This window comes from Onychomys torridus, chromosome 2, assembly GCF_903995425.1.
Source record: "Onychomys torridus chromosome 2, mOncTor1.1, whole genome shotgun sequence".
Classification (NCBI taxonomy): domain Eukaryota; kingdom Metazoa; phylum Chordata; class Mammalia; order Rodentia; family Cricetidae; genus Onychomys; species Onychomys torridus.
Window position 1 is genome coordinate 142,473,828 of NC_050444.1, and position 60,948 is coordinate 142,534,775.

At 50.0% G+C, this 60,948-nt stretch overlaps 1 protein-coding gene across 2 annotated transcripts; it reads left to right on the forward strand.

The window, feature by feature from the left end:
* Positions 1–31,567: 31,567 nt before the first annotated feature.
* Trim62 (tripartite motif containing 62) lies at positions 31,568–58,686 on the forward strand. 2 transcript variants are annotated; one of them, XM_036178253.1, is made up of 5 exons: positions 31,568–32,580; positions 44,465–44,578; positions 48,190–48,446; positions 50,000–50,115; positions 56,434–58,686. In XM_036178253.1, exons 1-5 carry the CDS (start codon positions 32,173–32,175, stop codon positions 56,982–56,984), a joined length of 1,446 nt encoding a protein of 481 aa, XP_036034146.1. In that variant the 5' UTR covers positions 31,568–32,172; the 3' UTR covers positions 56,985–58,686. The 2 variants fall into 2 exon arrangements, with proteins under 2 accessions (XP_036034146.1, XP_036034147.1); XM_036178254.1 differs by having other exon boundaries at positions 31,570–32,580; positions 44,483–44,578.
* The last annotated feature ends 2,262 nt before the right edge of the window (positions 58,687–60,948 follow it).

Sequence of the window (60,948 nt, forward strand, 5' to 3'; positions counted from 1 at the left end):
TGTAGCACCCATACACTCATCCACCACCACCCCAAATCCTCTACACACAATAATTCTAAATTTAAAATGAATAAGTAAATGCCTCATAATGCTCGTAATTTCCTGGGGAGAATTCTTTTTTTCCTGGCAGTTGAATCAATGTGCGCACCTTTGTCTGTGCATGAGTCATGCTACAGATCACAGTCATAAACCCTGAGAGAGCCATGTAAGAGAAGAAAAAGTTTAGTCTCAGGGTTTTGGAGATTTCAGTCTGCTGTTGTTTCCGCCATCTTTGTAGGCCTGAAGTGAGGCAGGGCATCATTTCGGCAAGGGGTGTGACAGGAGCCAGGTAGCTTACCTTGCAGCCAGGAAGCATGCATTCCTGTTTGAACAGGATTCCTTTTACTTTACCTTCTGTTCTACTGAGCTCCCCACCTTATGCAGGGGGTTGCCCAATTTCAGGCAGGCCTTTCCTCCTTGAGCTGTCTTCTTGGGAAAAGCATTAGTGGACACACTCAGAAGTGTGCATCACTAATCATTAGGCACTTCCCAACACAGTCAAATTGAACACCACTGAGCTGGAGAGAAGTTCAATCAGTAAACCCTTACCAGACACTGCGAGGACCTGAGTCGCTTCCCCAGCACCCCTCTAAAAAGTTAGGGGCAGTGTCACAAGCCTATAACTTCAGCAACGAGGAGGCAGAATCAGCAAGACCTCTGGTACTTGCTGGCCACCAGCTTAGCTGAACTGGTAAGTCCCAGGTTCAGCAAAGGATCTCATCTCAAAAAATGAGGTGGAGAGCAATTGAGGGGGATGTTCAATTCCAACTATCAACTTCTAAGGCACACGTACATGCACACATACACCAACATGCACAGTCTCTCTCTCTCTCTCTCTCTCTCTCTCTCTCTCTCTCTCTCTCCATACACACACACACACACACACACACACACACACAGAGAGAGAGAGAGAGAGAGAGAGAGAGAGAGAGAGAGAGAGATTAACCATCACAACATGTTTAGTGTCTTTTCATTAAAACTTAACATTGAGTGTGAAAAACTGTAGAGATAATTTGATGCTCCACTTCACGAGCTTCCACTCAAGGGAGGATGTCAGTTCACTTCACATGGGTCAAGGATGCGGTTGACCTTAATGAACCAAAGACTGAGAAGGTCCAAAGTTGCCTTTCAGTCTATGGCTCTATGTCTAGTCCATCTGATTCACTCACGATTACCCAGTGTGAAAAGTGCTCTGGAAGACGTCAACACAATGATACAAGAGCGAGTTCTGTGGCATGGGAGTGAGAAGCGGGTGCTATTTTAGCCAGGACTTTGCAGGAAGACCTTTTGAGATGGACACCTGGGTAGATAATAAGACGATAGCAACCATGTGAAGATAGAGATCATCCCAGACAGCGAGCAACCAACAGAAGCGCCCTGAGGCAGAAATGAACTTGTTATCTCTGAGTAACATAAAGAAGGCAGAATAGTATTACAATGTGGATCAGAGTTGGCCATTAATGCCTTGACAATACGTGTAGATTTTATGTCCAATGCAGTGGGAAACTATTAAAGAATTCCATCTAAGGGAGTGATACAATGTGGTTTGTGGGTTTGAAAGATCACTCTGGCTTATGAGAAATATCCATTGGGAAATAAGACTGGAAGCAGAAAGACCAGAAAGGCTGCCTGTAGTCATCCAGGTGAGAGAGAGTGCTGACCTGGACTAAGATAGAAGGCAAAGGAAGAAAAACCGGACCTGAGCTGTACTGAGCGGACCACAAGTCCAAGGCAGAGAGGCGATTTGTGGTGCCTAGATTTGGGGTGGGTGGGAAGAGAAAAGTGCTTGAGCAGTTCAGTGGATGGTAGAGTTATATACCAAGATGGAGAAGTTTCGGGGAGGCATAGATTTGGGGAATAGAAGCCAAAAATTCCAGGGAGAAGCCATTTACATGTCACACAGGTGGCATTAATTTAGTGTTCTTTTGTTGCAAGAATCAAACTTGCTTAGGTCAAACTGACCTAAGCGAAAATGAGAACTTGTTGGCTAACACTCTTGAGAATTGGAAGCTCATGAGTAACTTGATGCAGGTGTTGCAACTGTCATAGACATGTGTACACACTCAGATGTGCATGCTGTCAGACTCTCTTTCTGTCTCTTCTTCCTCCTTTTCTTCTTTTCTTGCTTCCTCCATTACTGGGAAGACTTAATCCTGCAGTGGCTGCAGTGACACTACAGAGGAAACTGTCAGTAGCAGGTGGGCAGGCATCCATCCCATGATCTACCCACCATGTTCTACTGGCCCTTCCCTTGACAGTAGTGGGGATCTGTTCCAGCTTTGACCTTGAAGCACTGCCTCAGTGAGGCAGCCGGTAACTGCCACACCTACCTATGACCTGCCCTTGGGGTGTGGCCAAGACAGGAGCCCACTTGGCTCCTCATGATCCTGGATGCTGGGTGGTAGACCGAGCAGAGTTCTCCAAAGAACCCCACTGGACTGCACCTCACCTCTCCTGGATCCTGTACCCAGCTCCTTTACTGGCTGTAAGTTGTCCCCAAAATAAACCTCCTTTTAGCTACACGGAGTTGCCTTGTTAAATCTCCACATTACCTCCCCTCATATTGGATGCTAGAATTGGATCTAGAATGTCCCCCAAAGGCCCTTGTTAGAAGCTTGGATCCCAGCTTAAAACTATCTAGAGGTGGTGGAAACCTTAGAGGTTGGGCCTAGAGGGAGGTCTTTAGGTTATTGGAAGAGTACTTTGGAAGAAGATGAGAGACCCTGGAATCTTCTTCTCTTTCACTTACCATCCATGCATCGAGTGTTTTTGCTCTGTCAGGATCGTCCCCCACTTATCACAGGCCCAAAGCCAAGAGGCCAGCCCTTGTTAAATTTTTTTTTTTTACTTGTGTTATGATTGAGCATGCAGGGGTATGTGAAGATGGGCATGCAGGCGCCATAACATGCGTGTGGAGGTCAAAGGACAACCTTAGGAGCTGGTACTCTCTTTCCACCTCGTTGAGACAGATGTCTCTTGGTGTTTCTGTTGCACAGTACCCCAGGTTATTGTACTGTGCGCTGTACTCACAGGTACTCCTGTGAGCTTCTGGATGGTTCTCCCATCTTTGCTCCCTTCACACTTCCCCGTAGGGGTACTGGGATTGTAGACACAAACCACCAAAGCCAGTTTTTGGTGGGTTCTGGGTATCAAGCTTTTGTCGTCAGGTATTAGCTACATTTCTATTGCTGTAATTAAACACAACGATCAAGACAACTCATAAAGTAAGGGGTTTGTTTGGGCTTACAGTTCCAGAGGTTAGAGTCCATGATGGCACAGTAAAGCCATGGCGGGACGAACAGAAAGCTGAGGGCTCGTATCTTAAACCACAAGCACAAAGCAAAGAGTGAGCTTGAAAATGACGAGTCTTTGAGTCTTACCTCCAGTGATGTGCTTGCTCCCACAAGGCCATGCCCCCTAAACCTTCCCAAACAGTGCCACCAACTGGGGACCAAGCATCCAAGACTATGGGGACCATCTCATACAAACCAACACAGCAGGCTTGCATAGCAAGTGCTTTTTTGGGGGGGGGCGGGGAGCGTTGAGACAGGGTTTCTCCATGTAGTTTTGGAGCCTGTCCTGGATCTTGCTCTATAGCCCAGGCTGGCCTCAAACTCACGGAGATCGGCCTGCCTCTGCCTTCCAAGGGCCAGGATTAAAGCATATGCCACCGCCACCTGGCTCATAGCAAGTGCTTTTACACACTAGCCCATCTCACTAGCCCTGTGAAGATTAATACTGTCATGACTAATACTAGCCTTGTGATGGCTAATACACTTGACAGCATCAGAATTACCTAGGAAAAAACCCTCTGGGCATGTATGTGGGAAATTTTCTAGATTAGGTTAATGGAATGAGAAGATCCTCCCTAAATGTGGTGCCACCATTCCATGGGCCAGTGTCCCTGGCTGAGTGAAGAGAAGAGAGCAAACTGAGTACCAGCATTTGTCACACTCTGCTGCCCGACTGTGCACACAGTGTGGCCACCTGCCTCATGACCCTGCTGCCTGACTTCTCCCTCCATGACGGACTGTGCCATCAAACCATGAGTCACACTACCCCCCTTCTCTTACACTGATTTTTCAGGTAATTTTATTACAGGGGCAAGAAAGGGACTAGTACCCCAGCCAAGGAGAAGAAAACCTCTGATATCATGAGCTGAAATATCCCCTTTCTCTTTCTCAATTTCTCCTCCCTGGCTGAAATTAGCCCACTGCTTCTCCCTGTAGGAACAGGCTGGACACATCAGAAGGTTTGGATATCCGTCTCACTGAACTCCCAGTGTGGAGGGATGAGAAATGGATCGGCCTGGGAGCCAGAGAGTAAGTCCGTGGCTCTGACACAGTTGGCAAGTCACTTCTCCCCACGCCCCAAGATTCATTTTTCCTCAGTGTAAATTTGTGATTAAATATATAGTTGGGTGGATTGTGAAAACTAAGTAAGATCTTAGGCCAGGCATGGTGGCATATGCCTTTACTCCTAATAGTCAGGAGGCAGAGGCAGGTGGATTGCTGTAGGTTCAAGGCCAGCCTGGTCTACGTGGTGAGTTCCAATCTTAGATTGTCCTTTAATAAAAAACCCAGTACCTGATATTGGGGTGAAAGCTGAAAGATCAGAGAAGCAGAGCAGGCCACAGCCACCACCTATTACCTCACCAACTCCTCAAATCTTCTGACTGAAATCCTCTGAGCCTTCACCCGAAAGAGTCTCAGCTGAACTGAACTTTTTCCCATCACCTCACGCCTTATATACTCTGCCCAGCCATGTCACCTCCTGGGATTAAAGGCATGTGTGCTTCCAGTACTGGGATTAAAAGTGTGTGCCACCACTGCCTGACTGTTTCCAGTGTGGTCTTGAACTCACAGATTCCTAATGGATCTCCACCTCCTGAGTGATAGGATTAAGGGTGTGTGCCACCAAGGCCTGACCTCTATGTCTAATCTAGTGGTGGCTCTGTCTTCTGATCCTCAGGCAAGCTTTATTAGGGTACACAATATATCAACACACACACACACACACACACACACACACACACACACACACCACCACCACCACCACCACCACCACCACCACCACCATACCATCACCACCGCCACCACCAACACCAACACCAACAACAATAATAACAACAAATACCTTGATGCTGTGTTTTGAGAAATAAAGACCTGGCTGAGGTTGAAACAACCCAGTGAATTGATCTTTGTGAACGAGCAGGGAGGTAGAAGCTGGAGTGGACCCTCGCAGCAGGGAGGAAAGGCCAGCTCATGCAAGGGGGCAGGAATGCCTAGGGCTCTCTGCCAATCCCACCTCTAAGCTGGCCTCAGCCCAAGCCTGCCTGATGAGTGTCCTCCCAGGCTCCCCACCCAGTGTCAGGACAGGTCCCAGCATGCACCCCACTCCTCTGCCTGCAGCTGGGTTTGCTGTAGCCCCACACATTCCTTTTGGATTGATAAGTTTCTGAAAGCCACACCCACTACCTTCCTGGAGCGAGACAGAGGTGAGGTACACAACTTTCCCTTCTACCCTGCTGGCAGCCAGTCCCCCTCCATGTACATACATGCCAGTCTTTCCTCATAGGCTTAAAGAACTCCAAAGGGCCCCCACCACTCTCCTGCTGACCCCGCCCCATCTATTTGGTGGCGCTCCCTCCTTGTTTCCCACCATGCACCATTCTTTTCCTCCCTGTGTGTGCTGGCTCCTCTTATGTCAGGTTGACACAAGTCTGGGAAGAAGGAGCCTTAACTGAGAAAATGCCTTCACATCATTGGCCTGCAGGCAAGTCTGTGGAACATTTTCTTAATTGATGATCGATGTGAGAAGGCCAAGCTCACCATAGCCGGGGCCACCTCTGTACAGGTGGTCCTGGGGTATGTAAGAAAGCAGACTAAGCAAGCCACTAAGCAGCTTCCTCCATGACTTCTGGTTTGGTTCCTGCCTCTGAGTTCCTGCCATGAGTTCCCTAGATAATGGACTACACACTGTAAACTGAAATAAACACTTTTTTCCCCAAGAGGCTTTCAGTCATGGTGTTTATCACAGCAATGAAAACTCTAAGACGGGGTTGGGGATTTAGCTCAGTGGTAGAGTGCTTGCCTAGCAAGCACAAGGCCCTGGGTTCGGTCCTCAGCTCCGGCAAAAACAAACAAACAAACAAACAAACAAACAAAAACTCTAAGACATCATGAGGTCTACAAATTAAAAGAACTTGCTAGTATATGCAGCATTGGGGAGACCATGGCTTGAGAAGCTTAACGGTGACTAAATGGACCCCATTCCCTCAGGCATTCTTCATCTTCACTGTGGCTCATGGATACCACGTACCCAGGACCCCAGGAGGAAACCCAAGATGGTGTTGCATGAGTGTCAGTGGAGGTCTAGCTAGTGAAAGAACTTGCCCGAATCCCTATCAAGTCTGATGTGCTGCAGGCCAAACTCCCAAGGACTCTTCTCTCACTGTCTCAGACCTGTTCCAGTCAGCCCCAGCGCATGCCCACAGAGATGCCTGCTAACAGGGACAGAACAACCAGTGTACTGGGGGGCCCAGAGGCCAGGTCTTAGCTTCTGGAGCGAGCAGAGGACGCCACTCTGATTTATCACTGTGACCTGGAGCAAGCAGCTGAACCCCCCCCCAAACCTCCCAAACCTCACCTGGTGGTCACCTAAGAGAGATGGTAGGCTGATAGCAACCTAAGTGAGAGTCGATGAAAGACTGTTCTGCGGGAGCTGACCAGGAGGTGGGCATCACAGAAGCAGTCATTGCTGTCTTAGCAATACAAGCAAGAGAACAAAAGTCTAGACCGTTGGCTCTTAGGCTGGAGGTGGAGAGGAGGGGGCTTCAGGAACAGCCCCTCCCTGCCATGGTGGAGAGCTGGGAGTGTGTTACTTCTCACCTGCCCCCCCCAAGCCCACACTACATAGTTCCAGCCAGCCCTTCACCACTGTCATACTGGTGAGTCGAGTGACTCACTGTCCCTTAGGCATAGTGGCGCCAACAGAAAATCATTTTTCTGGTTCCCTTCATGAGCATGCCAAGGCCTCTTGGGCTTGCCTCGCTCCCAGCCTAAGGGAGAGACAGGGTTCCCCCAGCTAGAAAAATGGCTCTTTTGTCCCTCTATCAGACCTGGGGTGTAGGAGAGTTGGGGAACAGCAGGGAAGATGGAAGAAGGATTTACCCTAGCCCCCTGGTCTGAATTCGTCTTAGGAAGCTCTTGACCTGGGGCAGGGAAGGGCTTAGGGTCGGTGGGCCTGAGATGGGGAGGTGTGGCAGAGAGGAGGGGCCAGACTAGGCTATGACTTCTTTCTGCTGTGAAGGGCTGGACACCCCTAGAGTCTCCAGCTGTGCATGGTGCTGGCAGAATGCCCACCCTCTGACAAAACTACACCTCTCCTACTATCCACTGGGTCCCCAGGTAGAACATCTCAGCCCACCAGCATGTGACCACCAGTACAACCCAATGGCCCCTGACTACCAAGCCCACCCCCTAGTTTGGGTCCTCACAGGCCTGCTAACCTGCAGTTATCAACCCCTTTAACCCACAGGGAGTCTGTTTAGACACAGAAACCTCAAACCTAATCAGGCTTGGGAAGAGCACCCACCTCACCTCCATGACAGAAGCCAGGGCTTCTTGTACAGCCAACAAATGAGGGGGCAGAGGCTGATGTGGGCTTCGGCTTACATTCTTCTAGTCAGCTCTGTCTGTCTGTCTGTCTGTCTCTGTCTCTGTCTCCCTCCCTCCCTCCCTCTCTCCTCCCCTCTCCCTTCTCTCTCTCTTCCTCTCTGTTCAGGTCTGGGTGCAACCCCGGGGGGTGTGCTAGTCCCTCTGACCTTAAAGCGAATATTGCCCACTGCTGCCCTCCACTGACCAAAGGCAGAATTGCTTCAGTCTCTTGGGAATCTTACTTCCAGACTCGTGGCTCGGCTCCAGCGATCCTGAGGAACCTGACAGCCTAAAGTTAAATCCTTGATAACAAAGAGCTCCTAAAAAGTAATAGAGAGGAACATCATGGCACATGCTTCCTAATCCCAGCACTTGGGAGGCAGAGGCAGGAAGAGCTCTGTGAGTTCCAGGAGAGCCTGGGCTGTACAGATGTATACAAAGAAAAAATGGGAGACAGGCAAGAGGCATAAACAGGCCATGTCACAAAAGAAAGCATCCAAACAGTCAACGAGCCTGTGTTTCACTAATAAATAAATGACAGAAAGAAAAAAAATGATGCTCCCCCAGCAGATGATTCCTTTTAGAAAGGGTGGTGAAAAATGGACACTTGCTCATTCTTGGTAGAGGTGAAAATAGGTCCTGACTTTATAAAGGACAATAGCAAATTTTTAAAATACATACTTTTAACCTATGGATTCCACACCTAAAAATTAATCTTAAAAATGCCAAAAGAAGGTTGGTGAGATGGTTCAGTGGGTAAAGACACTACCTGGCAAGTCTGTAGACCTGAGTTTGACCCCGGGAACCCATGTAAAGGTGGAAGGAGAGAACTGATTTCACAGAGTTGTCCTCTGACCTCCACATGCATGCTTTGGCATACATGCCACACATCATGCACACATACAATAATAAATCAATCAATGCCCCAAGACATAGGACTGGAGAGAGGTTCAGCTGTTTGGAGCACCTCTTGCTCTTTCAGAGAACCTGAGCTTGATTACCAGCACCCACTTTAGGTGGCTCACAAATGCCCGTAACTCCAGCTTCAGGGGACCCAGTGCCCTTTCCTGGCCTATGCTGGCATGCACATGCACACACCCACACAGAGACACATGCATATACAGGTAATCAATATCAAATAAAATCTTTGGGGAAAAGATGCCAATAGACTCGGTGATCCCTGGAAAAAGGACATGAAATTGAGCTGGAGAAGTGGTGGGGTGATGGGGAATGGGGACAAGAGGAGGAGTTGGAGAGGTGGGGTTGATAGGATCCAAACACATCTTAGGCATGTATGAAATCCTCAATGATTTGTTAAATGCCAATGGGGGGGGGGGCAGCGGGATGGCTCCACAATAAGCCTGATGACTTTTTGAGTTTGATCCTCAAGGCCCATGTGGTTAAAAGAGAGAACTGACTCCAGCGAGCTGTCCTTTGGCTTCAACGTTTGTGCATGATTCATGTACACACACACACACACACACACACACACACACACACACACACACAGCATGCATTAAGTAAAAAATATTTTTAGGGCTAGAGAGATGGCTCAGAGGTTAAGAGCACCGACTGCTCTTCCAGAGGTCCTGAGTTCAATTCCCAGCAACCACATGGTGGCTCATAACCATCTGTAATGAGATCTGGTGCCCTCTTCTGTATACATAATAAATAAATAAATCTTAAATATATATATATATATATATATATATATATATATATATATATATTTATATATATATTCAGGAGAAATGTTTAAAAAATATTTTTAAAGTTTTTTTAAATGAAAATAAGAACTACTTAAAGATGTTCATTATAACAGTGTGGAGATTCCATCTTACACAGGACAATAGAAGCCACTCATCAGAGCGCTGCCAGCCAGATGTGGTAGTGCACACCCACAATCCCAGCACTTGGAAGGCTGAGACAGGAGGATTCAAGGCCAGCCTGAACTACGCAGAGAGACACTGTCTGGAAATTAAATAATCATTTTATTAGTCACATTCTGAGGTGCTGGGGATCACACTTCAACATATGAATGTGAAGGGGATGTAATACATTTCGTAGTAATGGACTGCAAAGTCTCTTAGCAATAGAAATGCTTAAGACGTCCTAACTGACTGACCCCACTAACATTACAAAATAACTCACAGCTGAGCAGTGGTGTCGGCACACACCTTTAATCCCAGCACTCAGGAGGCAGAGGCAGGCGGATCTCTGTGTGCTCAAAGCTAGTTTGTTCTACAGAGTGTATTCCAGGACAGTCAGGGCTACACAGAGAAACCCTGTCTCGACAAACCAAACAAACAAACAAATAACTCTACCCCTGGTGATAATCTTTGCTCTCAAATCTATTTTTATTTTGATTGGCTGTGATATAGTGTGTGTGCCTTGAATGTATGGATGTGCACCATGTATGTGCAGGTTCTGGCAGAGGCAGGAGTGGGCACGGGGTCCCCAGGAATTGAAGTTACAGGGAGCTGTGAGCAGCCTGATGTGGGTGCTGGGAATTGAACCTGGGTCTTTCACAAAAGTGGCAAGTGCTTTTTAACTGCTGAGCCATCTATCTAGCTCCTGTTACATTTTTCCATCATTTTACTTTAATTTATCTGTTTCTTAGTATTAAAAGTGTTTTTCTTGACAGTCAGGGCTACACTGTGAAAACCTGTCTTGAAAAAAAAAAGTGAGTTTCTTTTAGGTAGCATATACCTGGGCCCCATTTAAGAAAAAAGAAAAAAAAAATTACTCAATCTCAACTTCTCTGCCTTTAGATTGGAGTCTTTAGGCCTTTCACGTTTAATATAATTTTACTATTTTGTTTCTACTTGTTATCTTTTAAAGATCTATTTACTTATTTGTGTGTCTGTGTAAGCATATGCACGTGTGTGCAGGTGTGAGTGTGTCTGTGCACGTGCACGAAGGCCAGAAGGGAGTGCTAAGTATTCTCAACCTTCCTCCACCTCTCTGAGTCAGAGTCTCGGCTCACGTTTTCCTGGCTAGCCTGGAAGCCTGGAAGCCCCAGTGACCCTTCTCTCTGTGCCCCACTTGGAACTGGGGTTGCAGGCCTATGCAGGATGTCTGGCTTGCTGTGTGGGTGCCAGCCTTCAAATTCCAGTTCTCATGATTGTGCAGCAAGCTCTCTTAGCCAGCAAGCCATGCCTCTGGCCCCTCCTTTGCCCCCTATTCCTATTTTCTCCTTTTCTGCCTTCTTTGGGTTGTCTATAATTGTATTTTATGTTAGTTGTCAGTGTTGTCCTAGGAGTTACTTTATGTACACAGTATACACATTAGCGCTACAGTGATACCATATCACTCAGGAATAAGAACTGGGGGCGGGGGTTGCTCTTCCAGAGGACCCAGGTTCAATTCCCAGCATCCACAAAGAAGTTCATAATTGTTTGTACCTCCAATTCCAGGGCATCTGATGCCCTATTCTGGCTTCTGTGGACATCAGGCACACACATGGTACACATACACACACACATACACACACACACACACACACACACACACACACACACATACACACACACACACACACACCACAGACAGGCAAAGACACATGTAAAGTTAACATAAATGTAGAGAGTATACGAACTCATGACAGTGTCCCCCACTGTGCTCCTCTGGCTTCTAAGTTGCTGTCCGTATCTTATCCCTACTTATACACTGCAGTGACCATGCGTCATTATCTGCACTTTGAATAGCTCATTGTATTCTAAAGTGATTTAAGAAGTATTTGGGGCCATTCTACTTTTCCTACATAGTTATTACTTCCTTTTGCTTTTTATTTCTTTATGTGAATCTAGCTTCTCATGTTCCTCTGTTTGAACAACTTCCTTCAATATTTCCTGTAGGGAAGTATTTTTATGTACAAAGCACTGGATTTGATCCCTGGCACCACAGACACACAGACAAAAGTAATATAAATAAAATTTAAAGATAAGTAGAACCTTCCCCCTTTATTATCTAGCTTTTTTTTTAACAAGATGTTAGACATAAATTCCACTAACCTTCTTGGATGTTGGATAATTTTTATGCTATAAACTTCAACTTTATTCTAAATGTGGCTAAATCACTTAGGGAAAACTTGGTCTTTCTGTCTTGCTTCTTAACATGTTTTCCAGGATCAGCATTTAGATGCAAGTTAATTTCTCCATTGCTGTGACTTTCTGCTCTGGTTGTTAGGCATGGTGGGCACAATGGACATGGCAGACATGGCGGGTACCACACTGTCCTCTGCTGTAGGTGAACTCAGCAGTCAGCACCTTGAAACCTGCTCCTCTCTGATACTGTCCCACAGACTCTGGCTTCCCAACTCCGTCTCCTCTTCTCAGGAAGACAGTCAAGGTCCAGCATGGACTCCCCTGCCTGCCCTGGGCCTGTCCTGGGCAGGTTCAGGGTGGGTCTAATCTGGTGTGTTTCTCTTCCCTCAGCTACCACTGCCCTTTGCTCCCAAGTGTCCAGGAATCATCACTTCACGTATTATATCCAGCTTAGTTGTTCCAGGTGGGGACATAAATCCACTTCCTGTTATTTTGTCTTGGCAGGAAGATAATTCTTCCCTTTGTGAGGCTAGTGCCTTTATACTAACATTCATCCTTCATAAATTATTGGAGCAAATCTTTAATATATTACATTTAGATGAAAAATGGGCTTCACTTTTCAGCAAGCTATGGATAAACATTCAGTCAGTGTACAGCTGACAGTGTCTTTGTCTTACTTTAAAGGCCCGCAGGCTGAATGCAGGGTTTTAATTGTCCTCTGACCACTTCGAAGCTGCTAGAACATTGGCATCTTTTGTTGCTGCTAGGAAATTGGATTCAAACAGAATATCACTTATTTGTGGGTGTTCCCTTCCTGTAGGTATTCAATGCTTTTCCCTTTGTCCTTACGGTTTTGTAAAATGTCTAGGAATGGAACTTTCATCCTACTCAGAACTTGGTGTGTCTTTTCCTTTCAGGGGCCCCTTTGCCTTTGCTTACAGAAAATTCTTTACCTGTCTTTCTTCAAACGCTGCCCTCCTCATATATTCCTTCTGAAGCTACCAATCTCTCAGCTCCTCATTCACTGCTTCTAACTCTCCTTTCTCTTCCTTTGCAATATTAGCCACTATTTAGAGAACTTTTTAAAGGCTTTATTTTTATGTGTATGAGTGTTTTGCTCCATATTTGTCTGTGCACCACATGTGTGCAGTGCCTGTGTAGTGGGCATCAGATCCCCTGAAACTGAAGTTAAAGATGAGTGTTAGCCTCCACGTAGATGCTGGGACTTGAACCCAGGTCCTCTGGAAAAGCAGCCAGTGCTCTTAATCACTGAGCCGTCTCTCCAACCTCATTGACAGACACTTACGTGCCAAGAACAGCAAATTCACTTGATCTTCATGGTAGCATCATGAATAGCTTGCTAGTTGATCTCTATTTTACAGATGAGAAAATCAAAACACAAAGAGATGTTAAAATACACATTAAGACTGGGAACACTGAACAGAACCAGCAAGTTACATGTGTGTTCATTTATATGTATATGAGACAACATGGTTAAAGAAGAGGCAGCCACGCAAGTGTATCTCTGTGAGTTTGAGGCCAGCCTGGTCTACAGAGTGAGTTCCAAGACTGCCATAGCTACACAGAGAAACACTGTTTCAAAAACAAAAAACAAAAAAAGAAAAAAGAGGCAACCGTGAATTTTGGAGGGATCATGGCAGGGGTGGATATGGGAAGGGTAGGCAGAAGGAGGTATGGGAAATAATGTAATTATATGTTAAATAAATAAAATAATTACATTAAAACTACATGTAATTTCCTTTTTAAAAATTTCATCTAAGAGGGACTGGAGAGATGGCTCAGTGTTAAGAGTACTGGTTGCTCTTCCAGATGATCTGAGTTCAAGTACCAGCACCCACATGGTGGCTCACAACTATCTGTAACTCCAGTCCCAGGGAACCCAGCACCTCTTTTGGCACAGACAAGGAATGCAGGCAAAATACTCATATACATTGAAAAATAACAACAAATTTAATTTAAAATATGCCTATGCCTGCCTTTAATCCCAGCACTCAGGAGGCAGAGCCAGGGGATCTCTGTGAGTTCAAGGCCAGCCTGGGCTACCAAGTGAGTACCAGGAAAGGCACAAAGCTACACAGAGAAACCTTGTCTCGAAAAACCAATATATATATGCCTAAGACTTTATTACTAGTAAATAGCGTAGTTGACATTTGACGCCAGCTATGGGCTTCAGAGCCCATGTTCTGCACTGATATTCTATACTGTCCATCACAGTTCCACCTTTCCGCTTGTTCTGAACTACATTCGGTTGTTACTAGAAATCAATGTGAGTTTTTGATATTCTCCATGTTGTCTAGTTGGCCCTTCAAAGCATCTACTGCATTTTGGGGAGACTTGAGTTTCTTTTTTTCTTTCACAGCTGGGGATCAAACCCAGGGGCTTTTAATATTCTGTTGAATATATATAAGTAAATTTTATTATAAAAAAAAACTTTCAAAAAAACCACACACAGAAATGAGCCAGACTCAAAATCTATACGTCTCAATGATGGTCTATACAGTTAGAGGAGCCATTCTGAAGCTGAGGAGCCTCAGTGAATTTTACACTTTCACTATCGAATATATATATATATGGGGGCAGTTCAATTGGTGCCTGTCCTGGATCTCGCTCTGTAGACCAGGCTGGTCTCAAACTCACAGAGATCCACCTGCCTCTGCCTTCCGAGTGCTGGGATTAAAGGCGTGTGCCACCACTGCCTGGCTATGGAATATATTTTTATGCACTTATTTACCACCAAAAATGAAAAGTCCACAACAAAGTCAGAACTAGAAAAACAATTAGCTTTATATCCTCTTTCATATCTCATGTGCATTCAGTTGTTAAAAATTCCTATCTACTACTTCTATTTGGTTCTTTTAAAAACATTTTTAAAACGAGCATGCAATGCAATAGATCTCATTGGGACATTTTCATATATACTTTGCTCCTCCCCCACTCCTCCCCCACTCCTCCCCCTGCTCCTCCCCTGCCCCCCTGCTCCTCCTGCCCCTCCCCCGCTCCTCCCCCCCATCCTGCCTGCTGACCCCCTTCCCCCCATAGCTCCCCTACTGCTTTTGAGTCATATGTATTCTATTATCCACACCCCCCAAGATCTCTTCCCACCTCCATAGTATTCTTTCTAGTTTCATGACCTAAACCCATCTCCCAAACATGTATATGTACACATACATAAAATTTAAATCTGGGAGTCAAAAGACAAAAAATACCGGCAAAGACGATGAATCTTTATTTATTGCTGGTAGGAGTGTGAACTGGTGTAGCCACTATGGAAATCAAAACGGAAGTTCCTCAAAACAAAACAAAACAAAAAAGAACTACTGTAGGACCCCAGTTACACCACCCCTGGGGTCCATACCCCAAGGACTCTAACCACTATCATAGAGACGCTTACATATTCAGGCTGCACTAGTTACCAAAGCTTAAGAAACAGAATCAGCTGCTATGGGATGTTCTGTATGTCAAATGTGTTGCTCTGATTGGTTAAAATAAATAAAGTGCTGATTGGTCAGTAGCCAGGCAGGAAGGATAGGGTAGGTGGGACAAGGAGAAGAGAATTGTGGGAAGTAAAGGCTGGAGCCAGGAGACACTGCCAGCTGTTGCCTTGACAAGAAAGATATAAGGTACTAGTAAGCCACGAACCACGTGGCAAAGTATAGACTAATAGAAATGGGCTAAATATAAGAGTAAGAGCTAGACAATGGTAGTCCTGAGCTAATGGACAAGCAGTTTAAATAATATAAATGTGTGTTTATTTTATAAGTGGGCTACTGGACTGCTGGGGCTTAGTGAGACCTGGAGAGAAGCTCTCCAACTACAACCAGCCTAGAGGCTCATCAACAAATAAACAGACAAAGAGAACGTGGTATTTGCTTCTTTTATCAAAAGCTCTTTTTGCCTTATGATTTATAATTTTATGTCCTTTAAAATGTTATCATTGCTGGTCAGCGGTCACACACGTCTTTAATCCAAGCAGCTCTCAGGAGGCAGAGGCAGGCAGATCTCTAAGTTCAAAGCCAGCCTGGTCTACAAAGTAAGTTCCAGGACAGCCAGGACTACACAGAGAAAACTGTCTCAAAACAAACAGCTAAACAAACCAAAATATTATCATTACTTTTTATTTCATGTGTATGGGTATTTTGCCTGTGTGTATGTCTGTACACCATGCACATGCTGGTGCCCACAGAGGACAGAAAAATGCATTTGATTCCCCTGGAACTTGAGTTATAATAATAGTGAGCCACTGCTCACAACAGCCACTATTCACCCAGTCCTGGTTGCTGAGCATTGAACCCAGGTCCTCTGGAAGAGCAGCAAGTGCTCTTAACCCCTGAGCCATCTCTCCAGCCTTTAATTTTATTTCTTTTAAACATAATTGCACAAAAAGTCTTTCAGGTTGTTCTAATGTCCTAATTTGAGGAAGGCTCACCTCTTGGATCGCTCTTCAAGAAAGAACTTGTCCTTTGGCCGTAGGAGCTTAGTTAGCCGGCAACCTCAAGCTGTTGAGGACTTCAGGACCTGCCTCAGCTTCTGAGTCAGGGTCGTGCTCTTCCCTGGCAGCCCCTAACATTACCTGAGCACAGGGAGGGGGGCTGCCCTTTTATGGCCGTTGTTGCTCAATGGACTTCTTTGATGGGCGGTATCTGTTCTACAGTTCCTCTTTGCCCTGGTCAGATCTTCATCATGTGTGAGTTCTCTCCACTCGGCCTTGCTTGCCCCTCACCCTTAGCTTTGCCATCACTGCCCCTGGATCCACCCCTTGCATGCCTCACTCCACCTGTGCACTGACTTCCTGGAGGAGCACAGGACTCGCCCAAGTCGCTTGGTCTCCTGACCTCCTCTCCGCATAGTCTTTCTCATTGGGGCTTTATACCATTCTTACTCAGTTCTCTTCCCTGGGAGCTGTTTCCTGTGGAAATCTAGTTTAATCAGTTCTAAGACAAATTTGATGTCTGTTTCTCGCCTAGGGTTCTACCATCACCATGACACAGTGCAAATGTAACCTTACACTCTACTAGTTCAGACAGTGATAACCATTGCTCCCAGGTGCCTCTTCTCTACCTACGCGCTTGGAAAACGCGTAAAATGTATTTGCCAGGTGTGGTGGCACATATCTGCATCCCAGCACTCCGGAGGCTGAGGCAGAAAGACTGTGCATTCAAAGCCAGGGTGGGCTACAAAGTGAGTTTGAAGGGCTGGAGAGATGCCTCAACAGTTAAAAGCACAGACTGCTCATGTGAAGGACCTGAGTTCGGTTCTCCGCACCCACAGCAGGCAGCTCACAACCACCTTAACTTCAGCTCTAAAGGATCTAATACCTTGTTCTGGTTTCCATGGGCACTGCACTCAAGTACACATCTCTCTCTCTCTCTCTCTCTCTCTCTCTCTCTCTCTCTCTCACACACACACACACACACACACACACACTACACAATTTAAAATGAAACAAAACAAACTAACTTTGAGGCCAAGCCTGAACTACAAAGCAAAACACTCAAAATAAGCAAATAAAATAAAATTATCTCTTATCCAGTGTTTCTATATATTTAGAGCAAGAGATGAAAGGGGCTTCAGGACATCTTATAGTACCTCACACTCACTAGAATTAAAACCCAGGAATTTGATATATGCATCATGGTGTATAAACCTTGTATGATGTCTTATTTTTGTCTTCTGTGTCCAAGCGCCACACAGAACCAGTGAGATGGAGGTGTGTTGGGAGTCAGACAGATACAAGGCTTTCTCAGAGGCCATAATGAAAGGACAAAGAGGATGTTGCTCTGTGTCCTTGTCCAGGAGCCAACTTGGTAAGGTCCAGTCTTGGTAAGGTCCAGTCTGGGGCCTAAGCCTGGGCCTTGAAGGAATTAAGGCTTCAGTTCCTAGGAGCCCAGCTTTGCTTCCTGAAAGGCTGTGCTTATCCATCCTAAGGCAGCTGTGTCTGAGGTAGCCTGTTTTCTTTGCCATTATTATTTGATTTAACTTTCTACTGACCTTGCCCATTCTCCCCTGCAAATAGTATATGAGATGCTGTATGTAGTTTAGGCCAGGTGTGGTGGCCCGTGCCTTTGATGGCAGCACTTGCTGACCATCGTGGTCTATATACCGAGTTCCAGGGCACAAGAGGTACTAATAGAGAGATGTTGTCTCACAAAAACAAACAAACAAAATCAAGATGCTGTGCTTCTTAATAACTTGCTGGGCATAAGTCTTATGCGAGACCTCCTGTATTCTTTATTTCTCAACCCTGGGCCTCCCACTTGACACCTCAGCCTTATCCCTGTGGGTTCAGGAACAGGTGCTTGATGCCAAGACTAACAACCTGCATTCCATCCCTGGTGCCCACGTGGTGGAGGGAGAGAATCAATTTGCATAAGTTGTCATCTGATCTCCACATACACACTATGGCATGTGTGCCTCCCACACATGCAAAGCAGATAAATAAAGGTAGAAAACACTTCACATGACACTTTATCAATATATACATATTTAATCTCTTTATTATTATATTATCTATTAATATATAGATATTATTTCTATTTTAAATATCAGTTAAATTTTACATTTATATTTACATACATGTTTAAATATTTCCATAAATTTGTTGACTTGATCATCTTGTCTCTTTTATTTAAAATTTTTATTTGGTTGTGAAATAATTGTAGTGCCCAGGAAGTTACAAAGAAGTCCCACATATGCATCACAGTTTCTCCTAATCAGGACCCTGCCCTTAAAGAAAGGAATCTGAGGCCTCCAATGTGGATGGACACTGTTACAGAACCTGTCAGTTTCCCATTTGTGTCCCCTGGAACTTCCTCCTGACTGGCGTGTCCACCCTTTACCAAGGGCACTGGGTATTGCTGTGTAAATACCCAGAGTCCTCACTCCTCAGACAGGTGGTTTCTGGGGCAGATTTTGCACATCTCACACCAAGTGGCTGCTTTTCCTCTTATCACTTCCCATTGTCACTGGCTCCCCTGGAATGCTGGTCTGATTGGCCTTTGTCTTGGGGTTGGCCTCCGGAAGCAGCTTGAACCGTGTCTTAAAAAGCAGATTCTGGGCCAGTGAGATGGCTTAGCAGCTAAAGATGCTTCCCACCAAGCCTAGAGACTTGAGTTTGGTCCCCAGGACTCACATGGAGAAAGGGGAGAACCGACTCCCACACTTTCCCACCTCCACACACAAGCCATGGCACATGCACACATGAACATAAGTAAATAAATAAATGTAATTTTAAAAATTTTAAACGAAGCTTGAGAGATGATAGCTCAGCAGTTAAGAGCACCGACTGCTATTCCAGAAGACCTGGGTTAGATTCCAGTACACATGTAGTGGCTCATAACTGTCTGTAACTCCAGTTCCAGGGCATCTAATACCCTCTCCTGGCCTCCAGGGGCATCTGCCATGCATGTGGTGCACAGGCAATTATGAAGGGAAAATACATACATATATAGAATAAAATAATGTTTGAAATATTTCTTAACTGTGTCCTTTGAATACATTCAAGAATTGAATAAACTGTCAGCCAAGGACAGCAAGATTCCCCTTCTGGTGTGGTAGGATCCCCATCCTAAGGATTCTTATGTGTGGTTAAAGGGACTAAGATACAAGCGTAAGGAGCTATATCTTTGTGGGTTACTTATCTCTGCATACAACCCTTTGCCAGAGAGCAGTAGGCCCCTTCCCTTGCCTGGATGTCAGGCAGAGGCCCCACCTGATACCTGCTCTCCTTGGACCTGCTGATACTTCTCTGTGTCCTTAGGCCAATGACTAGGGTCAGGTCTCAGAGCCGTATCCTTGAGAAGTATTATTTCTGTTTGGAGAAAGGAGATTAGAAGGAGGAGGAGGAGGAGGAGGAGGAGGAGGAGGAGGAGAATTTCATGCCCCAGTTAACAGGCACTAAGAGAAAGCTGGAGATGGATGTTGAGGGTGCTGAGTGGGGATGGAACACAGGGATAGAGAAGAGAACTACTGGTCTGGATTTCTGTCCAGGGCCTCAGCATTTACCTCTCGGGATAGGGTAGCTGGAACTGAAGTAGTTTCTGGAATTCTGGAGGGAAAACTATCAGCATTCACCAGGACACAGAAATCCCAGCACTAATTTAAGCTGAGACTCTAAGTAAATCATTGATGAATATGTATAACAGTATTAAGTATGTAATCAAAAAGGTAAGAAAGAGTGCGCAGGGGGACTGTAGAGATGGCTCAGTGGCTCAGAGCGCTTACTGTTCGTTCAGAGGGCCTGAGTTCAGTTCCCAGGAGGGGTGTCAGGAAGCTCACAACTACCTGTAACTCCAGCTCCAGGGGATTCTGACATTCTGTTCTAAACTCCATGCATTTCACACACACACACACACACACACACACACACACAAATTTTTTTTGGTTTTTCGAGACAGGGTTTCTCTGTATAACAGTCCTGGCTGTTCTGGAACTCACTCTGTAGACCAGGCTGGCCTTGAACTCACAGAGATCTACCTGTCTCTGCCTACCAAGTGCTGGGTTTAAAGGCGTGCACCACCACACTCAGCAAAAAATATTTTTAATCTTTTTTTTTTTTTTTTTTTTTTTTTTTTTGAGACAGGGTTTCTCTGTATAGCTTTGCGCCTTTTCCTGTATCTCACTTTGTAGACCAGGCTGGCCTCGAACTCACAGAGATCCGCCTGGCTCTGCCTCCGGAGTGCTGGGATTAAATGCATGCGCCACCACCGCCCGGCTAAATGATTTTGTTTTGTTTTGTTTTGTTTTTCGAGACAGGGTTTCCCTGTGTAGCTTTGTGTCTTTCCTGTAATCCCAGCACTCGGGAGGCAGAGGAAGGTGGATCTTTGTGAGTTCGAGGCCAGCCTGGTCTATGGAGCGAGATCTTTTTTTTTTTTAATGTTTGCTCAGTTACCCCACAGGAAGCAGCAGCAGGAACAGATACCATGGAAGGCTGGCGAAACAAAAGAAGAGGTTAATGCTAGCGAGTTTCGACGCTTGTGATAGGAGTTCTAAGAGTCTGAAACTTAGGCCTTGAGGACAGGCAGCGATGTGTTGGAGACCGATGTTACCGAGTGTTGGGAAAACTGCAAAGCGGGTTCAGCGGCTGCCAAGGAAGGCACTGCTGATGCCAGGTCGAAGAGGTGTTGCTAGGGCGACGCTAGAGGAACAGGAAGCCAATAGGAATAAGCAAGTCCCCTCTTCCGGCCACTGCTTTCCCAGCCTCTGTCCGGCACTCTTCCTGTCCACACATCAGGAAGCGACTGTGGTCCTCTGAGCCAGCTCCGGCATCGCACACCATGGTATAGAAGGCGGATGTGGCATTAAGAGGCAATAGTTGAGCGAACAGAAAGACAGATTAACATACACGAAGGAATGCTCAAACTTCCAGATCTAGAGGATACAGCGGAAAGGGCCAGAGAAGTGAGTCTGCTGGAAGAAAGACACCACTTAAAGCCTCCCTTGAGGGCTGGAGAGATGGCTCAGCAGTTAAGAATGCTGGGCTGGACTTCCAGAGGACCAGGGTTCAATTCCCAACACCAGCTCTCTGTGATTCCAGCTCCAGGGGAATTGATGGCTTCTTTTGGACTCCACAGTCACTGTATGCATAGGGTGCACACATACAATGCAGACAAAACACCCACACACACAGCAAAATGGAAACCAGAGGACCCACCAGTGCTGTGCCCACCCCCAATATGCTTCCCTCACCGGAACAAACAGGAATGAGCCCTGGCATCACCAAGCAGCGTGGCCAGTGGCTGTCCATTCCAGGATAGGTGGACAGTAGAGGAGGTGGCTGCAGGATCCAGACGGTGGCACTTAACACATCAGGAGCAACGTGGATGCCACCATCACAGCCAGCAAAGTCAGAAAGCCAATCGAAGGCCCTACTCACAGGAATCTATGGGAACCTGGAAACCCTGAACTGAGATCAGTGGGCAGTCCCTGGAGCGTTAGTGGCCCAAACAGACCAAGAGTGTGTGATCTGAAGGCCTAGGGAGCTGCCAGCATTGAAAATCACAAGATCCAGAGCCCATTGTTTGAAGAAAAGACTAGGTTCTGTTGGTCTTTTTTATTTTGTGTTGTGTTGTTTGAGACCCAGCTCTGGCTGGCCAGCTGGCCACACAGTCAGTATGCACCTGAGGATGGCCTTGAACTCATGTTCCGCCTGACTCATCCCTAGAGTGCTGGGATTATAGACAGGCCCCACCACACCCAGTTTTATGCAAGGCTTTGTGGGTGCCACTCAGCCTATTGAGCTACACCCCCAGCCCTCACATTGCTTAATGTATAAAGAGAGATCCTTAACGGTAGGAAGGTCAAATAGAAACGTCTGAAATCTGAGGGGCAAGGTGGGGAGGGAGAATGTTCTGGTAAACGGGATTTCTTTGTTCATCCCAGGCGCTTTCAGAAAGGACAAGCAGATCGGTGTCCACTCAGAACGGATGGCGGTACGCATGCCATCTTTCCCCAGCTATGGTATGTTATGGTGACTCTCACTCTGGTTCACTGTGGTGATCACATGCTCGTCTGGTCTGACAGAGGGAAGTGGCAAGTGTTGTGGATGCCCTCTAAGACAAAGGCAGGTGTTGTGTGAATTTTCCTGGGTAATCAGGAACGAATAAATGTCCGTTTACCCCAGATGGGGTACCAAGGGCAAACCAATGCAAATAATTCCACTCTGGCGTGGTTTGGGGAACCATTGAGTTTGTTTGGTGTGTGTGTGTGTGTGTGTGTGTGTGTGTGTGTGTGTGTGTGTGTGTATGTGCGCGCGCTCAGAGGAGGATATTGGGTGTCCTGCTATATCACCATCCCTCTTATCCCCTTGAGACAGTGTCTCTCACTGAGCCTGGAACTAGGTCAGGAGCCAGCAAGTCCTAGTGCTCACGCCTGCATGGGTCCTCACACCTGCAAGGGTCCTCACGCCTGCACGGGTCCTCACACCTGCACAGGACCTCACACCTGCACAGGACCTCACACCTGCACAGATCCTCATGCCTGCACGGGTCCTCACACCTGCACAGGACCTCACACCTGCACAGATCCTCATGCCTGCACGGGTCCTCACACCTGCACAGGACCTCACACCTGCACAGGACCTCACACCTGCACAGATCCTCATGCCTGCACGGGTCCTCACACCTGCACAGGACCTCACACCTGCACAGATCCTCATGCCTGCACAGGTCCTCACACCTGCACAGGACCTCACACCTGCACAGGACCTCACACCTGCACAGATCCTCATGCCTGCACGGGTCCTCACGCCTGCACAGGACCTCACACCTGCACAGGACCTCACACCTGCACAGGACCTCACACCTGCACAGATCCTCATGCCTGCATGGGTCCTCGTGCCTGCACGGGTCCTCACGCCTGCACAGGACCTCACACCTGCACAGATCCTCACGCCTGCACGGGTCCTCATGCCTGCACAGATCCTCATGCCTGCACAGCAAGCACTCTTACACACTGGGCCATCCCCTCAGCCCCAGTGGGCCCAATCTTCTGTCTCTTTAGGGTAATTTTAGTTGCTCTCATTCCAAAATGGCAAAAGCCATGTGATCCGAGGACAGAGGAGAGAATGAGAGACAAAAAACAGTTGGGCTCTGACCCAGCTGCTAGGGACTGAGTGATCCAGGACATTAGGTAACAGCCCTTCTGAGGAAAGACAAACAACCAGGCTCTCTACTTACAACCTAGAAAGACACATTCAGTAGACTTCTAGGTTTTGAAGACAGGATACGCCCATGTGAAAATGCTGCTCCAATCCATTTGTTGTGTGACCACTGTGCATGTGATAGAAGTATCCTAGTACATAGAGATCCTCTGTGGAAGACTCCTGGGGTGCTGGGTAAAAGCACCGAAGTATCCAGGGGTCAGTCGGTATCTGAAATCCAGGACTTAGTGTTGCTTTTAATAGACACTGAGCATTTAGCCACACAGGGACCAGCCACGCAACCAGAACTTCCCATTGTAGGTTATATCTTGTTAGCCCCGCCAAACCAGTCAGGAATGTGCACAGCAATCCATAGCAGGTTGGAAATGGAGCCTGCAGAACCAGCCATCAAAAGGAAGTTGTAGAAGTCAGATCAGCACCCCTGTGTTATCACTTCTGTTTACAGGGGAGCCTGTCCTTCCAGTTCACATCTATGACTGCATCGGGGATTCTTTCTGACCATTTGACCCGAGGAGAGTCTGGCCTTGGCTTCTGGAGTGTGAGGAACAAAGGAAGCATGGGTGAATGTGTATTGTTGACATGGGCACAGCCATGTCAAGGTCCAAGGCCTCCTATCCATGGGAACTCATCAAAACCTTCCTCAAACCTGGGGCTAGGCTCTGCAGGATACAGAAACCCTCCTCTGGTCCAAGTACTAATGTTGGTAGTGCTTGACAAAGCTAGCAACTGTAACTTCTCATCCCAGATGTTTACAGCTGAGACTGCTCGCCTACGGACCTCTCCTACCGAGACTAGCTAACTGCTCTGGACCTATACTGACAAAATAAACTCCCTGAGGTTCCGGGTTCCTGCATAGTTGGTACCACTCCATCAGAGTGTGCACGACCCACATGGGTCTGTACATCCTTCATTTCCTCATTGCTCCACATAGGTTTCAAGTGCCCAGCCATGTTGGATGTGGTACTGGAAAGGCTAACGCAATGGATTGATGGAAGACAAAAAGAGCCCTTGCTGCATTACAGCCCTTCTCAGGGACCCTGAAGAATGGTGGTCAGGGAAGAACTTCAAGCAGTGTGTCAATCAGGTCTTCAGATTGGTGTAGAAAGAAAAGTAGATTAAGGTAAGGACTCCGGGCAGTTTGAATGGTAAATTTCTCAGGAACTTGTGAAGAGTGAAATTTTAAAATTACAGACGAGGTCTAAAGAAGAAGCCTGTGGGCGGATCAGTGGGCAATGATACAGGTGTGTGAAGCTCTGTCTCATTTTATTGTCTGCCAGAGACCCCTTGTTTAGCAAGACCCTAACATCCAGGTAAAAGGAATGACTCATGCAGTGGAAATGAGCCTGCCTCTCTTCTCAAACATCCTGGAGTGTGCCCAACTGGCTAGTGAACCAAGAAGCTGTGGTGTCAGGAACAGAAGCTGTGTGCGGTCCAGCAGCATGGGATCCCTGTCACCAAGCTCATCCAGGTGTTGTCGCTACCAGGTGTCCAGTCTGTCAGAGAAGATACAGGTTGAGCTCTTGCCTCTCTTGGAGAACATCCAGCCACAGATGGTTGTTTTGTTTTGTTTTGGTTTTTTGTTTTTCTCTGTGTAGCTTTGCGCCTTTCCTGGAACTCACTCTGTAGCCCAGGCTGGCCTCGAACTCACAAAGATCCGCCTGGCTCTGCCTCCCGAGTGCTGGGATTAAAGGCATGCGCCACCACTGCCTGGCCAGATAGTTGATTATAATGGAGCAGAGTGCCCTGTAAGAACCATGACTCTCCTCGGACTTCATAGAATTGACCAGTTTGGATTACCCTTTCTACTCATAGTGTCTTGGAGAGCACTACTCTCTGAGCCCCTACAGGATGTGGAATTCTCCCAAACATGATCATGGAAGAAGTGGGCATGTGACAGATACTCAGGTTGTCCTGCTCTATACCACCCGCCAGCTGCTGTCATAAAAACAACCAACATTGAGCCAAGCACCTGGAGGCAGAAGCTGAGGCATAACCTAGAAGGGGCATGAGTTGTCCTTAATGCCCTTCATACCCTTGAGCCAACAGCACCGAGGGTGGACTGCATCCCTAACTGGCAGCGGTCTGTAACAGACCCCTGTCACCTTTATGCCAACACCCTGCCTGGTATATCAATGCTCCCTATCTCCAATGCTTTGGTCTCTGTTAGGATGAAGATCCTAGATCTCAGAGGGTAGGGAGGGAACAGAGGGCCTGTTCACAGCTCAACTCAACTGGGTTCTATCTGCTCCTTGACAGTTAGGGGCTCCCCACAAACTTTGGGCAAACCTGGACAAAGGAAGGAGCCCGACACTGGCAATTTAAGGAACCTGTGCTGACCAAGGAGGCTTGCCCTACTCTCTCTCCCTTCCCCTACTTATTCTCTCTCTCTCTCTCTCTCCCTCCCTCCCTCCCTCTCTCCCTCTCTCCCTCCCTCCCTCTCTTCCCCTCCCATCACCCCCCTTCTTTCTCTTACATCAGCATCAGTTTCCCTAATGCTGAGCCTGCAGGTATACAGGCTCATACAGTCCGGTGCACAGTCTTACAACCCAGCTCTTCCTTCTCCTTTTGCTACATTGTGAATAGCCACCACCATGGAGAAGCCGTGACAGCCCGTGAACTTACAGTGGCTGTGAGGGAATCTGAGCAAGGGCAAGAGGGGAGGCCATAACAAATTCTGTCACTGCCCTGCTCTTATTGTTCACACCTGGCCCTGTATCCCCAAGAGTGGCAACTCCTGGCCCCAGAACTACTGAGAGCTAGCTGGCTGTTGCTCAGTGGGGTCAAGGAATCACACACCTTTGAGATGCTGTTGCCGCACTCCAAGATGGCAAGTGAACACCTCCAGCTCCTGTGCCTTTCTGGGGAAATGACTGAAATAAGTGTTTTGTACCATTGCCCGGGGCTTCCTGCAGAGCAACTTCCCAGCTGTCTTCTGTGATAAAAATGTGCCCTTCCCCACCTCGCTTTCCCACCTCCCTATTCCAGTTATTGGTGCCCCTTCAAACAGACTATCTTTACTGGAATCTTTCAATCTCAGCTCTTGGAAGAAACACTAAGACACACTGGTTTAGAGAGAGAATACAGGGCTGTTTTTAAAGATCTCCTCTCTCTCTCTCTCTCTCTCTCTCTCTCTCTCTCTCTCTCTCTCTCTCTGTGTGTGTGTGTGTGTGTGTGTGTGTGTGGTGTATGTGGTGTGTGTGTGTATGTGTGTGTGGTGTGTGTGTCTCCTTTCCTCATGTGTGTGGTGTGTGTGTGTGTCCATTCTGTGTGTGTGTGTGTGTGTGTGTGTTTGTTACATGTGATAAAGGATATAATCCAAGTTTACATCCTTCTGATGGAGGAGTAATGAATATTTAAATTTCCTCAGCTCTTTCCTTTGGTTTGTTTTCATACCGCGGCCCCTGCACATCAGAAGCTATTTTTAATTGGCAATTAGGAGATTATTAGTGAATTCAGTGGAGTCGTGGGCTGGCACATGGCAGGGGAGGAGGTGCAGACGATTCTTTCAAGAAGCTGGGCTAGAGAAAGGCCAGCAAGGGGTGGTGGCTGGCAGGGGAGACCATGGTGTGGGAATTATGGAGTGTCCTTTTGGGAGAAATTTGAGCATGTTTATAGCCTGAGGACAGGCAACCAGTGACAAGGAAGGAGGCAGAAATGGAGTCAAGAAGGGGAAAATTGAAAGAAGCAGATCCCAGAGGTGCCCTGGGGGGGGGGGTGGGGGGCTGGGACAGGGCTGAGGTAGAGGAACTCCTTTTGAACTTCAGGCCAGCCTCATCCTCTGAGGCTGGGGGGGAAGGCGGGTGAATGAAGACAGAAGTGTGTAGATTGCATCATAGGTTCATTTCACACTGCCTCATGGCACCCAGCACTCCCGTGTTTCTATAGATACTGTGAGGGTTGGAACCGGAGAAGCCCCACTCAGGGGTTTACTCTCTCTAGTAGTAGAGGCAAGGTCCCCCACTGAGAAGCAGCAGGGCGTCTCCCTGAATTAGAAGGGCCAGGGTAAAGCTTTGGGTAATGGGGAGCCCCACCTCAGAATCACCCCATGGGGAGGGCTCGGGAACTGGAGGGCCACTTGGAGCCTTACAAACAGAGTGGCTCCGCAGACCCACAGCTACTTGGCGGTACTTGCTCCAGCAGTGTGGTGTAAGATCCTTCTGTTGCTAATGGATTTGATTTCACACAGGCCACTTCGCAGCTCTGAGCAGTTTCCAGCTCCGCAGCGGCAGAGAAAAACGTCAGCTCCGGAGGGCTGCGATGAGATTTTCATAAAATAATGGTATGAAGCACCCAGATCAGTGCATGGCCCAAGAGGGTCACTTAGACCTTCACCCTCCTCTTGCCCTGCCAATGGCCTGAGCCAGCATTACCTAGATGGAAAGAGACGTGGGTGTTGGTACCTTGCATTGGTAGGTGCTGTTACACATAACTGCCTTAAATACAGCCGCCTCTCACTGTTCATGGTGGTTACGGTCTATAAAGTCAGTGCAAGAACCGGCTTTACAAATACCGAGTCATTGCCCTGAGAGGAAACACAGGGCTGCGTTCCTGCAAGTCCCTGAGTACATTTTCAACCATCTATCAATATGTAACTGCATTTTATGCATGTTTCTATTTAAAGATACTTTAAATATCCAGCCATCCTTCAAGATCTTCGGGGACTCTCACATTAACCAAAATCCACGGGTGTTCAAATCCATGTGTAATGACATTGTATTGTATATAACCTATACATGTCTGCCCATAGATTTAAATCATCTCAAGATTGCTTATAGCATCCAACATATGAAAATGCTATGCCATTTTAGACTGTATTGTTAAGAAGGAAATAACAATTGAAAAGCTTCTTTGTGTTTAGCACCAGTGGTTTTTTGTTTCAAATGTCTTGGATCTACAGTTGGTACCTCAAGTATTTGGTTTTCAGGCCAGATTTTAAGAGAAGGTGAATTTGCAAATGTGAAATCCACCAATAACAAGGCTTAAATAAATCTTTATTTTTCTGAACACAAAAATGTAGGGCTATATAATGAAAAAGTAAAAGTCTCTCACAATTCCAGCCCACACTTAGAACACACTTAGAATTGCTATGTGGTTCTGCAGAATTTGGGGTCTGAAATTCATGTCTGTGTGTATGCATAAGTCCACATGTGCCTATGTCTAAGTGTCTGCATATATTTGTTGGGTTGTTGTTGTGGTGGTGGTGGTGGTGGTGGTGGTGGTGGTGGTGGTGGTGGTTTTTACTAACAGTATCTATTGAAGAGCTCCCCTTTCCCCTCCCAAAAATCTTGATGCTATTTCTTAGAAACAAGTGCCCTACACTATGGTCAGCTCAGTCTTAGCTCACACCATCATTCACATCAATGTCAGCAGGCGGTCCCACTCCACACAGTCATTCAGGATCCCAGGTTCCTTCCATATCTTTGCTCTGCTAGCCCTTTGAAGGATTACTGAAGTCAAATTCCTGGCATGTAGGTGGTCCAAGAGGACACAGCATGGAAGAGCAAAAGCTCATTCATTGCTTTAAGGTCTGTTTCTTCTTACAATCCACTGGGAAGAGCTGAGTTACAAAGCCATGCTGTGCTTTGAAGGAAACTGGAAAGTTCAGTTTCTGGCAGACCAGCTACTTCTTCTGATTGCTTCTCTACTACCATCAACAAACAGGAGGGGGACTTTTGATGGACAGCCAGTGATTCTACTCTGCTCCTGCTTTCTGTATCTTGGTACTTTCCTTTGTAAAATGGGGACCATGATCCAAACTGGTTAAGACTGCTTTGAGGCTCATATCCAATAATGCACTGTGTAAATGTAACAATGTGTTATTGTTTTTCCATCAAGTCTGCAAAATGCATAGTATATTTCAAACCCTAGGGAAAGGCCTGCGTGTATCAGTAAAGACACACTGAACAACACGGCCTGTTTTATACATCACCAAGCCTTTTTTTAAAATCATTTCTCTCCAGTTGCTTCAATAACTTAGACTCTGCTCTGTTTGGTGGGGGAGGTGGTGGGGAAATATGTGTCAAAATGTCAGTCAGGATTCTTTAGGGTGCCAAGTGAAAGTCTGCCACTATAAAACTTGCTTAAGCAATAAGATGGACCATCTCACATATCCAAAAGTCTGAGTTCTGCACCAAAGCAGCAGCTCCTCTTCCCCATGGATCCTTCACTCTCCCTCAGGCATTGGCTGCATGCTCAGCCTAGGCATGGCATGGCTACTCTAATGCCAAAGTGTGAAGAGACTCCTTCCAGAAGGCTCCCTATCCTTAGTCTTTCTCTCTGTTTTTTTTTCCAAGTCGGAAATGACCAATCCATTACTGACAAGAGGGATGCCACCATCATGATTTGGATCAAACACAACTCCCTCCTGGAACTGGACTGAGGTCTGCCTTCCTGTGATAATATTGGATAGAGAGTCGTTGGATAGGCTCTGGGTGCAAGGGATAGCTGTCTCCTGAGCAACCAACCCGTCTCTCACAAGGCGAAACAGGAGCCAGGTGAGGATGGTGGAGGGTATACCAACAGAAGTAAACATTTCTTTCTTAAGAAACTGTACTTCAGGAGAGTTTAACTCCGGTGAACACACTGGTGAAAGGGGCGGGCACTGGGGAGCCACTCGGCTGCGAAGTCATTTCCTTTGCATGAAATTGTTCCTTCCAAGAAGGGGTGAGGTTCACAAGACCCCAAAAGTTAAACAAAACTCCCAAAGCTCAAGAAATGCGGACAGGTACAGGATTCACTAACCCCCTCCCCAAGGGTATACAAGCCTTAAAGCAACTGACAAGGAGAGGGGACTCTCAGGCGTGCTGAGCTACCTGAACACTGTGCAGGGATCCCTAAGGATGCAACTTTCACGAGCTGTCACTCATGCTGGGGTGGGATCCCCAGTGATGCAGCTGCCTTTGATTCAGCCCTGCTCCTGTAACTAATCCCAATAAACACACTGGTTCACCATGCCTTAGGTGCCCAGTCTGGGGTGAATAAACCTTTGCTCATGTCTCCACAGGAAAAGTCTTGCAGTACGCTCTTAATGCTTCTTCTCCATCACCTCATTTTACCCACCACTTACTTATTTCATGTCTGTATTTTTAATCCCATGGCCTTCTCCTGACCCACAGTCATCCGCGGCCAAACTCGGCGCTGACCTCTGGCAGGCACTGGGACAGCCACCACCTCCCCAGGGTCTAGCCTTTCCTTCCCCTGCAAGCCTCAGCTTTGCTGCTGAGCTCACCTGTACCACTTTACTTGTGCCCAGCATGGCATGCATGGCAAAGGGTCCCTGCCTTCACTGTCCTGATGATGTAATGAGCATCCAACACTTCCAGAAACCCGAACTATGACAAGTCATTCCCTGCTTGAAAGCTCAACTTCTTCAAGAAATTCTTTACAAAGACCCCCATACTTTCCTCCTTCCCCAAACCTTTTCTCCATCCCACCCCAACAATACAGAACAGCATGGACATCCCCATGTGCCTCCCTCACTCTCTGTCTCTCCCTTTGTCTGTCTGCCTGACACACACACACACACACACACACACACACACACACTCACTCACTCACATACCCACACACACAAATGCAGTGATGCAGAAGCGTTTGATGGATGGCAAGAACCCTGGAGGCCAGACATTAGCCAGGGTTCTCTCCACAATGTTCTACTAAGAGTGTTCCTAAGAAAGTGAAGAGGAAATAGGACCTGAGGGCTTAGGTGTGTGGCAGCTTTGAACTTAGCCTAAGCCAACAGGGCAAGTCTCCAATTTTATACCTACAGTCTATGCAAACGTTATATTTTATGCAGACTACACAGCATTGTCTTGTCTTTATACTCAGCATTGTTTTCCTCAAATCTTGATCATCCAAAAATTGACCGTCCATTGAGATGGACCTTAATTGGGCGCTGGTCTCTCACTTTTCTGCATTAGCTCTCCCCTCGGGCCCCTGCCTCCAGAACCCTAAGCAAACCTGCCAGCTGTGCAGACTCGGAACAAAACAGCTGGTTTCCATGTCCCTAGTGGCCAGAAGCACTGTGGAGGCCAGGAGGGCTCTGGAGCCTGGAGGCCCCGCCCCTCCCCCGCCCGCCGCGGGGGCGGAGCGGCTTGGGTCCCGCCCGCGGGGGCGGAGAGGGAGCCAGGGCGCCGGGCAGCTCGACTCGGCTGGTTCCGGGTTGAGAGGCTGCGCTGGACCGAAGCGGTGGCCGCTGAGCTGGTACGGGTAAGGGGCCGCGCGGGGCCGGGATCTGCGGCCAGAGTCGGGCAGCTGAGCGGGCCGGCACCCCTCCTCTGCTCTGCCGGGCAAAGCCGCGGTGCGGCTGGGTCTGGCTGCTCTGTCCCGCAGAATTCCCCATCCCCAGCTCGCCCCGCTCCCAAAGCTGTCCGGGTCCCAGGATTCCAGCCCCACTGTGGCCTCCGCCCCACTTCAGGATCTCCTTCTCGCAGCATCTATCCTTTGGGACTGTCTGGTCCTCGAGACCCTCCTCGCCTGGAGCCCCTTCCTTGGGACGCCCTCGGCCTCTCTCCTCCAGCGCCCGTCGCTGGTGGACATCTAGTATCTCGAAACCGAGCTCCAGGGCTCGCATCCCGTGTGGCCCCCACTCGGCACCGAGCCACCGTGTCGCCCGCGTCGCAGACAGCGCCCCCCCGCGCTCCCCGGCGCCTGTCTCCCGTGCCCCCGTGGGCCTGGCCCCCGGGTGCCGCCCCCGATCGCACCGCGCCGGCTGCCGGGCTCCCGGGCTCCGCTCCGCACCGCCCCCGGCGCCATGGCGTGCAGCCTCAAGGACGAGCTGCTGTGTTCCATCTGCCTGAGCATCTACCAGGACCCGGTGAGCCTGGGCTGCGAGCACTACTTCTGCCGCCGCTGCATCACCGAACACTGGGTGCGGCAGGAGGCGCAGGGCGCCCGCGACTGCCCGGAGTGCCGGCGCACGTTCGCCGAGCCCGCGCTGGCGCCCAGTCTCAAGCTGGCCAACATCGTGGAACGCTACAGCGCCTTCCCGCTGGACGCCATCCTCAACGCGCGCCGCGCCGCGCGACCCTGCCAGGCTCATGACAAGGTCAAGCTCTTCTGCCTCACGGACCGCGCGCTGCTCTGCTTCTTCTGTGATGAGCCCGCGCTGCACGAGCAGCACCAGGTCACCGGCATCGACGATGCCTTCGAGGAGTTGCAGGTGCGTGACAGGCAGGCGAGGACGTGGGTGGGGTCAGGGTTCCACTAGGGGCAAGGGCCCCAGGCCCACTTAATGCCAGAGGGGCGTGGTTGTGATGAGGGGCGGGGCAGGGGCGGGGCCCTTGGGCTCTATCGAATGGGCTTGAGACGTATCTAGGGTGGGAGTCCTTGGAGAGAGTGGGGTGGGAATGATGGGTAGAGAGGGAGTCACATCTGGACCAGATGCTGGCTGAGGCAGAAGGAGAGACATCAGCTCCTCCAGGCTAGGGCAGGACCACTGTCGCAGCTAGCGCGGGATAGGGGGATAGGGAATATGCTATTCTAAATGCAGCCACAGTGGCAGGTTTGGGGGTAGGTGCGGCTTGCTGCTCTAGGTGTTCATAGAGATCTAGATCCCATGAGGACCGGTCTCGGCTATGCCATGCCGGTGGGACTTGAGCTTAAGACATGCAAATTGCCCAGAGGGCAGGTTTGGGTGCCAAGTCTTAGGTCAAGGTGTGTGAGGGTCTAAGGCTGGGATCAAGTTCAAATATGGCAAGAACCGGTTTGTATTTAAACCAGAGAAGGGGCTAATTGAGAGTGGAACCAGGAAGTGAAAATTCAAGATCTGGAGAATTAGACTCAAAGGTGATTGAGGAAGGTGAAGACAGGCCCCTAGGACTCACCAAAGCCTCTTGATGACCCCTGTTGACGTCATCTACATGAAAATCTTTGAGTATTCAATTGAACACAGCTTTCAACTGCATCTAATCTCCCTTAAACCTCCCCATTGTCACTGACAAGAGGGCCAGACCCTTATCAGTGTCTTTAAAACTCCCAAGGCTCCACTTAAGACATCTTCCCTCCAGAGCTTTACTCAAGCTCCATTGGTATATATTTATATATGCTTGTATAGAAAGAAATGCATATAAAGAGAAACATAGATATATACACATACTGAGACCTACATTTTCCTTCATGTCCTTGATCAATAAGTATTATATTTTATTTATTTTTAATTATTTTATTTTATGTGTATGAGTGTTTTGCCTGTGTGTATGTGCAACATGTACTTGTGTGGTGCCTAAGAGGCCAGGAGGTGTCAGATCCCCTGGAACTGGAGTTACAGATGATTATGAGTTATCAGGGGGTGCTGGGAACCAAACCCAGGTCCTCTGCAAGAGCAGAAGCTCTTGGCTGCTGAGCCACCCTCCAGCCTCAGGCGCGGTGCTTTTCAAGGAAGCATTCCAAGATCAGCTTTATTGGGATAATATTGCACATCCCCCATAGTCTCCCCATTAGAGAATTCTCAGTTTCACATTTGCCTGCTAAAGACTTGGAGAAATCTTGAAGGAAAGACACCTGCTGAAGTCTATTTAATAAAGTGATTCCCAAGCTTATTTGAATCCTTTTTTTTCCAACCTAACTTATTTCAACCCAGCAATTCTCCTCCCTGGCTTTGGGATACCAATAGTAGACAGTTCCCCAAGGTTTCAATAGTGTTTTCCTTAGTAAGTTTATTGTGCCCCACCCCCACCCAAAGCATGGTGGATGAATGAATGAATGAATGAATGAATGAATGACCAAGCTTGGTCTAAGCTGGCCCAAACCAGAGGATTTAGAAGTAGAAGATACTTAAAAAAAAAAAAAATAGCCAAGCAGTGGTAACATATATCTTTAATCTCAACACTTGGGAGAAAGAGGCAGGCAGATCTCTGAGATTGTGGCCAGTGTGGTCTATAGAGCAAGTTCCAGGACAGCCAAGGCTACAGAGAGAAATGCTATCTCAAAAAAGAACAAAGAAAAGAAAACAGAGTCAGCTAACTTTCCAGTAGCAAGTTCTCCATCCCTCAAGAACTGAATCAGTCAATAAGTACCCCCCTCCCTGCCTGGACCTAGCTGTGGCTCATCTGGAAAGAACTTATTTGAAGTGTCTAGCCAGGGTAGAGGAGCAGCGCACATTCCCATCCTTCCTCCTCCAGAGATCTCTCGAGAACTCTCGTGCTCTGCCAGCTAAACTTCCAGCCCCACCTCTCTCACCCGAGAAGGAGACTCACCTCTCCATGATGTCCCCTTTGGACATAGGCAGATGGTGGCAGGGAAACTCGCCTCCCCTTGGCCAGGCTATGCCAAGAGGCCACGCCCCACCCCCACCTGCCTCTCCTGCCTCCTGGGAGAGCAGGCTCAATAACCATCGCTGAACGGAGAACAGGGCAGCCTCCACCTCAAGCTCTGCTTCCTCCAGCAGATAGTGGCCCCTGTGCTGAGGCCCCTACCCCCAGGGAATGACAGACAGAGCTGGCAGAGCCTGAGAGAGCACCTGGTGTGGAACTCACTTGCCAGATGGAGAACTGGTGGGGGGAGGAGGGAAGACTTACCCAAGGTCTTGAAGGCAGAGGAGGCCAGGCTCATACACAGCTGGGGTCTCCAGACCCCCTACCCAGAATTTGGCCTGCAGCAGTTACCTTTCTTCTAAATCTTAGAAACTATAGAGTGGGAGGATTAATAGCTTTGTCTTTATCCTCAGGCTGCTCCACCCTGTCCTGCCATATGCTGCTGCCTATGAGACCTTAGGAAAATGACTTGTTATCTCTGAGCCTCTGACCCCTTGACCTGCCATACAAAACTGTTCTGTTCCCTAGATTCCAGGGGGTGCATCCTGACGAGCTGCATGAGTTCAGTCAGGTCACCTCATTTGTCTGAATCTCCAGGTGTCATCGATTACCTTCCTAGGGAGGGTGTTGAAAAGGTTAACAGTTCTTGATTCCAAGTGCCTAGAACTGTGGCTGACACAGTCAGCCAGCGTAACTTTTAGACATCTGTACTTATTCTAATGATAATATTTATACAGGAAGTGGGGCAATATGATATAAAAGGTCAAATATCCCTCATCCTACCTGTGGATAAACCTGGCTAGAATTACTGTATAGTTGTGTAAAAGTTTCATGCCGGGTGTGTGTGTGTGTGTGTGTGTGTGTGTGTGTGTGTGTGTGTGTGTATGTGTGTGTGTATGTTTGTGTGTGTGTGTGTGTGTGCGCGAGCGGGTGCATGTGCATGCACCCCTCCCCCCACTACTGATGAGCACCTGGACCACAGAGCAAAGGAAAGGGATGAGCTCATCTCCAAAGAGTTTGGGGTCCGTGAGCCAAGGGCTGCCCACAGCTGGCTTGTAATGCGTCACGTGACCTTCATTACACCTGCTGTGGGTACCGTTGTGATTTATTCCTTTTGTAAATGGAGGCAGGCTTGCAAAGCTAAGTGATGGTGAGTGTCAGGGTCAGGACTTGGGGCCAGTCCAACTGGGCCATGTCTAGCCTCTCTGCTGCCTCTAAGGGCCATTCCCTGGCCTCCCCATCTATCATCCAGAATTGTCTCCTGCCTACCCCACCAGTTTTTGTATCAAGAGCACTTAGCACAAGACCAGACTAGGGACAGTCTGTTGGTGCCGGCTGACACCCCAGGGCAGGTGGCTGGGATGTCATCCTGATCAAGCAGAGCATCCGGCTCCCTAGCCATCTCAGGTTCCTGACCCCAGAGAGAGGATCCGATTCATCTGAGCGTCCCTTTCCAGACCTCATGTGATCACTGGAGCTTTTCCTAAGGCATGCCTCACGCCAACAAAGGCAGCAGGGCTGGGCCTTGGATGGGAGCCTGACAAGCTGGGCACAGTGATGAGAGACAAGAAGTCAGCCTAGGAGGGCAGAGCAGGCTTGTGGGTGTGGGGCTCAAATCTTTGCTCTGACTTTTTCTGCAGAGTGGAAGGCATGGGCTTCCCTGTCCCCCTTCTGATCTAAGAGAGTCAGAAGAGACTGTTCACCTTCCGTGTAAAGAGAGAGTCACTGCCTATCCCAAGGGTGACAGTCACAAGAGCACTTATTTTGTAACCTGGTCAAGGAGACCGATGAGATTTCTGTCCTGGGGAAATGGCCCTCTGCCATCACATCCCCTGGGAAAGGGCAGGGTTTTGTGCACATAGCAGCCTTGCATGAGCCTGAGGCTGGCGGCGCCTGCCCTCCTCTCCATGAAGGTATCTGTCCAGCTGCACAGAGCTCAGGTCATAGTGTAGAGCTGAGAGTTGAAGTTGGAACCCCCCACAGTGTTCATTTTCTGGAACAAAACTGTCTGGTGACGAGGTTGATAGTGACAAAATACAAGAGTTGAACCATTTGGGTGTCGCAGGTGCACCTGATGTGGTGGGCACAGTCCCTTAAGATAGCCCTTCCCGTACCTACATCCAGAGAGGGCCAAGGCTCAGCAACATTCTTCAGACACTCCCTGAGGCTGGGAGACTGGGAACTGGCCTGAGTCTTCCCTAAAAGCAGGCAGAAGAGCTGGAAGGCACAGCCTCTTTATCAGCCCTCCGACCGTCTCCTCGGGGAACAACCAAAAGTACATGAGCTTCGGACACCCTCTGGTCCACTCTCCCCGCTTTACAGATAAGAAGATAGGCTTGCCAGAGCCCTGAACCCAGTCACTCCAAGGTCACAGTCTGGCTGGCCACCCCACCTAGAGCTCTGCTGGACACAGGGTGGGCATGAACGATTTGGAGGTGTGATCAAACTTGGATTCAAGATTGACTTGAATGTTTTGTCCTGGTCTCATACCTACATGGCTGCTGAGGGTTGGTCCTGTGTTGAACCCAGGACAAAGGTACCCGATCATGGCCCTACCAGGGTTCTATGGGTCAGGCCCCCTCCTGAATAGGGGGCTGTTTCCAAGGTCTACCCAACACATTGAAGTAATCCAGGTCAGGCCAGGGAGGGTATGAGCAGAGGAAAGGAAGACATCTATGGCTATTGCACGGGGCTGGGTGCACGCACACACACACACACACACACACACACACACACACACACACACACACACACACTCGCACACACATACACATACACACACACATACACACACACTCTCTCACACACACATACATACACACTCACACACACATACACACACACACACACACACACACACACACACACACACACACGAGCACAAACACACACACCTTTTTGCTTGTTTGTTTTGTTTTGTTTTTCAAGACAGGGTTTCTCTATGTAGCCCTGACTGTCCTGAAACTAGCTCTATAGACCAGGCTGACCTCAAACTCAGATCCACCTGCCTCTGCCTCCCGAGTGCTGGGATTAAAGGCTTGCCACCACCACCGCCAGGCTGTTCCCTCTCTCTTTTAATACTCACAACCATTGTCCCATTTTACAAATGGGGAAACTGAGATACAGACACTGTGCTTAGGTCACACCACCAATAAGTCAATTGGAACTTGAATTTGGGTCATGAATATGGCCAGGGCATGGATATGTGGGCACACATACCGATGGACAGTTGTTGGGGGGGGGCATAAGGATTGGAAAGAGGCGTGACTTGCTTAGGATGGGCCGTGGATGTGGATGTGATATGGGGGGGGGGGGGATGCTTCAAGGGTTAGAAGTTGATCCTGAAGATGCTGGGGAACCGGAGACAGGTGTGAGCAGACTGGTGTAGCCTGTCAGTTACATGCCTGGAGCAGTGCATGGCCGTCTGTGGGAGGCTCTAGGACAGGAGAGCAGCTGTATTGCCAGGGACTGTGAGGCTCCAAAGGTCACAGGGAGGGCTTGGCCTCAAAAATATTGATGCCAGAGAAGAACCTGTGTCTGTCAGGAGGAGCAGGAGCACCCAGATGAGGGACTGGGAAGAAGGAAGAAGAGAGCAAGTTGACTCTGGGTAGGAACACAGGCAAGCAGTGTCAGGATTCTCCGTGGAGATGAGAAGGGTCCCTGAGGCCAGAGTCAAGATGGCTTCTACAGCATCTCCCCCCTGATGATGGAGCTGTACAGCTGTGTGCTTATGTAGTCCGACACAGTACTCCAACCCCATTCCCTATGGTGGAACCAACTAGCTTTGATGGACTGAGGACTCAAACCCCACCACCACCACCACCAGATGACACCCAAGGCCTCCACTCCAGCCCAGCTGGCCCTAGCCAGCCTTTCCAGTTTGTGACTCTACCCACCTGTCACCTGCCTGACTTCCTGCACACATCAGGTATGCCCTGCCTGACCAGACCCTACCACTTGGAATGGTCAGGGGGGCCCTGTCACCTGCCTTCTCTGCCCTCCCGTCAAAAATGAAGGCAGACTCCGGTGTTCTCTGTGATCCAAGGTCCTGTTTCTCTCATCCTTAGGCTGACGATTGCGTGACTTTTCCGGGTGTTCCGTCAGACAGCGAGGGCAATAGCAAACCAGGGAAATGTTTACTGGAGAATGGGTGAGAGGTTGCCTACAGAAGTGTGGATGGCTCCCAGAGCCACGTCATGGAAATAGCATAGGTGACGAGTCACATAAATGTCCCCCTTCAGTTAACCTCCCGCCTCCTATACACCCCCTAGAGCCGGGGCAGGAGGTGCTGGGTGGCTGGAATCTCACGTGAGAGTCTGATGACCCCTCTCCCATTTCTGTGAGGGGCGCTAACCTCCCAGTCTTGAGCAGACAATCACAGGGGCTCTGGTTTCGAGACGACAGTGGCCATGGCGTGCCTGGAGGACAGGGTTCCAGAACCGTGACAGCCCACCCTGTGTGGTGTGTCATGTCAGGAACCGAGCTGTTTAATGGTCCCAGCAACTCTCCGAGGCCGATGCTGTTACAGCCTCACTTTACAGGTTGGTAACCCAAGACGAGGGAAGGTGCCACCGACCTGGCTAAGTGGTGCCAGCTGTACTGGATCCCAGGCCGACCCCCATGTGAACTCTGCTCTCCCTGACACCTGTTCGAGACTTTGCTTCTCCAACTAGCTGCAGACTATTCGATATCTCTATGATTAGGGCATCGCACAACCGTGATGCCCAGTGGCTGCTGTTGGATAAAGGGAGTAGAGAGCTCAAGGGTCAGTGTTGAATGTGTTTTTGGAGTCAGCCAGAACCTTGGCCCTCTCTTAATAGCTTTGTGACCCTAAGCAAGCTGCCTGGCCTCTGTGGTCATCAGTTCCTCTCTCTGTAAGATAGAACCTTCTAGACTGTTGTGAGTAGAGGTCATGATGAGATGCACGTGAAGCTCAAACTGAACCCAGCTCCCTACAGGCAGCTATGTGCACCATGTCCTTCCTCTGTGGCTGCTCTGTCACTTAGGAGTTTATTGACAGTTTCCTGTTTGCTAACTGGCCTCTCAACTAGGAGTGAGTTTTCTGGCTTCCTCTCCCCTGGCAAGCTGTGTGGCCTTGGGCCAGTCAGTCCCTTAGATTTGTTTCGGTCCTGGCGCAGGCAGGGGTTGGAGCAGATGGTCTCTCCCACCCCTTCCTGCTTTTACCATCTCAGGAAGCAGGGAGGGGCCGCCTGGACACAGCTTGGGACAAGGACATGAAGCGGTGACAGGGGCCTCAGATGGAACACAGTGACAGCATCCCAGGCACCCTGTAAATGCCAGGTTATGTGCCCTGGGGGTCTAACTACACCCTACTGTCACCTCATCTCACTGTCCCCACCCTAGGGGCTATGATTTATCACCATTTTGCAGAGGAGGGCCTTGGGCCTCAGAGAGGTTAGATGACATCACGGGGGACACACAGCTAGCAGGTGACTTTCTCACCCATGTCTGTCTGATCCGAAGAGGGAGAAGAAGCTAGAGTGCTGAGTGACACAGCTCAGTCTGCCTCCTGCACCGTGGGCTCCAGGCTTTGGGTCCCCTGGATTGGCTGTTTCTGAGGCTGCGGATTGGACCCAGAGCTGCCTGCCCAAGGCCTCCTAAGCCGCTCTCCCTACACTCCTGTCTCGTGTCCTGGTCTCTGAACAGGTTCACCTAGCAAGATCTAGCAAGGGAGATTGGTAGGTAACCTCACAGTTAGACTACAGTGTGTGGAGCTTGGGAATGTGGCTCCATTAATAGAGGACTCACCCAGTATGCGTGAATCTCTGGGTTCGATCCCCAGCACCTCATAAACTGGATGTGGTGGTGCACATCTGCAGGAGGATCAGAAGTTCAGGGTCATCCTCTGCCACTTAGTGAGTTTCAGGCCAGCCTGGGCTATGTGAGACCCATCTGAAAGGGAGAAGAATTCATTTGCAACAACGGTGTGAGAATACGCCCTGCACACAGACAGGAATGCCCCATGACAGGGGAGAGTTTGGGAGATGGGCTCTCAGGACAGATGACCTCTGAGTCACATGAGCATCCTGAACAGAGGCCACATTGAGCAAGGGCTGGGATGCAAACACTGCCTGGTATTTAGGGCTGTCTGACAGAACTTTCTGGAACACTGGAGGGTTCTGCATCTGTATTGCTTGATGCACTAGCTGCCAGCCCTAAGTGGCTATTGAGCCCTTGAGATGAGATGAGACCAGTGCGGTCAAGAAATTGAATTTTCCACTCCATTTCATTTTCACCCATTGCAATGTAAATAGCCGCATGAGGCTGAAGGCTGTCGTGCTGAGCAGTGCAGGAATAGACCAAGAGATGAGTAGAGATGGCGGGGTTGACGTAGAGGGCTTTGAATGCTGCCCCCGAGCCTCGTGCTCTTCTTCCCAGACTCCAAAGAAAGCTTGGGGGTTTGGAGAAACGTTTTTATGTCCACTGAAGCTGCTGGGGGGGGGTGCAATTGGGCACAGAACAGAGAGGGGTCCTGAGGTTGGAATTCAGAAAAGGGATGATGAAGGCAAAGCAGGAGCTGTGGGTGTGGTGATAGGACCAGACTGCACAGCAAGCCTGAGGGCCGACTGTCAGGTCCAGAGATGAGTCGCAGGTTTCTGGCCAGGATGGCATCAGTGAGTACCCTTCACCCCACAGAACCTCCTCTCCTCAGTAAGAAAAGGCAGGTCTGATGTCCCCAACACTATCCCTGAATGCACTGTGGTGAGTTTTTCCTGGTCTCTCCCCAGTTCACCCCATCCCTCGTTTCTCTGTCCCCAGCCTTGACAGTGCCATAGGTGTCCTAGGAGACCTTGGTGTGTATGTGTGGAGGGGCGAAAAGTCTCCACTGCCCCTGGATGGATGTAGGAAGAAGGGCAAGCCAGTTCCTCAGACCCTGGGTTCAAATTCAGTGAGGAGTCTGTCCACATTCCCAGGATGTTCTGAACAATGTGACAGATGGGGTTTCCAGAACCTTACAGGACCCATGGCGACCACCATGGGGGAGAATGCAGCACTAAGCCATTTCTCCAAACATCTACTTCTTGACAAATTCCCAAGCTAGATGCGACCCCAAGCTGTCGGGGGGCCAAAGGAGCCACATTCTGCACTGTGGGGCAGTAGGCCCGCCCGTTGAGGACTCGGTGGCCCCGGAGCCTTTCGGCTTGTGACTTTTGTGGTCACTGTTGTCTCATACAGAGAAGGCTGCTAGAATTCCAGCCATTGTGTCTGTTGAAGCTCTCACAAAACTTGCCACCCCCACATTTTTGTTACCCCTATTTTCATGGCTGGCTTTATGCTCATGTACCTTCCTCTGAGTAGACCTCCCCAACCACAGCATCTAAGGTGGCCTGCCTGGCACACACTCGGCCATCTTCTCTAGAGCATGGACCATGTTGGTCATTCCCTTACTCATTTTTCCTGTTTGTGGTCAGTCTTCCTCACTGGACCGGAAGATCCCCGTGGGTGGAAAGTGCACCTGCCTTGTTCTCTGATGTCTCTCCAGACCTCAGGGGTGCCCCTTCCATCATAGCTGCTCAGTAAACCGTGGGTGAATGAGCGAGTGATAGTGAGCGGAGGTAATTCTGTGTTCTCCATTCCTCCTTTCCTAAGTTATCCTGACCATCTCCTTGTGTCGGTGTTTAGTGGACCAGCTGTTTGTCGAGGATCCTCCTGGCTCTGACAAGATGGATAAGTAAGAGGGAGGTAAAGATAAGAACCAGCTGGGTAGTGGTGGTGCACACCTTTAATGTCAGTGCTCTGGAGGCTGAGGCAGACAGATCTCTGAGTTCGAGGCCAGCCTGGTCTATAGAGCATGTTCCAGGACAGTCATGGATACACAGAGAAACTGCCTCAAATGGGGGAAAAAAAGGAACCAGTACCTGTCACTACTTGGCCTAAGCTGACTGGGGTCCCCGGGGATTGCACAGGGTCTGTTTTTATGAAAATTCAGTGACACAGCCCCTTCCTGGAGCCCCAGCTGGTATCAGATAGCCACTGGGTGCAGATCACAGATGGAGATAAGTAGTCAGGACCTACATGGAGAACCCAAGGGCTAATATGGAGAAGATGGAGGGACAGACCGGAGGACAGTTGCTTATGATTAAGAGGCTCAGAAAGTGCAGAGAGCTGGACTCTGCTGGGGACCACCCACCTCCACCCCGATTTGTTTATTTGACAAATAAACAGACCCTGCCATGTGCTCGGACCACTCTGGGCACTGAGGATACAGGAAGCTATAACAGCAAACAGATTGTACGGGATTCCCACTCATCAAAGTCCTGTCGCAATGAGTGAGGCCAGCAATACACACCCACGCCGTGGACAAGTGTGGTCCTTCAGGGGTCTACATGTATAACACCCAATATGACATTTTCTTTTCAAACAAAATTAAGGCCAGAAACCCTATAATGAACAAACTATCAATGTTTTAAGCAAGACCATTATAAGTGTCCTGCTGAGCCAAATGGAACTCCAGGCAGAGGAAAAATCACAACACTGAGCTTGTTTTTTGTCGGAGGGGGAGGCATTTGTGTGTGTGTGTGTGTGTGTGTGTGTATGTGTGTGTGTGTACATCAAGTGTGTGGAGGTCAGAGGACTATTAGGAGTCCCTTCTCTTCTATCACCATGTAGGTTCTGGGCATCAGGCTTAGGACATCAGGGTTAGCAGTTAACGCTCCACCACCACCCCCAGCCATCTTGCTGTGTGTGTGTGTGTGTGTGTGTGTGTGTGTGTGTGTGTGCGCGCGCGCACGCGCGCGCGCGCTGAGCCCCTCTCCAACTCTCCTAGTTTTTTTTTTTTTTTAAACAAGATCTCTCATTGGACTTAGGGTTCACCGACTAGGTTGGGCTAGCTAGCCAGTGAGCCCCAGGGATCCCCTTGCCCCATTCCTGGTGGCTGGGGTTGCAGGCATGTGCCACCACAACTAGCTTTGTGCGTCAGGGCTGGAGACCAAACTCACAGCCTACTGCTAGCAGGCCAGCAAGCTTCCTGGCTGACTGTCTCTGGTTCCCAGCCCTGTTTACAGTCTGATAGTGGTTTGTCTGCCTGGATGTGTTGTGGTGCGTCATCTTAGATTCATCATTGTAGAAATATGTCACCAGGCTTTAAGCTTGCCGGCTCCAGCTCACCGTGCTGCCCCTGACCGGTATGTGCAGGCTGTACGTTTGGGACTAGGTTCTTGACCTCTTTGTACCCTTTTGCCACTTGAAAATGGGGGTAGCAGAAAGGCTGCCGTGACTTAGTACCAGCAGGAGGCTGAGAGCAGGGTCCAACCAGGCAAGCAGAGACTGTAGGCAGTGAGCCTGCAGCGGTGGGCTGAGCTGCTGTGATCTGGGTCCCCATCAGAGCGTCACCCAGGTGCCAGCCAGTGGCTAAGGGGCAGGGTGGGGGCAGGTATGCAGAGGTTGTTTGGCATCAGGAGGACCAGAGAGCGAGGCCTGGTGACTCACGACTGAAACCCTAGCTACTTGAGATGGTAAGGCAGAAGAAGGATTGCAGCAGGTTTAAGGGCAACCTAGGCTATGTAGTGAGTTCTGGGCCAGCTTGGTCTACAGAATAAGACCCTATTTCAAAATAAAAAGAGGTCTAGGATATGGCGCCATGACTGAGTGTTCTCTCTTGGATTTAGGAAACAAATCAACACACTCAACAGGGTATGATGGGTGAGCTATAATGGGAGGTGGCCATTGGGGTTGGGGGTCAAGGGCAGGATAGGCCCCAGCTGCCAACAGAGCTGGGCTCTCCATCATCGAAGACTGCCCTGGCTGGCTGTGGCCTGCTCCCCCATGCAGGCCCTGTGTGTATTTCAGAGGGAACTGAAGGAGCAGCTTCAAGCCCTTCAGGACAGCGAGCGTGAGCACACGGAAGCACTACAGTTACTTAAACGACAGCTGGCAGAGACCAAGGTGAGCCTGACCCATTGTGGGGACGGGGAGGGCAGTGGTGAGACAGGGAAAGATGGATCCTCCTGCCCGCTGAGGAAACCTGGCTTCCGGGTGCGGAAGCGTGGTGGGAGAGAGGCAGGGTGGGCAGGAGTGGGGCTTCTGAGAAAGTGAAGGGGAGTTGGGCCCGCCCCCAACGTCCCAGAGAGCTTTGGTGCCTGAGTGGGGCCATTGCTCTTCAACTTCAACAGGCATTGGGGTGGGACCCGGAAGGGCTGACAAGGTCTACTCAGCATCTCTTTGTTCTTCCCTTATTAAATGGGCCCGCTGCCCAGGAGCCGACTGTGGCATGTCCCCTCCAAGCCATGACTCCTGCCATCTCCCCTCAAGCACTCAAGCATGGAGATAAGGACTCTAAATCCAGGTGTCGTGAGACCCACCTGTAATCCCAGCACTGAGGAGGCTCAACAGGAAGACATTGAGTCTCAGGCTAGCCTAGGCTACATGGCAAGACCATGTCTGGAGAGGAAGCGGGGACCTGACTCCAACTCTGAAAAGTAGGGCAAAATTCTGTTCTGTGGTCTCTGGCTACAGTGATGGGGTGGAACCTTTTGTCCCTAACCTGAGAAGAGTGCTTGGGTCCAGACCTCACACTGACCATGTGACATTGAGTAAATCACATTCCTGGGCTTCCTATCTAAACACTGGGGACTCTGGCCGGTTCAGTCCAGAGCTTCAGGTCTGGGAGGAGAACTTCACACGCAGAGAGACTCTAGGGAATGACTTTGGGCTGACCTGCTCTACAAGATGAAAGCCACCGCAGCTGGGGCAGAACCTTGGGGTTACCTGGCCTGGAGAAGCCATTGGTAACCTACATCTGTGTTCCAGCATGGCCACTAACCCGCTGCGTGGTCTTGGGAGGGTCATGATATACATTCCTTCAGAGGACATTCCAGAGAGCCTCTGAGCAGGACCCCTCAGTGGGTGACAGATGAGAAACAGCCACGGGGTTGCGACCTCATTGCTTCTCACAGCCTTACGTTCTCTGTCTGTCTGGTGACTCCACACTGCTCCCACGAGGAGAAACAGATGGAAATCTCTCTGGCTGGGTGGGTGTCTGAGGGTCTGTTCTCCCTACAGCTTCACTTCTCCCCCCTCACTGACCTCCTGCCCACCTTTCCTGTCCATCTGTGTGCTGCTGGGGGGCCCGCCTCCCCTCCCTTTCCCCAGCCTGGCTTCCTGTCTGGACGGGTGTATTTATATAAGAAATGCTGACGGAGGCTTTGAGGCCATATTTCACCTGGTGCCTGACTGGTTCCTCTGCAGCGCCTGCCTGCCCTCCAATGGCCTTGCCTGGGGGCCGTCTGCTCTCCTTCCTCTGATGGTGTTTTCCTTGGTAGGCTCTGAGATGCATGACATGTTCTTGGCAGAGTGTTTCTGAAAGGGCCAGAGCTGCCCCAGACCCAGTATGTGTCTGGGAATGTGGTAAGCCAGGCTGCCTTCCCCACCAAGGAGCCAAAACGAAAGGCAGGGCAGCCTTAGGATTCGATAGAGTCGTCAGGGAGGTGGTTCAGCCCATTAAAGGTGCTTGCTGCCAAGGCTGACAGCATAAGTTCAATCCCCGGGACCCCGTGGTGAAAGGCGGGTCCTGAGGGCATCTGATCCATAGCAAGGAGTTGTGGGAGAAGTGTGCGTAAACAGTAACAGGAGTAATGCATCTCATTTGGTAGCGAGAAAGTGCAATCCCACTTTGATCAGAGAGGAAAGTTCACCCGGGACAGACTGGCAGCCATGCCTGAGGCCCCACAGTTTGTTTTCGTGACAAAGTATATGTGAAGAGTTTGGGAAGACCCAACAGGGCTCCGTACAGAACTCCTGGGCTGTCACTCTGATATGCTCCTTCCTGGTCCCCTCTCTCTGCCTGGCATCCTCTTTCTCTATCCATCCCCTCTTGCCCTGGGGACACTAGACTCTAGCATGGAAAGGAAATGGAGTCTGCCTTCAACGCCGTGACATAATCTCAAGCAAGTTCATCCGTCCCTCTGTCCCTCCCTCCCTCCCTCTCCCCTTCATCAGTGATGCTGTCTGACCTCCAGCCTGCACCAGGCCTGGAGATGTACACAAGGACAGGGAACACGCCACTCCTCCCTAGGAAGAGCTCGTGCACCAGCTAGAGAGGCATAGTGTGGAGGAGGCAGCAGATAAGACCCTGGGCTACCTAACAGCTGGAAAAGTGAGAGAGCCTCTCGGGAGGAGCCCTCCCCCACCCCGCTAGCCTTGGGGAGGCACAGCCACAGAAACAGAGACAAGCCAAGACTCTGCAGCCACTGGGTGGATAGTGATGCGGAGCAGTTTAGCAGGAGCCACACAGGGGAACCGGGAGCCTGGAGGCCCTGGAAGATGGCTCTAGAGGATACAGGGAGGTGGACCCCCATCCTTTCAGCAGCAGCCTCAGCCTCCCGGGATTGGGGCTCCAGGAGGCCCCCTCCTCTGTTCCTCTCCTTCTTTGTCTTCCCAGTGTGTTGGGTGGGCATGCGCGGGGAGGCTGGCCTGCTGCCAGCCGTTCTTCCTGCAGGCCAGCAGCCACCACAGGAGAGAACAGGCCCTAATTGAGCCTTTGTGGAGCCTCCCACAGAGCCCCGGGCACTGAACACAGTGGGGTCTCTGACTCTCTGAACTGCCAGCCAGAGGCCCACAAGTGAAATTGCAGAGGCAGGCCCCACATGCGGCCACATCCTGTGTCGCCTGACTCTCAGGGTTCCTCAAGCTACCCCCTCTGCCTACCCACCCCCCACTGCCATGCCCAACCGATGCTCCCTCCATCCCTGGAGCCCACTCAGAAGCCACCTCTCCATGTGGACTCCGTGGGCATGCCTGTTAGAAATCATTCCTTTGCTGGACAGCAGCTTTCCCTCTGTGCCTGGAGTTGCGCCCTGTTTGATGAACATCTCCACCACACCCCTCAATGTGGCTTTTGTAACCCCTCTTACAGATGGGGAAACTGAGGTACCCAGAGCTCAGGTAGTTGAGGCCACCACAGCTAGAGACCCAGAGTTGGGACCTTTCTCCTGTCACTCTGCTGCCTCCTCTTGGGCCTCAGAGAAGGGAGAGTCTCTAGGTATATGTAGACCTCCCTTGGCAGTGGCGTTGTTCCTAGAGTGAACACCAAGATGTGCCCAGTCTCTGCTTGTTTATGAAGGCCTCTGACCTCCATGATCGCCTTGTCATCATCCTTTGAACCTATAGATGGGGTGTTTAAAATACAGACCACTAAACCCCAGACTGGGCACACAGGCATCCCCCATGTAGCTTTTCCCATCCCTCCTTTGCTTGTGCCAGGAATCTGGGCAGTATCGCCCATTCCTGCCTCTCACAGCCTCATTGACTCCACTTCATTAGTCTCCTGATGGACCCCCATAGAACTACGAGCCCTTCTGTCCTGGGCAGGTCCCATCTTATCACCTTGCTTCTCTGCGTGCCGTACCCAGCCTTCCAAGCCCTCCCACACACACACTCCCTCATTTTTGTATCAAAGCTGCCCCCTCTCACTGGCAACTGAACACAGTGAGATTCACACTGGATCCCACCTATGCTTTCCTATAACCCCTGATGGTCATCCCCCCCCCCCCCGACAGTCCTCCACCAAGAGCCTGCGGACCACCATCGGGGAGGCCTTTGAGCGGCTGCACAGGCTTCTCCGCGAGCGGCAGAAGGCCATGCTAGAGGAGCTGGAGGCTGACACCGCCCGCACGCTGACCGACATTGAGCAGAAGGTCCAGCGTTACAGCCAGCAACTGCGCAAGGTGCAAGAGGGTACCCAGATCCTGCAGGAGCGGCTGGCTGAGACTGACCGGCACACCTTCCTGGCTGGAGTGGCCTCCCTGTCTGAGAGGTAAGTGCCACCTGGCTGCAGCCTTCCTCAGTGCCTCTCCCAACCCAACTGAGGCAGCGAGGGGGTTCATGGGAATGGGGCTGTCAGCAGATAATTCATCTAGTCATATTTTCATCCTCGTTTATAGGCATCTGCTACAAATATGCCAGAGCCCAGGCTAAAAGCCTTCCGTATCCCTACAATTCTGTATATAATATATTCTGTCTAAGTTGGGTGTGCGTGGTGGCTGACACTTGTAATCACAACCCTGGGGATATTAAGGCAGGAGGTTTGTGACAAGTTTTGGGCCAGCCTGGGTTACAAAGTGAAATCTCAGAACAGTACCTATATTGTAACAGCATAAGCAATATTTATTGGTGTTTAGAGTCATTCAACACACTTTCGTGTTGTGTGTCACATATGTATTTTATGTATTTGGGGAGATGGGGTGTGCATTTTGTGAGTGTGAAAGTCAGAGGACACCCTCAACTGTCCTTCTTCAGATATTGTCCACTTTGGGTGTTTTAGGATTATGGGTATGTGTGTGTCTATTTGAGTGTATACCGTGAATGTATGGGTGCCTGTGGAGACCAAAAGAGGGCATCAGATCCCCTGGAGCTGGAGTTACAGGCAGTTGTAAGCCACTGGACATGGGTGCAGGGAAATAAACCCAAATCCCCTGAAGAGCAGTAAGCTCTCAACTTCTGATGCATCTCTGTGACCTCCACCTTGCTTTTTTTTTTTTTTTTTGGTTTTTGGTTTTTGGTGTTGTTTTGTTTGTTTGTTTTTTGGTTTTTGGCTTTTGGTTTTTCGAGACAGGGTTTCTCTGTGTAGCTTTGCATCTTTCCTGGATCTCACTCTGTAGACCAGGCTGGCCTCGAACTCACAGAGATCCTCCTGCCTCTGCCTCCCGAGTGCTGGGATTAAAGGCGTTCGCCACCACCGCCTGGCAGGACTTCATACTTGCAAGGCAGGTGCTTTACCAACTATCTCCTCATCCCCTTACTTACATTAACATTAATACTGTATATCATTCTTTAGAGACATTATATTATTATAACCTTCTGAGCCCCCTGCAGGGAGTTACAATACTCATTTCACAAGTATAGAAACTGAATCTCAGAGAAGTTAAACCAGTTGACTGATTGGTCAAAGCTACTTGGTCTGGTGGTAAAGCCAGGGTTCAAACCCAGGCTTCTCAAAGCTCTCCTTCATGGCATCACTTAGTATTGGCTTACTGGAGATCGACACTCACCACTAACATCATGTGCTTGACGTTGGCCATGAGCAAGCCACTGAGCTAAGCATTTTCTGTGAATGACTCCATGAACTCCTCTCAACGAGCCTCAAAAGGCAAGGCTAGCACAGTACCCCATTGCACTTGACTTTGGCCAGGAGCCTGAGAAACAACTGCACAGTACCCATTTTACAGCAAACAGACTTAAGGGCAGAGAGAGGTCGGACATGGCAGAAGCAGGTACTTGTGTCTCAGTCCCACAGACATCCCACTCATGACCTCGCCCTGGAGGTGGGTACCAGATCTCATGAAACCTTCTCTCCTGCTGTCCTTCCAGGCTCAAGGGGAAGATCCATGAGACCAACCTGACATACGAAGACTTCCCAACCTCCAAGTACACGGGCCCTCTGCAGTACACCATCTGGAAGTCTCTTTTCCAGGACATTCACCCAGGTGAGGCTCTGCCTGTCTTCCCAGAGAGACAGGGGGAAGTGTGGATTGCCACCTGGGCCAAGTGTGACAGGTGGCCGAGCAGGATGTGGGCAGAGTGCCTGCTGATGTTCTTCTGCTCTGTCTTTAAGTGCTCTATGTCACCATGGGGGTACTTACCACAGTCATCCTCATGTCACACGTGTAGAATTGGAGGCTCAGAGCTAGAACAATGGGATGGATCATCTGCTGTGCCCCAGAGCCTATGCTGAGCTCACCGAGTCCCCAGAAAACCCTCTCCAGCAGGTGCCGTTACTGTGCCTGTTCCCCAAGTGGAGGGACAGACGTTCCCTGTCCTGACACGGGAGTCAGACCACCTGGATGGATGTATTAGTCCATTCTACAAACAGTGACTGTCCCTCAGTTTGAGGAGTCAAGGGAGACGGCCTAGTGACCAGACCTTGGCAGTCTAACGGGACAAGGCTCTGACATGGGATTTGCACATCATGGAAGCCTGGGGCTGGGGGGGGGGGGGGGTGGGGAGGTGTGTGGGCAGGGTATGTGAGCAGGGCAAGGGGTCAATCAATCAGAAGCTCCAAATGGAGCAGCCAAGGGAAGCTCAGGTTTGCATTGAGTATTGGGGAGCGTAGGTCACCCCAGGATGTCCTCAGTTGAGCCCCATCAGTGATGGGTGTGGGTGCTGGGTCACAGAGCTGGGGCTCCCCTTCAGGTGACAGGCCTCATCTAATATGTCATTCCTGCTGTCTTAGAGTTGGGGGGGGGGGGGCTAACTGACAAAAGCAACAATGGTTGTGGGGAAGGAACATTTTCTAGCGAACTCAACAGCTTTCCTGGGGTGTGCTCCCCGCCTCTGAAGGACTTTCACACTGAGCCATATGTGTACCTAAAGGGAGACAAGAGCCCCAGGATCTTTTTCTCCTCCCCAGGACCCGGGCAGTCTGGAAGCTGTCTGCCTCAGCTGCCACCTGCCCTTCCCTATCACAGGAGCCTCACCCAGTCAGTCAAAACCCTCCAAGACATCACATTCAGCTGTACCGAACCATCTCCAGGCTGTGCAGGAGCCAAATTCTCCCTCCTTGGCACATTTTGCCTGGAGACCTTGGCACCGTCTTTGGTATTTGACGGCCAAAACTCTCTCTTTTGTAGCTTTGCCTTTAAATACCTCAGCTGAAACAACTTGCTGGGTTTCCTCAGGGGAACCTTGGGCTTTTCTGATTGCAATGCCTGATCATAGCCTATATGTCTCTCTCTCTCTCTCTCTCTCTCTCTCTCTCTCTCTCTCTCTCTCTCTCTCTCTCTCTCTCTCTTTCTCTCTCCCCTCTGAGTTCTAAGGGAGGGACCGGAGGTTGAGCTCAATGTATCCCCTGCAGCCAGCAGTCAGTGTTGATGAAGGAATGAAAGAACTGTCATAGACCCAAGTGTGCTTCTAGAGCAGTGCCTAGTATACCCAGCAGGTACTCAGTAAGTGTCAAAGGGACGCGCTGCAGGTCCTTGGATACTCCCTTTCTCCTCTAGCCCAGTTATGGCCTCTGAATGATGGGGACGATAGTATCCCTTTTTCGCCTCCATCACAAGTGAGCAAGTGATTGCTCCAAGCAGGGAGTCTCCAGCCCCTGCATCACTGACCCAGAAGGTCTCGCTGGAGGCCCTGTCCTGCACACAGGCGACTAGCAGTCTCCTCAGCCTCTACTCACTAGATGTCACAGGCCCCTCCCCTCCGTTAGAGCAACCAAAAGTGTCTCCGGCCGTGGTCAGATTTCTTTTGGAAGCAAAATTGTCCCGGCTGAGACCACAGGCCTTGTGAACACTACCTGCAAGTGACCTGAGTGGGCAGGTGTGTGACCTGAGCACTCTGCCCTGAACAAAGGCCCCTGGGACTTCAGACAAGGGTGACCTGGTTGGCTGGGCCCTCTCTTTGTCTGTGGTACCTATGAAGTCACTCTGGCTCTTCAGGGAGCACCAGAGCCTTTTATGTCCAGATGGGAGGGCGGCTTTTCCCCAGGGACCTAGCTGTGGCTCCTCCTTTACAGCCTAAGCTTCCCATTGGGTCATCTGAGAACCCCGGCTAACACCTGTCTCTCCTCTACTCTGGAGCTTCCACACTTCATCACCACCAGCCGCCTTCCCACCCCCCACCCCTCCCTCCGTCCACCATCCCTCTGCCAAGGCAGCCCTATCACCGGCTCCCAGGTGCGAACCTCCCCAGCCAGCCAGGCAGCCCATTATCCCAAGGACACCAGACACTTCTCTCCCGCCTCAGCCTCCCCTGCCTTGTCGGGCCTCTCCCGCATTGCTACTCATCTGGATCTAATCATTTAGAGTCCCAGAATGTTCTCTGCCCCGCTGTGTGACCCGAGGCAACCTGCCTCCCCCCCCCCCAGCAAGCACACCCCCCCCACTCCCCCCACACACTTCCCACAGCTAAGCTTCAATTTCTTCACCTACACCTTAGAGATGGTCCTGGTTGTTGCCCAGGGTAGAATAGAGAGAGAACGGATTTCTCTGTGAAGATGATCCCATAATTTAGTAAGCATGGTTGCTATTTATTATTATTATGAACCAGACTCTTTCTCCATCTTGCTGGGGCCGAAAAATGGAAGGACACTATGTGAAAAGACCCTGCTCGTGGTCCAATTCACCTTTCACCCCAAGTAGAATCTAAGCAAGCCACTTACCTCAAAGAGCCTCAATTTTCTCTTCCAAAAAATGGCTGCAATCATGGAGAGCCTGGGACTACTGGGACTCTCTGGAGCAATGCCCGTTCTGTGCAGAGACTGTGAAGGGAAGAAGAGGGCACTGAGGAGGTGTGAGACCTGCAGGGCTAGATTTCTGTCTGTCTGTCTGTCTGTCTTTTTTTAAGGCCTGGCTTGGAGAAGAAAAAAAAAATACAGACATAGTTACTGTCCCATCAGACCCCTACCATAGTGGAGAAGAAAGAGTCGCAGGCCTCCAGCTGCCAGGCTGAGTCCTGGGCTGGGCATTTGGGAGGCCTTTCTCTGCTGCTTGGGTGTTAGTGGAGGAGAACAGGAAGCATTTTCATGGGACTTGGAAGTCTGTGACCCTTCCTGGGTGCCTTTTGATCCAAGGTCTTGGAGACATTTTAGAGACTCAGCACACACCTGGAGAGGAGAGAGGCCTCGGCCCAGCCTTTGTTTATAAATAAGAGTGTCACAGCTAGCCGTGAACTCTGACCTCTAAGGCAATGAGCCTGGAGAAAGGCTTTGGTTTCGCTGGGTCTCGTCACTATCCTGAGGGAACAGGCTTCTTGGAGAGGGGAAAGGGAGCTGCCACACCAGTGTGCCCCTCAGGGCCCCTCTCTTTGGACTGAAGGTCCCTCCTGCCAGTCCCAGGGAGGGTGCTGTGAGGCCTGGGAATGGGACTCTGTTAAAGACAAGGTGGGAGAGCTCACTTTCTCTGGAGCGCAAAAGCCGGCCCCGAGTCAGGCCATACCTCTCGCCCAGGGGAAATGCCAGGCTCACAGCCCAGGCCCTGCCCCCCAAGAGCTGGCCCCACCCCCAGGGAATCAGGGTCTGCACAGAGGACAGATGCCCCTTGGGGTCAGGCTTTCCTCTGCTCACAGATTCTTCATTGTCACACCGTCTTAGAACCACCAGGAGCCCTACCCACTCAGCAGACGCTCCGGAAGTGGCCCACAATGCCCTACACAGACTTGAGAGTCAGGCTGAGTCTGCATGCTGCCTGCCCGTGTCCCCTTAACTGTTCCTTGAGCCTTAGGGTCTCCCTTTTGCTGGCCCCCTCACAGTATCCTAGGTGTCTGGGACGTGGGAGTCTGGCATTCCCAATTGCTGCAGTTTTCCCTGGGACCCTAACACCCGCACATCCACTCTACCCCCAGTGTATCCCACTGCCTGTAGTGTCAGCGACACAACATCTGTATCTAATTAGACACAGACACACACACACACACACACACACACACACACACACACACACACACACATACTTCCCTCCTGTGGGAATTCTTCACACTGCACAACTTTCTTGTTCTTACCCACTACCCAGTGACTGACAGAATGTTCATGTGGGTCCACTACCCCACCTTTTATGTCCCTGGACAAGGGACTGTTCCATGGGCCCCTCTATACCCGGGGCTCCTGTTGACACACAGCTCTCTGCATTCTGAAGACAAGAGATAAATGTGAGGTTCAGAAGTGAATTACTGTGACCTAGCTCATGAAAGAAGCTCCTTGCAGGTCAGCCTGTTGGGGTTGCATGATGCTGGGACCAGCCATGGCCACCTAGTGGGACAGTCACAAACAATGGAGCCTCTTATTTCTCTGTGTGTATACAGCCTACAAAGGCACCAAATAGGAAGTAACAGTGGTCCAGTCTAGAGATCATGTCCCTGCTCCAGCTAATAAGGGAAGAGCCAGCCCCAAGGAGCTGTAGCAGTATTCCATTGCTCCCTCCCACTCTTTCTCTCCCTGTCTTGCTCTGGGCTGGAAATACTCATCTAGCTGAGAAGTGGCCGGTCCCAGGCTTCCTCCGCTCCCTGGGAGGTTGTCAGAATAAGCCGGAAGAATAAACAGATGTCTTGACAAGAGTTCAAGACACCGTCCAATCAGACCTGCTGAGCCAGTATAGCTAGCTCAGAGCAGGTGACCCAGCCTATACCAACCTCTGGACGCTGTTGGGCAGGAGTGAATGCATTTGTGTGACCAGAAGCCTGTCCATACCAGGCTCCGTGCTGGGCACTGAACTCTCAAGGGAGAGAGAGTTCACTGCAACCCAAGCCTGGGCCTCTGGGTGCTAAGTGGGTGAGATCGGGCCCAGAAGGCCATGCCCTGTGTAGGAGACCAGCACTGAGAGAGCACAGGAGTCCCGGAGGCTAAGGAGGAACCAGCTGAGTCCTCAGTACAAAGTGGGCCTTTGAATAGAGTGGGGTTGGGGGACAGAATGAAGAGGTAGACTGTGGCCAGGTACCAGGAGGCCTTGAATAGTCCCAGGTCTGCCGTTTGACCTGTGACTAGTCAGGGCTCCTGGGTCTTGATTTTCTTGTCTGTCAAATGGAAGAGTTGGTAGGATTACAGATTTCCAACATTTTGGGACATAGTGTCTTTTTTTTTTTTTTTTTTTTTTGAGCTGAGGATCGAACCCAGGGCCTTGCGCTTGTTAGGCAAGCGCTCTACCACCGAGCTAAATTCCCAACCCCCATATTGTCTATTTTTAAAAAAACAAATTTTTAAATCTCAGATCAAACATATGACCTTTTTAGTATATATGTACATACAATAATGTACACATGCATATGTAACAACTGACCATAATATAGAGGAAAAATAGAAGATTATTTGTGGTTAAACGTCTTTGAAGACAACACTTCTTGCAGCACAGCCTGGCCTCACGTTCCCTGTGTAGTGGGAGACGACCTTGAATTTCCGGTCCTCCTGCCTCCACCTCCAGAGTGTCGCAATTCCAGGCACATACCACCATGTCCAGTTTTATGAGGTGCTGGGAATCAAACCCGGGGCTTTGTGCATGCCAGGCAGGGACTTTGCCGACTGAACTATATCCCCCAGCCCCTAATTCAATATTTTGAAAGTCAGTATGTGGAAGCTCATTTAGACTGACGTTGGAAAACACGGCCAAGCCACCGTTAGGTGCTCACAGTGTCACTGAAACACCATTCAGGAGATTGCCTGTGCCAACGGTGTCATCCTTGGACATCCTCTTTCCAAAAGAGCAAATCATTCTTAGTTCTAAACAACAACAATAAAATGTAGCCCCCCTCGGTTGGGTCGTTGCGTTCCAAAATCCTCATTGTGTTTTAAAATTACAAAAGCGGTCTCACATTTATACATACACAGCGGTGGGTTTACTTTCGGATCCACATATAAAGATTTCTCGACCATGTGGATGTGTGGCAGGACATCTGGAGTTCAGTGGTGGGGGTGAAGGATCCCTGGTGAGGCCGGCCTGCCCCAGGCTCCCACCAGTCTCAGAGACAAGTGGCAAACGTTTCCAGATTGCCCTCTAGGGGGCAGTATCATCTGACTAATCTTGCTCCTTCCCAGCTCTGAAACTCCCGTAATTCTGGACCTCCTCTGGGCTTTGCCCTGGGAGTCATTCTGTGACCCTATCAGCTACCCCCTCTGCAGCCAGGTGTAAAGATGACAGGCTGTTCCATTTTTCAGAGGAGGAAGAAACAGACAAGAGGACAAGCTAATATTCATTTATATTATGACACAGTAGGTCAATAGCATCCTGGAGACCAACCAGGACCCTCTACTCAGGGAGGCACTGGATAACGGACTCACAGCCTTCTCTCCACTGACCTTTCCATCCTCCTCTTCTCTCTAGTGCCAGCTGCCCTAACCCTGGACCCAGGCACTGCCCACCAGCGCCTGATCCTGTCTGATGACTGCACCATCGTGGCCTATGGGAACCTGCACCCACAACCACTGCAGGACTCACCAAAGCGCTTTGATGTGGAGGTGTCAGTGCTGGGCTCCGAAGCCTTCAGTGGTGGAGTCCACTACTGGGAGGTGGTGGTGGCCGAGAAGACCCAGTGGGTGATTGGGTTGGCCCACGAGGCTGCCAGCCGCAAGGGCAGCATCCAGATCCAGCCTAGTCGTGGCTTCTACTGCATTGTTATGCACGATGGCAACCAGTACAGTGCGTGCACAGAGCCCTGGACGCGGCTCAACGTCCGTGACAAGCTTGACAAGGTGGGTGTCTTCCTGGACTATGACCAGGGCCTCCTCATCTTCTACAATGCCGATGACATGTCCTGGCTCTACACCTTCCGAGAGAAATTCCCTGGCAAGCTCTGCTCCTACTTCAGCCCTGGCCAGAGCCATGCCAATGGCAAGAATGTCCAGCCACTGAGGATCAACACTGTCCGAATCTAATCCGGGCCGAGGGAGACCAAAGCCTTCTGGGTCTGTGACCACTAGCAAGAAGAGCCTTGCCCAGCAGACAGGGGCCTGGATTACTCAGACCCACCATGGCCACCCTGAGACCTCAGGCCAGTTGTTTATCCCCCGGCCTCTTCTGCCCTGCCTGTGAGCTGGAGACTGTGGTCCATGGTTAATGTCCTGTGGCTCTGATCATAATGAAATGTGATGTGGCTTCTCCCCAGGGCAGCCCTTGTCCAACTCATCATCCCTATTCTCCCAGGGACAAGAAATCTCCCTCCTTCTGCCCAGGTGACCTAGCCTCATGACAGATCAGATGAGATCACTAGCTAGCAGCCCAAAAGATATACAGAATCCTCTTATGCTCGTGGCCTAAAACGTGACTCAGCCCTGACCAAGAGAGTAATGGGCCATTTTACTCTTGACCCAAGTCCACAGGAGACCCAGGCAGGAGCTGATCCTAGGGTTATCTGAGGTCACCCTCTCCTGCCACCCCTGTACCAAGCTGAGAGCTGTGGGTTTCCTCTTTTCCCACTAATGTACAAGTCAGAGACGATGCTGTGGCATGTGACAGGCAGCCCACATAGTACAGTCATGCCACTACCTTCCAGTCCATGGACTCTGGGGTAGGGTGAGGCATAAGGACCCCAGAAACCAACACAGAGCACTGTCAGGGCAAAGCACCAATGGATGAGCCATGTCCCGGCCAGCCCTCCGTCAGCCAGGCCTCTGTGACCTGCTATGGGGACAGAGAGGGCGCTGGTTCTTTGCATCAGGACCTGCCTGACCCCCCAGGAGGGCTGTTGGTGCGGACCACCTTGGACTTGGTGTCTGACTCCCACAGGATCCTGAAGCACAAACAAGAACCACTTTAGTTGGCTTCATCAGACAAGAATTCGAAATCAGCTCCCTGGTGGTTTGCAAGGTCACTGAAGCACTGGAGGAGGAGAGCCTTGGGGTTTCCAGGAACAACTCAGTGACCATGTCTTGAGTAACCAGGAAAGCTGTGTCCACTTGCAGGGAGCCCCTGCCTCACAAGCTGCTCGCTGCCACCGTCCATGCCAGCAAGTGATTGTCCGAGCCTGCCTCTCTCTCAACTCAGGTTCCAAATCTACATCTTTCAGAGGGATCCCTTTGGGGAAACCTGAGTCAGAACCCAGATTTTGACAGCAAAGAAGTCTGGGAAATGTAGTTTTTCTCTCCTAGCCTCGGCCATACAGAAAGTTAACATGGAGGTGGAACAGGCCCATCCACAATTTCCTTGCTACAGCATCCAACTGTGCAGAACTCAGGAGAATTCATGAATCCACCTCAAGGCCTTGACTTTGAAGTAGAGCTGCTAGAGGTGTCATGCTCCATGGCTCTGTCCCGGCCTGTCCCTGCCCAGAGGCAACAACCTCAGGAGTAGGTAGTAGTAAGAAGTGTAACCAAAATGGCCCCCAGCCTCACTGCAGTCCTGGGACTTCAATCCTGCATTTGGGACTCGGGGAGCATGCCCATCTCCAAGGAGCCAGAATGGACAAACTTGAGGGGCTCCCACTTACAACTGCCATGCACTGGGGCCTCCCTGAGCAAGAGGAATCCTGAGCCCTATTCATGCCCTCAACTCCCAGACTCCAGGCTACTCCTGACAGTATTTTTATTTAAAACATTGCCCTTTTTTGTGCATTATGATCAATTTGTATTAAATTAAAGTTACAGGGCACAGGTGTCCGTTCCATTCATTCTGATGAACACAAAACAGCCTGCCCCACCCCAGAGAGGGGACACTCATTAGCATAGCCAGTCCAGTCCCCAAGGCAGCCCTGCTGGACACATATCAGTGAGGTCCAAAGACAGGATGTAAGTCTCAGAAGCCCACAGCCTACACTGGATAGTAAGAACTGAGTTCTAGGCCAGCACCCACAGCACAGCTCTGCCAGGACAGCCCTAGGCTGGGCAGACCTCTCTGCCATGGGCAGCCTTGAAAGCAGAAAGGGAAACCTACAGGGCAGCAAGAGTCTTCTCTCTTAAACTATACAGGCCTGGGCTCTGGATCAGGCTCACTTTAGGAAAAACAGTTTAACCTCTCAGGGCCTAAGTTGCTCCCCTCAGAGAACAGGGATAATAGCATGGACTTAACATGATTTATAGGGAAGCTATAAAATGGACAGTCACCAGGGCCCTGTCTCTCCTCCTGCAGTCTGTGCCTGAAACTACATAGATTTTCTAAACTTCCGTGCCCCCTTGGCCCCTGAGAAGTCCAGCTTCCTCCTGCACCCTTTGAGGAGTGTGGAACAAGGTAAATAAGGAAGTCCTTAGGTTGCTATGGAGATGGAAGTCCATCCTACCTCCAACTTATGGAGAAGCAGCCTAGGCAAAGTTTGTCAGGGCCCTGCCTGTGCGCACACAGGCTGTTCCCACAGCTGATGGGTTGCCTGGTCCTCCGCAGCTCTGTAATGCAAGAACAGGAAACCTGGGGTCTAGTCCTGGCTTTTCATTGGTTCGTGTTGCCTTAACGTGTCCTTCCTTCCTTTCCTCACCTGCAGGGTGAGGGAGGTAGATCATCTAAGGCACTAACTAGGTGGGTCTTTAGAACCTAGAGGTGGGACAGAAGAGAAGGACCCATACCAGGCCGTGGATTGTGTGAGTTCCTCGGCAGAGAGACATGGGCAAGGAGAGGGAAGGGACTAGAGGCAGGAAGATCTAACACTGGAGACAGAGGCCTGGGCTACAGAGTGAGACCCAGGGCAGCGAGGAGACAGAAGGGGGTGGGGGGTAGAGAGAGGTTGGGATGGTCAGGCTGACAACATAACTGAAGCGAGGCTGGCAGGAAGAACTGATTGTCTCAAGCTCGTTCTGAGTCCCCATACACGGTCTGTAAGCAAAGTGCTTGTACATTTTATACTTTATCAAACCGCAAAGAGGAGCCCATGAGGATAGTGTCATTACTCAGTGTTAGAGCCACGAGGCAACGCTGCCCAGGGGATCCACAACTGTTCCTTGGCAGAGCTGGAAGCACTAAGGCCACACTCCATTGGACCTCTCTGGAGGGACTGTTCTCAACTCAGGCCCATTCAGTAATGGGGCAGCCACCAGAACTAGGATGCTAGGCTGTGAAGAGGGACCTTATACCACTGGTCCCCTATGGCTTAAAGATGGGCTCTGAAGCCCCCTGTGTGACTTTGAGCAGGTTCCTTATCCTGGATGGCCTCAGATTCCCCATGTCTAATGGGGAGAGCTTAGAGATCTACTTGATTACCAGGGTAAGTGGAATGTTCAGTCCCACAGCTTGGGCCACCCGATCCCCAATAAATCAGGCTATTATTTCTGTCCCTCTCTCTGGGGTTGTGGCAGAGACAGAAAACAACAAAGATAAAAGTCTCTTAGCAGTAAATAGCTCACCTTGGAGACTCTGGGGACAGGCCCTTCCCCCCCTTCCAGGGAGGCCATCCCAAGAGGCTGACTGCTCACACCTGGACAGACTCCTCTCCTCCTGCCCGGGTCTCGACTCTGTTCCACATCCTCAAGCTCACCCACCACCAGCTCAGCTCAGAACCAGGACCACCACACCAGAAGGTCAGTTGCAAAGGCCTGAGTCACAGACTTAAATGCTGGGGGCCACATGAAGGCCGGGGGCGGGGGAGGGGGACACGTCAAGGTGCTGAATTGGATCCTGGCTGTCCACCAGCTTCTTATTCTGCAAATCCTGGACCACCTGAAGGAGGAGGGATGGTGGAGAGCAGAGCAGAAATGGGGTGCACAGAAACATAAAAAGAGTAATACCTTTCTTTTTAATGTCTTCATTTTCCTGTTTTTATCTCCTATCTTTATACAAGAGGGGTTTTTTACCCTAAATATGGACCAGTCTTCCAGGGGTTGGGGAGATGGTTCAGTGGGCAAAGCGCTTGCTGTACAAGCGTAAGGAAGCAAGTTTGGAGCTGCCTAACACACATAAAAGCTGAGTGCATCCGCATAC

What these genes read in the sequence shown, in the direction of transcription:
- Trim62 (XM_036178253.1), top strand. Translation starts at nt 32,173, where the DNA reads ATGGCGTGCAGCCTCAAGGACGAGCTGCTGTGTTCCATCTGCCTGAGC. An exon ending in GACAGCTGGCAGAGACCAAG is followed by an intron (nt 44,579 to 48,189) that starts GTGAGCCTGACC and finishes CCCCCCCGACAG; the next exon opens with TCCTCCACCAAGAGCCTGCG. An exon ending in TTTCCAGGACATTCACCCAG is followed by an intron (nt 50,116 to 56,433) that starts GTGAGGCTCTGC and finishes TCTTCTCTCTAG; the next exon opens with TGCCAGCTGCCCTAACCCTG.